This window comes from Panthera tigris, chromosome D4, assembly GCF_018350195.1.
Source record: "Panthera tigris isolate Pti1 chromosome D4, P.tigris_Pti1_mat1.1, whole genome shotgun sequence".
NCBI lineage: Eukaryota > Metazoa > Chordata > Mammalia > Carnivora > Felidae > Panthera > Panthera tigris.
This window is the reverse complement of record NC_056672.1, coordinates 38,021,798-38,093,886: the sequence shown is the minus strand read 5'-3', so window position 1 is coordinate 38,093,886 and position 72,089 is coordinate 38,021,798. Positions and strand designations below refer to the sequence as shown.

Below are 72,089 nucleotides of genomic sequence, written 5' to 3'. Positions count from 1 at the left end.
ACGTTTTTAAATGTTTTAACGTTTTTAAACGTTTTAACGTTTTTAAACGTTAAAAAAATAAGAAAAAAGATATAACCCAACTGTTTTCGTGAGTGACTGAGTCATTTGGCTTCCCCCAAGCAACGCATGAGTGATCCAGTTTTCCTGTCTCTTTCCCAGCATGTGGTGTTATCACCATTTATTTTAATTTTTATTTTTATTTCTTATTTTTATTTTCTAATATAATTTATTGTCAAGTTAACTAACATACAGTGTATACAGTGTGCTCTTGGTTTCAGGAGTAGATTCCCGTGATTCATCGCTTACATACAACACCCAGTGCTCATTTCAGCAAGGGCCCTCCTCAATACCCATCATCCATTTTCCTCTACCTCACCCCCCCATCAAACTTCAGTTTGTTCTCTGTATTTAAGGGTCACTTGTGGCTTGCCTTCCTCTCCGTTTGAGACTATTCCCCTTCCCTTTCCCCATGGTCTTCTGCTAAGTTTCGCAAGTTCCAAATATGAGTGAAAATATATGATATCATTTTTCTCTGATTGACTTATTGCACTTAGCATAATACCCTCCAGTTCCATCCATGTTGTTGTAAATGGCAGAATTCCATTCTTTCTCATTGCCAAGTAGTATTCCATTGTATATAGAAACCACAATTTCTTTATCCATTCATCAGTTGATGGACATGTAGGCTCTTTCCATAATTCGGCTATTGTTGAAAAAGCTGCTATAAACATCGGGGTACATGTGCCCATATGAATCAGCACTCCTGTATCCTTTGGATAAATTCCTACTAGTGCTATTGCTGGGTCATAGGGTAGTTCTACTTTTATTTTTTGAGGAACCTCTACACTGTTTTCCAGAGTGGCAGCACAGTTTGCATTCCTACCACAATGCAAGAGGGTTCCCGTTTCTCCACATCTTCACCAACATCTGTTGGTGAATTTCCTGAGTTGTTAATTTTAGCCACTCTGACCAGTGTGAGGTGACATCTCAGTGTGGTTTTGATTTGTATTTCCCTGATGATGAGTGATGTTGAGCATCTTTTCATGTGTCAGTTGGCCATCTGGATGTCTTCTTTGGAGAAGTGTCTGTTCATGTCTTCTGCCCATTTCTTCACCAGATTATTTGTTTTTTGGGTGTTGAGTTTGGTAAGTTCTTTACAGATTTTGGATACTAACCCTTTATCCGGTATGTCATTTGCAAATATCTTCTCCCATTCTGTCAGTTGCCTTTAGTTTTGTTGATTGTTTCCTTTGCTGTGCAGAAGCTTTTTATCTTGATGAGGTCCCAATAGTTCATTTCTGCTTTTATTTCTCATGCCTTCAGAGACATGTCGAGTAAGAAGTTGCTGCAGCTGAGGTTGTTGCTTGTTTTCTCCTCCAGGGTTTTGATGGTTTCCTGTCTCACATTTAAGTCTTTCATCCATTTTGAGTTCATTTTTGTGTATGGTGTAAGAAAGTGGTCCAGGTTCATTCTTCTGCATGTCGCTGTCCAGTTTTCCCAGCACCATTTGCTGAAGAGACTGTCTTTATTCCATTGAATATTCTTTCCTGCTTTGTCAAAGATTAGTTGATCATATATTTGTGGGTCCGTGAGATCATGACCTGAGCTATATCAAGTGTCAGACATTTAACTGAGCCACCCAGGTGCCCCTGTAAGATTATTTTACTATCAAGTTTTGACAGTTCTGTATTTATTCTGGTTCTATGTATATTCTAGTTCTTTATATATTCTTTATATCCTTGGTTTATATCCTTTATATGCTTTATATCCTTGATTAATCCTTGGTCAGATATGTATTTTGCAAACATTTCTCTCCTGTTGCAGTCTATTTTTTCATACTCTTAACGGGGTCTTTCATAGAGCAAGTTTTTAATTTTGATGAGGACCAATTTACCAATTTTTTTAATATCTTCTGATATTGGTGTCAAATCTAAGAACCATTTACCTAATCTTAGATCCCAAAAGTTTTATTCTGTGTTTTTTCTATAAGTTTTGTTTTATGTTTTACATTTAAGTCCATGATCCAAGTTACATTGATTGTTATGTATAGTCATGAAAAAAAAAAAGAAAGTATGGATGTCTAAATGCACCAGATAACTTGTTGAGAGTGCTATTGTCCCTTCACTGAATTGCTTTGGTATTTTTTCAACAGTTAGTTGAGGGGTGGCCTGGGTGGCTCAGTCAGTTAAGCATCTGATTCTTGGTTGTGGCTCAGGTCATGGTTTTGGTTCCATGAGTTCGAGCCCGTTGAGCTCTTCACTGGCAGCCCAGAGCCTGCTTGGGTTTCTCTGTGTCCCTCTCTCTCTGACCCTCCCCCACTCGCGCTATCTCTGTCTCTCTGTCAAAAAAATAAAAATAAAATAAATAACTTAACAAAAAGTTAGTTGAACATATTTGTGGGGGAGTCTCTTTTGGGGTACTTCATTCTCTTCCATCAATTTCTGTATCTGTTTATCTGCCAATACTACTCTGCATCTATTACTTATGTAATCCAGCATTTATGCTTTTTGTATGTAAAATATCTTATAGATGCTCTAATTGAATCACTTTCGGTCTTCTCATATCTATTTCTTTTAAATGTTGTTATCTTCCAGGTATCAGTTTTATTTCACCATGAGTTATCTGTTTTTTGTGCTCTGCTTTGTCTTACACTTAGTTCCTTATTCTTTTTTGGATGCTTTATTGTTTTTCTTTGCCTGCTCATGATTCTGTGCAATTTCAATGGTCAAGCCAAGGTTTGGGATCACAGTGGATCTGAGCATGGCTGTAGGGAGGAGGCCAGCACTGTAATAGCCAGCAGGCTGTCAGTACTCTGGTGACACTCTGCGGTGACACCTTTCTTTGCTCCCAGCTCTCTCTGGTTGTATGCCTTTGACTTTTCTTATATGCAGTGATTGAGGTTAGTTAGTCTATCATCATATCTTTCATATTTTTTCTTTGGGATGAGGGAAATTGGGTGGGCCCTCCTGGGACAACTGATAGAAGTCGAGTCAAAATCTAGTTTCTAAGGGAAGTTTGTAAAATGTGTGTGTGTGTGTGTGTGTGTGTGTGTGTGTGTGTTTAAACTGTATCAGAGTTTAAACACTCAGAGCCCCAAATGTGCAATGTACTCCCTTACTTCCCATTTTATCTCAAGCTCTCTGTAAGCCTAAAATAAGCTTCATTCTTCTTTTTTACCCTTTGAAATCCTTTGTATCCTTTATGGCTAAGACCAAATGTCTCTCCTTCTGCTGTAAGTCATGTTTAAAAATGTGTACAGAATTCTAATTGATCCTCAAGTCAATCTTTCTCTGCGTTCCCAGGTCACTTGCCTGGCTCTTTCACCATGGGACTTAACTAGAAGATTCTAGCTTTTTGGTGGAAGGGTCCTTGTGTTCTTCATCTATTTATCATCAATGTGCCTAACAGAATTTTCAATAAAAGTGCCTTGAACAAATGAATAGAAAAACAAGCAAGACATCATCTTAATTCTTTAACCTGTGGTTTGGAGATCTGTTCTGTGAATTTGCCTATGCAAATGGCACTTGCCTGTTTTGGCTCTGGCAACGTCAGAGGCAGGACAGTGAATGCAAATGTGCACCTGTAGGCAATGCCTGGGGTCACTGTCACTTACTGGCAATAGGATCCAGCAAGATACTACACCTGTTTGAGCCTTAGTTTCCTCAAATACAAAATGGTAATCATGCATTCTACATGCTGTGCTTGTTGTGAACATTAGAAACAAATATACAGAGCTCCTAGCAATGATAGTAATTATTATATTAAGGTTATCTAAGAATAATGTGTTCTGAATAGTAGAATGTTCCTGTTAATTAAGAATTGTATATCTTCAAGAAAATAGAATAAAGACTCCTCATTTTCAAAGGATAAACTCTAGAAATACATTTGAATCAGTAAATCCATTAATATTTCAGGGAGGAAAAATAACACATTCTTTTGAGGTTAAGCTGGTTTTATCTGAACTATAGGTGGCAACGCATTCTTGGTTGATGAAATAAATTTAGTGGGTTAAGATAGGCAGTGATATACTGTAATAGATTAGTATTTAATAGAACACATTATAGTGCATTTCACTTACTAATGGTAGCAACTGTTTTATGGCTAGTGTAATTATATACATGGTCATATGTGTGTTTTGGTTAGAGAAATAAAATGTGTTCCATATTGGGCCCCAGGGCCAATATGTTTTCAGAACACTTATCTGCGGGGTGTGAACAAAGAGGTTAGTAGTTACTCAGTGCTTTCTCCCAGAAGTATTCGTTGGAGGAGAGAGGGTTAAGCCACACTGGCTGGTTAAGACATTAGCAGGTGGGAAGTGCCAGAAGTATTTGAAATCACCGGGGTTTCCAAGCTAAAAATACATTGTGCACAATTCAATATTTTTGATGATTCACTGGCCATTTATAAATTCTGTGAACCACAGTCATTGTGGTGGTTATCAATTAGTACGGCAGTCCTCTGGGAAGGTCTTAATAGTGTGCTTTAGTTAGTAAAAGACTGAAGAGTTTCCAGTATATGGATGTAAGCCAGGTTAAAATAAAAAGAGTATTCTTTTCTTGTAGTTTATAGAGGGTGGGTTCTGTGTCCCTGAATACAGAGAGAGGGATTACTTAAAATGAAAATATAATTCCTTTTTGCTTTAAAAAATTTAAAAATATCAGATAATGAAAGAATAGAAGGCCCATCTTAGGCCAGAGGTTCTTAAATAGAGCTATGTTCAATTATAGTACATATTTTTGTCTTTTGATATTTTTCTTTTTTCTTTTGATATTTTTCTTGTTTCGGTGAAAATTATTTTTTTGAAGTAAATTACTTTTTATCAAATCAGGCCGTGGAAACAACTTTACACCCAAACAACCTTCGTGCGCTAGGAGGAGCTACTCTGTACCTTAGATCTCATTAATGATGTTACAATATGTGTGATAAATTTCTTTTGATAGGAATTCAATAGAATATATCCTGACATTGTATTTGTGGACATCTCTTTTGTTTCCATTTGATCAACTCAACTGGAAAGGGTTAAAATGGGAGAGATGAAAGAAACTTACATATTCCCGTGCCTGGGTGACTCAGTTAAGTGTCTAACTTTGACTCAGGTCACCATCTTGCAGTTCATGGGTTCGAGCCCCGTGTTGGGCTCTGTGCTGACAGCTCAGAGCCTGGAGCCTGCTTCAGATTCTGTGTCTCCCTCTCTCTCTCAGCCCCCCACCTCTCAAAAATAAATAAACATTAAAAAAAAAAAAGAAACTCACATACTGTATCACTGAAAGCTCTGTTGTGAGGCACTATTCACAGGTGAGGTTCTTGACAACAGAGAGAAGAGGCCAATGAACCTGCTTCCATCTGACATGTCTTCCCACCTTGCAAATATATAGAATTATACATTGTCTTCTCTATGAGAAGAATTGTCCCTTGGAAGTGCTTGAAATTTGAAAAATAATTCTGATTTGTTGCAACATTAAGGCATTGTTTTGAATGGTGCTCAGAGCATCCCTTAATGAAGGAAGCCACCTTCTGAAAGGACGTGCTCATTTGTGACCAGGAGCAGGAGAAAAATATGTCATCGACTTCAGAACTATTGACATTTCTTTCATAACTTACAAGAAGGTCTTAGAAGGATTGGCGACAATTGAAAGAGATTGATCTTGTCTCTGAGCAAAGCAGGCTTCTGGTTCTCATCTGCTATGTACACGCTAATGTCATGAGGGAAGAATTCCAATTTTTGTGCATCTCTTTGGGAATATTCAAAGGTCTTCAAGAGGTATAAGGTTTATTTGCCAAGAGAAATTTTGTCCAGATGAAACTCGAGATAGTTTCTGAGTGATGTAGCACCATAAGAGCTTGGCAGCCTTCGTTCTTCATGACTTGTGCGAAAAAAAAAAAAAAACAACCAAAAAAACCCAAAAAACTTCACTCGCCATTGTGATTGAAGACTGCTCCATATCAGTGTATATTGGAATAAAATAACCCTCCCAGCAAACCTGAAACAACGCTCTTCTTTTTCCATCAAAATTGCTGACAGCGTGAGAATTGGGGTCACAAATCATCATCCTGTCAAATGGGACAAAATAAACAGTTCTTATCTAATTCACAGAAGTTTACTGACGTCTAATAGGTCACATCTTAAGTTGCTTCACTGATATTTGGTGAAAAGAAGTTGCACCCTTTTTAAATCCCACATAATGCTTCTGAATACTTTGACAGGGATTATTTCATTCATAACATTGCATATGTACGGACTTGGCCTCACGAACACATTCATTCAATGTATTTTATATATCATTCATTCAATATACTGTGTGTGTGTGTGTGTGTGTGTGTGTGTGTGTATATATATATAATGTACTTGTTTGAGGCCTGTGCACTCAGTGTCATGGATGTTGCTAAAATGCTCGGGCCTCTTTACCAAGCCGACACGTTGTAGACACATCTTAGGGGACTCCTCTGTGGGATCTCCAGTGCTGAGAACGTGCTTTCCTGGCTAACTCAGAGGGTGACAATTCCTGTCAATTCCTTTGCCCACAGAAATCTGCATACCGCTAGGGGGCGCCTGGGTGGCTAAGCAGCCGACTTCTGCTCAGGGCATGATCTCACGGTTTATGAGTTCGAGCCCCGCATTGGGCTCTGTGCTGACAGCTTAGAGCCTGGAGCTAGCTTCAGATTCTGTGTTTCCGTCTCTCTCTGCCCTCCCTTGCTCATGCTCATGCTCATGCTCTCTCTCTCTCTCTCTCTCTCTCAAAATTAATTAAAAAACATTAAAAAAAAAGAAATCTACAGACATCTAGAAATAAGACCATGCTTGAGACTCCCTCCTGCTGAAAAGAACACAGGTTCGAAATGTGGATTTTCACTCCTTCACTGATGTGGTAACATCGAAGAGGCAGATGTAGTGAAAGACTTCTTTGAAGGGTCACTGGGCCCAGCCGTATGTAGTGGCCTTAACCTCTGAAATGTTCTGAAGCCAATGACACAAATTTATTTCAAATGGCCTTGCAGAATTCTGGAGTCCCTTGATTCAGCATCCCTTGCATAATAGAGCGAACTGTAGGAGATTCACTTCTCCTTGTTCTTGTGTCCTTTCACGGGTCTGGACGCTGAGGTCTTGTGGGCATCAACTTAAAAGACAAGATGAACAGAATGTAGAAGATGATATAAAATATAACTTCTGCATTTCCACGTAAAAGACCATGCCATACTTTGAGCTTCCTATGCAAGTTATAAACGGTCATCTCTAACCTACACCTTGTCCGTTTGTCAGAAACATTCGGGCCACCAGTAGCTACAGCACAGCTAACAACTACTCAAAAGCCCAACAAATGAAACATTTCAGAAAACTCTGGAAAAAAAAAAGCGTATTGTAAATGGTATACAGAAGCTAAGTTATAGTGATGTGTTTTCAGAAACATCTTTTTTTTTTCCCCTTAAAAACAGGAACCAGCCTTAAGAAAGGGAACTTTATACACTTGAATTGAATTGAAAAGCTGCCTTGACTCCTATCTACAGCTCTCAAGCTTGAGGTACCTTGACATTTGGTTTAAAAAAAAATCCATGTAAAACAGCATATGATAATTTCACAAGCTTTATTATAGTTTTCATTGTCTGGTGTTAGAGATGCAAACCTGGCCCCGTTTGTCCATCCCTTCCTGTATCCGTTCTATTTGAAGTTTAATTGGCAGTTCTTACCATCCAAAAGGAAGATCTATTTCCACACCCCTTAAATCTAGGCAGGCCTTACAACTTCTTTAGTTTAAAGTGTTTGCTGAAGTGACAGCATGCCAGTTCTGACCTGAGGCCCCAAAGGACTTGCAAATTTCCACTCACTCTTTGGAGGAACCCTTGTTTCCTCCATACGAACAAGCCTGGGCTGACAGATCATGCGAAGCAGAGTCAAGTCATGTAGCATAGGTCATCCTCGAGCACTAAGCCTCTCAGTTTACCTACCAGCTGGATGCAGATACATGAATAAGCCCATCTGAGATCAGTTGAGCCCGGCCCAGGTCCGCAGAACTGCATAGCTGGCTCAAAGACTCATGAGAAATAATAAATGATTGGTGTTTTAAGCCACAAAGTTTTGGGGTTGTTTGTTACTCAGGTATCATTCAATGGTACAGAGGTATAAATAGATAGTACCCATTTTAAAAGATAGAGCTAGTAATGATAACAGATGCCACATAAAATGTCAATAGATGCTACCTTTAAGGCACTTAACACATTTTCCTTTTAGCTTTCACCCAGGATATTATTTCTAAGGTACTACACTGAATCACTATAGTAACAGATCTAAATTCTTAAGATCTATCAGAACATTTCCTACAAGTATAGTTTTTTTTTTTTTAAAGGAAGAATGCTATCGAGTCATATTTACTAAATGTATCAAGAAACCTAAACACGTTGACAGATGTAAGGAAAATGCTCATTAAATGGCTGATCCACTTTGTATAGCCTCTACAACCTTTTTTCACCTCTTGCATGCCCCCGTGGAATTGTTTCTCACTTCCTACACACATGCGTATGAAAACCAAGGTAAAATCCCCAAAGAGAAAAGGACTCTGAAAACCTTCTTACACACTCTACCACTCTTCAGAGAATCGTTGTAATTTCCCCTAACAAATTTTAATGGCTCTAAATACAGACAATAGCTCACACAACGAATTAGACATGAACTGATTTAGTACGGTTTTGTCAGATATACATCCAACGGATAACCATGAGCACTTTGAAGATGCACGTATGTAGAATGAATAGAGACACAACACTGGGGAGAAATAAAACCGTTAAGTGTCATCTTCTGAACTTTTTGGACAAATGCTGAAAATGGTTTTGGAGGAGGATGTAAGTAACCCAATCATTTATAGCAAGGGGAAGCAAATCATAAGTAGCCACTATTCTTCTTGGCGGTCCCCTCAGTTTGCCCCCCAGATCGTTTCCTTGGTTTATTGTGATCTAGAAAAAAAAACACAACACCTTTGAGAATGTTAGCAGAGGTTGGAGAAAAAGTGATGAGAGAGGAGAGGAGAAATGGGAGGAGAAACCATGTGGGATAATGTTCTTAAAATGTCTTGCAAAGAAAATGCTTGTCTTGACATAGGGCCGTGCTGATGAATTAGAGAACTTAAAGACAAAAGTGTTCTTTCCTTTAAACAGCTAAATGTACAGGCCACAGCCTCCATTCTAAGCTGGATGTCAAATGAAGGTGCCGGCTGATAGAGGTGTCTAACAAGTCAAGTCTTACGGGTACTCTGAGCAGACTGAGTTTGAGCTCTTGCCAACATGGAAGTCATCCAGATTCAGACACGAATGTCCTGAGTACTTGAGTTGTCTCCAAGGTCTGAAGGCAGTTGAGCACAGGATGCAGTGACTAGCAGCATTGCAGCCTGGACCGTCATAGCTTACTTGGGAGCAAGGGATTCCCCAGATTACATATATGTGTGTGTCTATTTATGTACATATGTGCCAGTGCCCCGGAACTGTACATTTAGTTTTCTTTGTTGTTTTTGTTAAGCTTCTTGAATAACTTCCTTTCTTCCTAGCCAGGAAAAAAAGACATTAGGATCTGACTTTGTAACCACATCTGTGGAATTATTGAATCTGAGCTATGTATGTGTTTTTTGGATTTGGATTTTGCTTTTGACTCCAGACTGCTCAAATGAATGGGATTCTGTCTGGGGTAATCAAATTCCACTTAATGCCAATGCTTTTCAGCTCATTTAGGCAGACTCAGTTATTGGAATTATCTTCCAGCAGGACCTAGACCAGCAGAATCAGGTCCAGACAGGTTGAATATCTTGTTCTGGAAATCCAAGTCTAAGGTGGGGATTAGATCTCAACTTGATAGTTATTCCATGTACAGTTCAGGGTTTTGAATCACATTGCTTCTGCAGAACTCCGTTCTGGAACAAGACGAGCACAAATACATCTGTCAAGTGGTTAATCTACTACTCCCATTTAAAATTTTCATAGACCTCTGGAGGGCTAGAATGTATCAATCTAAAGAACAAAGAGTGGGCCAGTACACTTTGAGGAATGCTCCTAGAATTCCGTCCTCAGCTCTACCGCATTCTAGCCATAAAGAATGTACACATTGTGGGTTCTGCAAATTTCACCTGTGAAACATACATGATTGCACCTACCTTTGGAGGTTATTGTAAAGATTAAATGACATCATGTCCAACGGTCCTAGTATAATGGCTTGTATTTAATAAGTTATATTTATATTTTGAGAGTTTCTAATCCTAGTTGACTTTGATATCTACCCTTTGCCTCTAAATAAACCATTAAATGATTGCTATAACTTCCCCACCAGTAATATTGGGATTTTTATTTATTTGAGACTTTTAAGGATTATTTTATCTTTGAAAATGCTGTATATTATTTAGAATTCAGGCTAGGTTTCTCTAATAAAAAACACTGGCTTAAACAAGATACAGTTTTATTTATTTCATTTTCTCTCCTGTGACAGTCTAGAGGGGCAATCTAGAGGTGGCTTAAGGGAATTGGAGAGGCAGAATCCTCCCACTTTTCAGGTCTGTTCTCCAGAGATGTTATCTTCAGGCAATAGTTGAAGTTGAGAAGGCTTCCCACAGATCTCTAATCCAGCAATGAGACAGGGGAAAGAGAAATGTACACATATGTCAATTTCTTTTAAAGACTACTTGTATATAATTTATACACACACAGGTACACACACTCACATCCTGTTTTTAAGACTATAGTCACATGGGTTACATCAAAATAGAAAGGATGCTGTGAACTGTGGACTGTGGCCTTTAGCCACGAGATCATGTTTTCAGCTAAAATACCTACTACTGGGACACCTGCGTGGTTCAGTCAGTTAAGCATCTGACTCTTGATTTCGGCTCAGGTTATGATCTCGGGGTTGTGGGATCAAGCCCCATATAGGGCTCACCACTGAGCGTGGAGCCTGCTTGAGATTCTCTCTCTCTCTCTCTCTCTCTCTCTCTCTCTCTCTCTTCTGCTCCTCTCCTTTGCTTGTGTGTTCTCTCTCTGTAAAAAATAAAAAAAATAAACAAAAATAAATAAAATACATACCACCATAGAAGGGGAAAATAACATGTGGTCTATAAGAGGAGTGGAAAGCGGGTAATTAATAGTCTCCACTAAAATATATTTGTTTGGGAGGATGTGTGTTTATAGATGCGATACATTCTAACTGCGAGAAAAGTTTTAAAGATGATACCCTAAAGGTAATATAGTCTCATTTCTTCCTGTCCTAAGTATACTTTGTGATGACACACTAAACCAATTGATTTGCAATAATCCATCACCAAATACAGTTGTCCCAACTGTGGCTTTGAAAAGTTTTGGATCTATATGCAGAAATATTTTAACCCAAGACTTTTACCTACCCAACATTTAGCATTTTTCCCCCTTTATTCTTTTATTCAATCAATATTGATGGAGCTTCTAGAAGCTGAGGATACCATAGTGTACCACACTGGCAGGAATCCCCCCCACCCCATGAAACTTGCCTTCTAGTAGGGGGGAGCTGTGCAATACAACAATTAACAAGATACTTGGCTCAGATTATACCGATTGTGATAAATAACATGGCAGATAAATAAGACAGAGAAGGGGAGATTGCAGTTGTAACGAGGGCGGCCAGGGCGGCCTCACTGAGAAGGTGACATCGGGAGCAAAGGCCAAAAGGAAGCAAGGGAGGAAGCTGTGCGCTCATCCGCTGGAAGAAGGTTCCAGGCAGAGTCATCGCAACCCACGTGCTCCGTGGTGGGTGTGCTTGGTATGACAGCGAGGAGGTCAGTGTGGTTGGAGTGGAGCATGTGAGGCAGAGGGCAAGGAAGTCATGCAAACCTGGATCATGCCTTGGCCACAGTAAAATCTTTGGCTTTTTGCTGAGCTCAGTTTTGAGTCGAGGAGCAAAACGAGCTGACCTATCTTTTGAAATGATGTCTGCCTCCTCTGCTGAAAATGGATTGAGAGCAGCCTGCAGCGCAGAATGGTAACGTCAATAGAAGCCATCTGGAGACCACTGCAATGATCTAGGGGGGGAGGTTAAAGACAAGGGTGGTAGGCAGTGGAGGTGGGGAGAGTGCTTGGATTTGGGTTTTTTTCATTGTTTCCACTTCTCTATTTTTTTTTCCACTTTATTTATCTATTTATCTATTTATTTATTTATTTATTTATTTCGAATTCAAGTTAGTTAACATACAGTGTCGTATTGGTTTCAGGAGCAGAATTTAGTGTGGCATCACTTACCTATGGCACCCAGTGCTCATCCCAGCAAGTACCCTCCTTAATGCCCGTCACCCATTTAATCCACCCCCCATCTACACCCCTCCAGCAGCGCCAAGTTCCTTCTCTGTATTTACGAAACTCTAATGGTTGGGCACCTGGGTGGCTCAGTGGGTTAAGCCTCCAACTTCAGCTCAGGTCGTGATCTCACAGCTCCTGAGTTCGAGCCCTGTGTTGGGCTCTGTGCTGACAGCTCGGAGCCTGGAGCCTGCTTTGGATTCTGTGTCTCCCTCTCTCTCTGACCCTCCCCAACTCACACACTCTCTCTCTCTTTCTTTCTTTCTCTCTCTCTCTCTCTCTCTCAAAAATAAACATTAAAAAAATAAATAAAAACAATAAAATAAAAAAAGAATCTCTTATGGTTGAAAACGGAGCATTTAGATTTAGCTGGCGGATATCTGAGAGTGATCAACAAAGGAAAGGGTGTGTGTGAAGGAGTGAAGTATTAAGGACTGAGCACGGGGTCATTGCAATTGGAAAAGATGAGAGGGAACCCCTGGAGGTGATTGCAGAGTAAGACCCATTCAGGTTGGAGTAAACCAAAAACAGTGGGTGTTCTAAAAGCCAGGGGAAGGGCCGGGGGATAAATAACATAAGATTAAAATAAAATAAAATAAAATAAAATAAAATAAAATAAAATAAAATAAAATAAAATAAAATAAAAACAGCCAGGCGAAAGGTGTTTCAAGGAGGAATGAATGACCATCTCTATCAGATGTTACTGGCAAACAAGTAGCCTCTCAAACACTTGAATACAGCTCTGTGGACTCCAGCCTCCTCACCCTACACCTCACTCTACACCAGTTGAATCTGTCCTCTTTCAGGACAAATGGCCACAGTCATTCCACCGGAAATGCAATGGTTCCACATGCATTTTCCCAAGAAACATATAGACTTTGATATTATATTAAGTTTACACAGGAGATTCTCCAATTTCAGTGTCTTTTGGCATAAGTTATTTTCCTTTTCCTTTATTTTTTTTTTCATTTTTATGAGTAGCTCTAATTTTATTTGTATACGTATAATCGAACCCAACAGACGGTAGGCGTGGTAAGTTTTATATATTTGGTAATATTTGCAGAAAATCAGTGTCATATATTGAATGTATTCTCATTAAAATCTAGCATTAGTAATGTCCTGGATTCATTTCTAAGGGAACTAGGGGAAATGGCCCCATAACCTTTCTCATCTCAAAGCTCATTTCATTCTAAGTGTTCACCTGCCTTCTCTGAGTTGAGAGTTTACAAGTTATGTAATTTCAAGAGGTTTTCTGTTTTTGATTGGTAAATATGAGTGGTTATATCTAACTGGGAATTTTGTTAGTAGGCATCTTTTAGAGTTTTCTTAAGCTTGAATAAATCTTGGATTTCATAGGTTTGCTTTGAACAATTAATCAATATATCTGCAAATGTTATTAAGACTCTTACAGTTTACTCTCCCTTTTTCAACTGCAGATTGTTTTTCAGTAAAATATATAGGGCTCATAATGTCCTTTTGGTGACACAATGGGGTGCGGTTTCATCATGCGGAAAAATGGAACCTCAGATTCTCATTTTTTGCTTTATAGGGGAGGTCATCATATTAAGTTTAAATAAGGAATTGATAGAAGATAATTTGGATCCTATTTGAATGTCACACTAACCTATTTTCTCTTTGTTTAATTTCTTTTTCTTTTAATCTGGGAGAACCAGATATTTAAGGAAAGCATGACATTTTTCATGGAGAGGTCTAGCACGTGTCTTCTAAACCTGAAATGTTCTCTTCTGTACAGCCCTGTCCTGTGCTACTATAACCTAGTTCTAATTTCAAGATTTCTAACTTCTGATTTTTAAGAATTGATTCAGGAGGAAACACACAACACCATGGCAACAACAACAAACAGCCATCAACCTTTGAGGAACCAAAACTGGGGAGGGTTCTGTTGATATATTTCTATCTCAGATTATAGGATTATTATGATAATGCATGGGGAACAATTTGCTAGGGGAAGCCCTAGGTATTTGCTTCCACCCTTTAATGCAATGTTTTAATTCATTTTTAAATGTTTGCTCTCTCTGTTTGTCCTAAACTTGGCTCTGTGCTCCGTCCAGAGGCTACCTCATTTCAAGTGGATCAAAACACGTATTGACCTACGCTGGTGTTTTCCTGATTTCATTTCTTTTGGTTAAGGAGTAGAATCATAGACTTATAAAAAGTTCAAATTTAGAGTTGTGGTACCACATTTTATGACCAACTTTGCCATGTTTCCTAGGAACATACCACAAATTCTCCTGCTTCAGTTTTTTTGAACCACTTTACTGGGGCATGGTTGACATACAAAAGGCTGTACATATTTCATGCATACAGCTTGATGTGTTTGAAGATAAGTATGCAGTCATGAAATTATCATCACAGTCTATGCCACAAACATGTCTATTACCTCCAAAACTTTCCTCCTACTCTTTATTTATTATTCTTTTTCTGATAAGAACATTTAACGTAGTATTTATCCTCTTAGACAATTTTTAACTATTTAATACAATATTGTTAACTAGAGGCTTTATGCTGTACAGTAAATATCTAGGACTTATCTTGTGTAACTGAAACTAATAATAATTTTACTAACTTTAATAATTTTCTTGGCTTTAACTATGAAATAGGTTTACAGCTATTTCATAACACTGTTGTGACATAATATTATGACTCTTAAGATAATGTACTTGAAAAGGCCTGGCTTTGTCCTCTGTCTTACTAGGAAAAGCCTGTAAACGTTTTTATTTTTATTGCGTTCAAATATAATTAATTCGTGATAGATGTGTGTGTGTGTGTGTGTGTGTGTGTGTGTGTGTGTGTTGTGTTCTATATGTGAAACGTAAATATTTGAGCTGGTTTTGGACAAAGGTATTTAGCCTTTTTGTTCCAGTGTTAAATTTCTTTTAAGAGTAGGCTTCAACTCTGAAAAACACCAACTTATTGTCCTCTCTGACCTAGAAATGCTTGCCATTGGCAATGAAAGCTGCATGAAATCTGATACCCTCACCCCAAAATGAATTTCAACAAACTTTTGTATTTGACTCAGCTCTCATGGGAGCAGAGCCATTGAAATGGATTCCAAGAGAGACAGCAATTTTTACCCCACCTTGCAAACACGGATTGATTCGGCATAAACCACCCAGCCTTGCATAATTTGCACCCAATTCATATACAGCCTCGACATTGCTTAAAAATTACCTCTTGGTTTTACTGTGATTTTATGACCTTGGAGGAGAAAAATTAAATTTGTGAAATTGACTTCAGTTTCAACTTGGAAGCCAACCCCATATTTATGCAAATTCCCTATTTCCCTAGAAGTATTCTATTTTGCTTTCTGATTGGAATTTCTCAGAGGACAAGATAATTTGGCTGTTAAAACTGAGGAATTGCTACTGTAAAGAAAACATTGTCTTTTTAATAACACATGCTACTATAACCTAGTTCTAATTTCAAGATTTCTAACTTCTGATTTTTAAGAATTGATTCATGAGGAAACACACAACACCATGGCAACAGCAACCAACAGCCATCAACCTTTGAGGAACCAAAACTGGGGAGGGTTCTGTTGATATATTTCTATCTCAGATTGTAGGATTATTATGATAATGCATGGGGAAGAATATGTGTTGATTAGATTATTTTCCCCACATTAATAAAAATTGGTATTACAACTGGAATACTGTAAATAAGGCAACTTACAAAATTTTATAAAATGTAAAGCGATTTTGCAGAGGCAGAAGTGGGCCCTTGTAATTTATATTTCTGAAACTCTATAATAAAATAACCATTCCTTGAAGAATGCCAGGTAAATACTAATTGGCATGCAATTAAGTACTCCCTGGGGGTATCTGTGCCACGGAACAATTTTCCATTCTCTCTGCTTCTATCTCAGCCTAATGCTTGTGGGTGAAACTTCTTAGGCCCATTGCTGGCTGAAGAGGGGCTGAAGTTTCTGGAATGGATGGGCAAGTGTCTGATGGCTTTTCATAAATCACTCATGTGTTTGCTTATTGATGCATTTGGTCACACTGATGGTTCAGACAGGATGAAAAACACATGTAGGAAGTACAACATTCTATTTTGGAAGAAAGAACAATGAGGCCCATATGCTTTCAATCTTGGGTGAAAATGAGCAGTTTACAAAGTAAATTAACAAAATATTTTGATTTAGTTTCCATCTCTTCTCATAAACAAATTCCTTTGAAAAATGATGTTTTATATCATCAACTGTCTGTCTTAGCTGACTGATACAAGATAGTTTATGATTCTGCTGGTATCTACACCACAGTCCTGATCAATTTGAAATACAAAAATCAAAACGGCATAAAATATAACTGCTTTCATAGTAATGTCTCAGTAAAAGTACCTATCACAGTGCATGTTCTTATTTAAAGTTATATATCAAATATTTAAATTACAGGAATAATAATCCATCTTTTTCAACAACATAAAAATAAAAGTATGCATGTAAAAAGGTAATGCGTGTTGACTTCTTCAGATTGGGTTTCTCCTGTATACACAATATTTGCAACTGGCTTTGAACTCTTTTGTCTCTATGCTCATACAAATAAGTATTCTAAAACTGTATCATTTTTTCTGTTATTTAAACAAAAATTTGGTCATGCAACGTGCTTTATGTTACAATTTGATTTTTCACTGAACAATATTGCCATGAATATTCCTCATTATTTTCTGTAGATGAATGTTCCCTAATTTACTCAATCTGCCTCTTATTAGTGGGCATTTATGGTTTTCTCTCTTTTCTTTTCTTTTCCTTCCCTTTCCCCCTATTGATAATGTGCACATAAACATGCTTATACAAATATCCTTACACAGAACTGCATTTCATTAAATTTTTCTAAATGGGCTTTACACATTTTAAATTTGAATACATGTTATTTTAATATAATACATTGCATTTTAGTTTTAGTTTTGTTTTGTTTCACACGACTGCTTCCTTCATTAGACAGTTTCTCAAAGGCAGGCACTCTCCTATTTCTGTGGTTAGAAATAAATACTTATTTTTTTTTGATTCTGAAAATGAAAGATTTGATTAGTCAGCCATATTAACATAGTTATATCTTTCCTTCCCTACTTGCTTATAGTCCATTTAATGCCAAACATCTTTCCTAGGGCTTAAGCCCTCATTGATTCCCATATTTTATCAATATCAAAAACCCCTACAGTGTGTCACAGGTTAGTAATTTGTTAAATGCAGCCCTAGAACCTTGGCTGATTTTTTAGTACCTTACTTACATTGGACTTCCATCTAAAATAGATGATCAGCAATTTGGAGCCATGAACCTAATGTCATATACATGTGTTTATATATATTATGTACCATGTATATAATGTATATATTATGATACATGCTACGTATTATATACTATGTATATAACATATGTATATAATGTTACATTATAGAGTATGGTGCGTGTTTGTGTGTGTGTGTGTTTGTACTTTTATATGTTGATTATATGGACTAAATTTATGTACTCTGTGTTAGTGTTGTGAATCTAAGTTGACCACATTTTCTAAATGATCGTTCTATTCATTGTATATGTGAGGCACAGTTAAAGGTATAAAACAGTGGTTTTCAACCTTGGCTGTACGTTAGAATTAAATAAGGAGTGATTTTGAAAATGCTTGGGCTCAATACCCATCAACTGATGAATGGATAAAGAAGATGTGGGTTATTACTCAGACATAAAAAAGAATGAACTGTTGCCATTTGTTACAATGTGGTTAAAGCCAGAGAATATTACGCTAAGTGAAATAAGTCAGTCAGAGAAAGACAAATACTACATGGTTTCATTCATATGTGGAATTTAAGAAACAAAAAACATGAACATAGGGGAAGGGGGAAAGAGAGAGACGAATTGTAAAAGAGACTCTTAACTATAAAGAACAACTGAGGTTTGTTGGAGGGGAAGTGGGCGGGTGGATAGGTTAAATGGGTGATAGGCATTAAGGAAGGTAATGTTATAATGAGCACAGGGTATTTTATGTAAGTGATGAATCCTACACCTGAAACTAATATTACACAAAATATTAACTAACTATAATTTTGAAAAAAAATCTTGGAAGAAAAAAATGAAAATGTTTGGGTTCCACTTTCATCTGACTGAATCAGAGTCTGGAAGGGCAAAATGGAAGCCAAAGCAATTGTGTTCTTAAATCTCACAGGATAATTTTGATACATGGTGAGGATTAAGGCCCACTGGTAAACGAATAAGAGGGTTTTATCGTCCTTAATGCTGTAATTTTTCTAACCCCAGTAAACAAATATGGGGACTTCTATCCAGATATAGAGTCCCAGTCCAAGCTACTGCAAAGAAAATGAAAACTACAAACAAAGGTGGCCATATTGAAAGTTGAGGTGAGTTGGAAACTGACAATATGCGAATTTGTTTGACACCACAAGAAATTTGGTTGACACACGTGTAGATAGATGGAAGTGAAGCAGGATAGGGATGGTTTCTGTAGTGGCTTGATAGGGATCCCCCAAAATTCATGTCCACCCAGAACCTGTGAATGTAACCTTATTTGGAAACAGTATCTTTGCAGATATAACCAAAATAAGATGAGATCACACCGGATTGGCCTTAAACCCAGTGACTACTGTCCTTACAAAGAGAGATATGGAAAAACAGACACACAGCAGGGAGAAAGCCAAGTGAAGATGAAGGCAGAAATTAGAGTGATACAGCAAACAGCCGCTGAATGTCAAAGATTTCTGACCATCACCAGAAGCTAGAGGAGGCAAGGGAGGTTCGGACTTGTAGCCTCCAGAATTGTGACAGAATAAATTCCTATCGTTTTAAGTCATCAACTTTGTACCAGTTTGTTATGGCAGCTCTAGGAAACTGATATAGTTTCCTAATTTTCCTATGGGGCCCTGAGAGACAGCTTTTTGTCACTTCCGCATAGGTGTAGGCCATATTTAAAGCAGAAAATTCAAGCAGTTATAGATGGGAGATTTTTTTAATTTGGAAAGACCTGTTAGCTTGCTGAATTGTTCATCTTACCCTAATAGGGTTTAGCTAATTCTGAGGGATTTTCTAGAGACGTAGTCGATCATAAGCAGATATTTACATACAATTTTGTTTCTTATTTTCAATAATTTAGGCTTTTCAATATTGTATCATGCCTTGTCAAAGCTTATCAAAGTAACATTACCTACAAAAGATCTAGAGTATATATCTATTCTATTTCTTATTTTATTAGAAAAAACTCTAGTATTGAATCATACATATAATGTTACTTATTTCCTTTGAGTAAAGATTTTTTTGATGTTGAGAAAAACCACTTCTATTCCAAAATTTTGGTAGCATTATTATTAGTAATAGATCTTGAATCTTGTGAGTAGATTTTTGCAAATATATAAGCAAAACTTTTTTTTATTAAATTAGGACAATTATTTTTCTATTCTGCTTTATATGGATTTTCTTTCCTCTTTTTTTAATACGAAATTTATTGTCAAATTGGTTTCCATACAATACCCAGTGCTCATCCCAACAGGTGCCCTCCTCAGTGCTCATCACCCACTTTCCCCTGCCTCCCACCCCCCATCAAACCTCAGTTTATTCTCAGTTTTTAAGAGTCCTTTATGGTTTGCCCCCCTCCCTCTCTAACTACTTTTTTTTCCCCTTCCCCTCCCCCATGGTCTTCTGTTAAGTTTCTCAGGATTATATAGATTTTCTAATATTCATGGATATATGCCCTGGATATTGTAAAATACATTTTATTTTATTTTTTCTATGTGTAATTATAAGTGGGATCCTTCCATTTATTTTTTGATAGATAATTATATTAGCAGTTGCTTATAATGTAAAAGTTTTCCTTTATGTCCTTAATTTCTTCTCCTTTTATATTCAGATTTTATTAAATCCTTGTTTTCTTTCTTTCATATTAGAATTTCTAGATGTTCATATATTATGTTAGTGTTCTCCCCAGCCCCTGGGTTAATTTATTAATTTCACTTCCACTGTTTTCTAATTAACTTATTCTTCTTTTTTTCTTTTATTACTTCCTTTTTCATATTTTCTTAAGTTGACTTTTTGTCTTTTTGCTAAGTTTTTGTTTCTTGGTTGAAATTGGAAAAGAAAGAGATTTCTTTTATCATTTTTATAATAAAAACATTTGAGGACATAAGTTTGTTTCTGCTTATACTCAAAAATACCCAGGTTTGCAATGTAATATTCCTTTTGATTATTTTCTAAATAATCTTTCTGCATCGTCTCTTAAAGATTTATTAGGAGAATATTCAGTGTTTAAAAAAAAAGTCTTCTTATTTTATTTACGTACATTCCTAACCTCCATCTTTATTTGGTTGTGATATGAGAATATGCCATGAATAAATTATTTGGGGATAAATTTTTAAATGTATTTTTATAGTATCTTACATAATCAGTATTTGTAGATGATCCATGAATATTTCAAAAGTAAAGATATTCCCTGCAAGGTAAACAATTTGATATCACTCTATTATTCTAACATCCTGATATTCTGTATATTTTACCCCTAGGACTTATCATGGGCTGATAGTGTTTTAAAATTCTGCTGTTTCACTTGTGTTTCTATTTATTTCCTCTTAAAGGTTCAATACTGCTACATCTACACTATTAATTTCGACTTTCTCTATATAAAACAGCACTTTTATCCTGGGATAAGTTTTTTGCTTCAGTTCTACCTTAATAATATGTCCATGCTTGCTTGAATATATTTAAGAAAAATTTTTTTCTAATGTTCATTTATTTTTGAGAGAGACACAGAGCATGAACAGGGGAGGGGCAGAGAGAGAAGGAGACACAGAATCCAAAGCAGGCTCCAGGCTCTGAGCTGTCAGCACAGAGCCCGATGTGTGGGCTTGAACTCATAGACCATGAGATCATGACCTGAGCTGAAGTCGGACGCTTAACCAACTGAGCCACCCAGGCGCCCACTTGCTTGAATATATTTGTCTGTTAATGCAAAGTCCTTCTATTTTCTGAGTGTTCCTTTTTATGCAGCAAATTATTGAATACTGTTTTAGACCAATCTCACTTATCCAGACAATGTCTGATATTTGTTAACCTATGTTATGATTTATTTTATTGTTGTCACTTAAAAATTACTCCGTATATACCTTGCTACAAAATGCTCTGTCTGCTTTTATTTCTTTCAGTGGTTTGGAAGGTAAGTATTTGATCTAAATTATAAATCTGCAGGACTCTAATAATTAAAATATTACTTGCTTATTTTCTTTCATGACATATTAGGAATATGGTGCTTTTATTATTTTGATTCCAGATTACTATTTAATTTTAGGATACAAGTTGCATCAATTTTTACATAATTAATGTTTTTAATAGTTTTTAGATGTTTATATTTTTTAAATTGTAGGCATAATAATATTATGAACTTTAGGTTTCAGTGTGTAATTTTTATTTTTTTAATATACTCTATATCTGTATTCAATTCTCACTATCAACTTGCTGCTTCCACAACTTCCCAATCTTCAGTGATTACTTAATTCAGTTTTGATAAAAATGCAGAAGCCACTTAGAATGAAATAAATACTTGGTGAGCATATCTGAGACTATCTTCTTATTTACATCTGAAATTGTTATCTCGGCTGGGAATGTAATACTTGTAGCATGGTCATCTTTTTCCAAATTTTTTGGAATACTTTTTTGATATTCTGGTGAAAATACAGTGTTTTTTTTTTTAATGAAGTTAGGAAGGAATGATTTCAGGATGTATTCTTAATTAATGAAAACTTAATTAAAATTAATCATTTTTGTCAATATTGAAATGGAAAGCCGTAAAAACAAGGTCACTGAACTTCGCTCCTTTGAAGGCAAATTATGACAAAGGGAAGAGTTGTAAAATTGATCCTTGGGATCTCAGGACGGTCACTTTCACTGATCTTCTCCAACAGGTTGAAACTTGTAATAATATCACATTTGTTGTTCATAACAAGAGTGGGTGTAGGATAGAAGGTAAAATCAGGAGGCTTTCTGGAATGCGAGGTCTCGTGTTCGTTCAGGTAATACAGAGGCCGCTCCTGACTAAGGTCATTGCCTTGGGCTCCATGAGTTCACTGTTTCGTCAGGAGGCCATTGGTGTGGAGGAGGTATGTCTAGATACTATTTTAGTAACACTCGGACAGGAATAAGCTGCCTACAGCTAAAGCTCTGTACATGGTGCTACTTAACTGGATTGGCTCACTTAGGACAATAAATCTTGACTTTAGTTGACAATGATCATGAGGAAAATCATACAATTCTGTATAAATTGTCAGGGGTAATAAAGGGAAGAAAGGAAAGTATGGGAGATACATTATTTAAGGCATTTCCCCTTCTCCCAGAAGGATGATGTTTGAGATGATTTGACCTCTGGTGACCTGTTACCCAAAATATTTAATATGTAAGAAGAGCTCTCATTTACCTGGTGTTATTATGTGTCAGGTATTGTTTGGAAAAATTAACTCACTAAATTCTCACAACAAACCATGAGGCAGATTCTATTGTCATAGCAATTGTTCGAATAGGGAAACTGAGGCACTAAAAGCTTAGGTGACTTCTCTGCGGCCACATAGATGAAAGATGCAGATTTGGGATTCAAAACCAGGCCGTCTGACTATAGAGGACCTTTTGTTAACCCTGAAGTCACACTTGTGTTGAATTGCTTTTCAAGGAAAAGTTCATTTTCTGGCATTTGGTTATGTTCTGGCATACTCTGTCTCTCTCTGTCCCTTCTAGAATGTCAGCTTCTTGCCTCAAGACCCTTCTTTGTAACCCCAGGAGGTCCTTGCTTTCTGACTTTGCAACTGTCCGCTAGGTACACTCTTTATTTAAGAAGCCCTAACCAGTGAGGTGTTTGGGAGGATTTTCTTCCTTTTACTATGTTCTGCTGAATAATGAATGCTTCCTAAATTTGTTAATAATGGTTTCTATGGGGGCCGCAGCTCTCTGGCCTGCCAGCTTTGTAAGAGTTCTGTGTGCTTGTGTTTCAGCTGTCAGATAGACAGATTTCCCAGAAGGTTTGTTCTTTGTATTCTTTGATGATTATTTGGGTGCATGGAGTAAATTTCTTTTGGGCACCTGAGTTAAAAATAAAACCGTGCTGTTATACAGAATCATCGTTCTTGCCATGCGTTATCACTGTAACACAAAGGTGTGTCTTATACCTAGGCAGCCCCCAAATAAGAGCTAATCTCTGCAGAGGAGACCAACAAGGAACCCCTTCTATATGCCCATAGATCATTTTGTTAGCTGCAATCACATATCTGTGTATTTCTCTTCTGTCTATGTAGCTCGAATTTCCATTAGTCCCTGTCCTTTCCCTGTAAAATTACTTGAAAAGCCTCATCCATCATGAAAATGCCAACGTTCAGCTCACGGTGCTGTCTCTCCATGTTCTTGACTTACTGTCTTCATGACGCCAACAGGGCGCTGGGTTCTTTTTGGAGGTACAAGGAAGGCCCTTCATCCCCTCTGGGATGCTTATCTCCTCATTTGCGCCCTCGTTGTTCCTAGAGACCCAAATACCTCTTACCGAAATATTTCAAAAATTTACGCATTTTAGAATTTAATAATACTGGTCATATTCTGACCGGAGGGCTGTGGAGGGAACAGATAACAGAGCCTTCTATGCATTCTTCCTTTTCTTTTCTCTGGACTTTCCTCTTCTCTCATTTCTCAGGAGAAACCAAAATCTTCTAGGCATATGCATGGAGGTCAAAAGATGCACCGGGTTGCTGGAAGAGGAGATGTCCAATACCACCAGTATCTGGCCAGACATGTCTGCTTATATCATTCAACGTTTCCCCAGCGGCAGTGGCTGGAAATACAGTTTGAACCACTTCGCTTCATGCCCAATATCACATGGACCGTATCATGAGATGACCGAAGATCCCAAGGGTAGAGAGACTGGGGGGGGGGGGGGGGGAGAAAAAAAGATATGAGATTTTATTTTTGGCTTTCTGTAGTAAATGATGTTAGAGATGATTCTTGAAAATTGACAGATTTAGCTAGATGTAGAAATCATAAATGAAAACATGGAAATACGCTTTTCCTTCTCTTCTCCTTCTTTTTCTTTTTTCCCTCTTTCCTCTTTGATCCAATCTGTTTTTCTGTTTTTCACTACTAAAGTAAAAGCTGAATTCTCCTGCTACAAATAACAACATAAAGTAAGGCTATCCAAAAGCATAAAATCTTGCCACTTCATAAAGCAACCCCACAGTGTGTAGCATCTTTATAAAATTTCCAAGCATTATTAATAATTTTTACAGAATTACTATATGCCAAATCAAATTATTCTAATAGCTCAGAAAAAAAATCTTATTTGGTGTTTTACTATTTTGCCATACGCTTTTTGTTGGAAGCTTTTAGCGCAACGGAAATGTGAAAGAATACCTATATATCATCCTAGATTCATTTGTTACCTTTTTGCCACATTGGCTTTCTCTTTCTCTCCATATACACACTCAACAGGCACCTGCACGCATATGCATGTCTCTGCATATGGAACATATCTACATAATTTTTATTGAAATAATTGCAGACAGCATGATGCTTTACCTCTTAAACTTCCACGTGTATCCTCCAAGGACATTCTTCTATATGCCATTATTACTGTCCAGAAATTTTATATCACTACAATAATATCAAATGTAAATTCCCTATTCAAATTTCTCCAAATGTTCTAACGATTTTTTTTTTCCTATTTGGTCCAAAACCTAGTCTTACCTAGCATTTAGTTGCCATATCTGTTTTTCTCCAAATCCTTTCTCTGCCATATTTCTATTAATCCAAAGCAGTGAGCCCCTTTTGTAGTCTTTAATGACGCTGGGAATTTGATGGGTCCGGGCCAGCTGTTTTGAAAAATGCTCCACATACAAGTTATGCCTTGGGTCACAAATTGGTAAGAATTGTACATATGTGTTGCTCTGTGGAGGTTCTCATTTCAAGTTGGGGATTTTGATTCGGTTTTTGAAATGAGAGATACACTCAAAAGCACCAAACAGTTCTTCAAAGAGGTACTTCTCAACACGGAAGCAGAAGACTGAGCTTTTTTTTTTTTTTTCCCTGACTTAAAACCTAAGTCAATCCAATAACTAAACCTTCAAGATCAGAGAGACTATGATTCAATTTTTTCCCATCTGCATACGGTGGAATCGTCCCACTTTTCCGATGCCACAGGTGTATCATAATGGTCAAATGACATCATATGTAGAAGTGCTTCATGAACTATTCAGCACTGTACAAGTGAAACATGACTCTATGCGTTCTCTATGCCCAGAGGATGAAACAGAACTTTCCAGAAAGGACCTCAATTTCCTGGTAGTTGACCAAGGGAATACTTACTGCCCAGAAGATCATGCAAAAATTTCTTACTGTCTCACAATCAGACTTGCCTACGTCCTTGACAGACTCACTGCTTCCACGACCCGTCCGGTAGGCTTTTCTTTGAAATTGTACAAGCAAGTTGTATTGCATGAGCAGGTTGTGTCCTTATTCTGCAGAAAAATGCTATAGTGCAGATTTTTATCTTGCTAATATAGCAAGACAGACAGCTTCATGTAGTACAACTTTGTTACGTTAGTAGGCTAACAAATTTCCTTCCACCGGGGATAAACATAGAGAGGGACCAGCCGGAGAACCTTGTTCTGGCACGTATGGCATTATAAATGTAAAGCAAGCAGGTAATCTGTTGAGATATTCCAACTATGGCCATGCTTTTGAAAATACGTTTGAGTTATGAGAAACAGAGCATGAGAAAGTAAGCTTGCTGGCATTGTTACTTTCGTCGCACTTAATGTAGAAATACCACTTTCCTTACCATTTAGAAAGCAGTTTTTAGAAATTGCTGATTATTATGGTGTTCCAAAGTAAAGTAGAAAAGGAATGATAGGAAGTTATGTCAGCACATCCTGGACTAAAAGCAGAGTCAGAAGACATAGAAATTCAGTAACTGCTCTGTGAGATTACACTATGTAGCTACCAAATGTCTGTAGAGGTTGGTATTCCAAGGAAACAGGCAAAAGTCATATTAATTTAAATAAGGTTTAGCAAAATAGAAACGAGGAGTTACATAATTATGAGATCAGCATTCTGCCAACAAACATTTTCTGCCTGGAGTGAATTCCCCAATGTTCGTTCAAACTTTAATGACTCAAGTAATGGTTTTTATACTTCTCAGATAATTGAAGAACAATATGAAAATCATCACATGTTATTGCTTATTCAAAACTGTCAGAATATATTGTTCCTGGTAGGCTGTTTCTATGCAAATTCCTTTTTTACAAGGCAAACAAGGACACGTTTGTTTTTTTTTTCCTGCTATTAAAGGAAGCGTGTAGTGCATATAATGCACAAGGAAAAGGGAAGTGAAGGGGATGAAAGTATTGTAAACATCTAAAAATAGACACAATGTGTTATAGACTGAAATTGAACCATCATTAAATTAAATATGATGATGTCAGAAAAATGTTTATGTCATCCTCAAGTAAAGAAAGATTCCTAGGGACTTCTAAATAGAGCCCACACTCCTTCTGTTAACCGTAGTCCTTCACACTTTGGTCCAGTTGACTTCTTTCCTACTTCTACCCACACTACCCTGGCTTCTTTCACTTTTACCCTTTCATTGCATTTTAATTCCATCCCAAATGAACTGTTCACTATTACAAATAAAAAACAAAACAAAAACAATCAACCAAACAAAAAAGTATGCTTTTCTACTTCTATGCCATGTTATCCTTCATTTACAAAGCTTCCTTATTCTCTTCTTAACTTCCATGGTGCTTTGTGCACTCTACAGAGCTGGGGTGGGGTGGGGGTGGGCAGCCCGGAGCATAGTGCAGTGGATGAAGTGATTTGCCACCCACATGTATCTCCTCTCCCTCCTTACAGCTCACGGGTGAGAACTTCTTCAGGACTTCTCCTCTACTTAAGGAATCCCCATACTCAAGGTTTGGACCTTTGCAGAGAAAGGTCAGCTCACATCAATGGCTGCTTGAAATAGGGGTACAGACTGAACTCCCTTGGCCTCAGTTCAGAGCAATTCAGAATGTCTATTCCAGCTCCAGAACTCCCTGCAGGGGGGTTGGGGGGGTGACGATGGGAAGGTCGAGGTCTGTTTTGCAACTGCTGTGTAGGTCAACCTCTCCTTTTATTCAGTCCTACTTCCCTCATTCTCTTGCAGATAGTGTTCCTAAAAGAACTAAGCATCTACATCATGCAAACCTCTGCCTCAGAGTCAGTTTCCTGAGAGAATTGACTTTAACACATTTAGCGCCAAAAGTTTTTTGAGGAAGCATATTCCACAATCACACTTCAGCTAGATTGCCCACTGGTTAGCCGGAAGTAACAATCACACCACGTGGGCTGTGCCACAGGAGTCGTTCAATTTTCCACAGTGCTGAAAAGCGATGGGATACAAGTGTAAGTGAATGCAATGGCAGGTGAAATATCTTACTTTGAGAGGTTTGAGGTAAGTGGTGCTTGTAAGGACTATGAAGGTGGATGGCTATTGCTGAAGGCAATAAAGCATTGGGAAAAAATAATGAATATGTGAGAGCGATTAGTCACCAATTTCAGGCCAAGTGTGAAAGCTGGAGGACCTCTTGGACAACACAAAATGTCTTTCAACTTCCAAAACTCAGACAGAAAAAAACTGACTGCCAGACACAGGTATTAATTAAAAAAGAAAAGAGATACGAAGTAGGTTGAGAATTTAAGTCTGCTCTGTAAAGGATTCATCCATTGTTATGTATGAAGGGTCACTGAGACTTGAGATGGAGACATCTGGATTGGTACATTGAAAAATTTCAACCCTCGTCTTCCTCTGAACCCTCCGGGACTGAAAAAGGAGCCCAGTCTTCCCAAATTAAGACTAATGGTTCTTTCTTTACCTGAAGAGAATGCAGAGGCCTCTGCCTTGCAAGACACCTAACCCTTCAGGAACTACTCTCCCCTGCAGTCCTGGCCACCGGACCAATAATAAAGGTAAACTCACACAAAACACTTGGTCAGGGACTTTATGGGTGTCTTAAGGGGAGGAAAGGGATCTCATGTTAAAGAAGACTGTGGACTGCCACAAAGCATAACATATATGAGTGTGGATCTTAAGAATGCTGGATCAAGAGAAACAAAAAGTTAGATTACAGAGAGTTTATCAATATGGAGGCACTTTCCTCCACATGAGGAAGTGATATGAGATTTAATGCCCTGACAAAGATTCTGGGTGATACAACTAACATGCCACTAGGATAAACATGGGAGATTCCAAGCTCTTAGATCCTTGGAGCAAGTAAACAATTACACTAACTAAAGTTGCAAAGCCAGACACTGGCAGAGAGACGATGGAGAGAGCAAGGATCTTATAGAATCTGATATGTTAGAGGGATATACTATGTAGAGCTAGAGAACCCACTAGCCAGTTATGCTGTGCAGGGGATCTGGAGGAGATGTTATCACAGAACTAAGTTCCTTGATGCTGTGGGTGATGAAAGGACCTGAGGCAACAAAGTACAGTGGAAAGTAAAACATGTACAGTTGCTGTTATGAGTGGAGAAGGCTGGAGTTGCAACCAAGATTCAGACCTGCCGAGAGCTTAGAAATGGTTAAAGAAGCAAAATGTCCCCAGGGCCGACAAGCAAACTGTTTAATTTGTATGGCCAAATACTTACGGAGGCTGAGGGCAACTGAGAGTTCAGCCTGAGAAATGCTAGTGTCCTAACCCTCTGTTGAGTGTGTCCACTGAAATCTTGATTCCCAATGAAAAAAGGAAAGAAGGGAAGAGAAGGGGAAGGGGGTGGGACAAGTGAGAACCAGGAGAAAATGATAGAATTCTCCACCATGGATAGACTCTACCCTCCCTCCAACCATGGATACCCTTGGAAAGTTTCATTCAGGTAACTTTTTATTTGTTGTGTCTTCTATGTTTTCACCATCTAATGATTCATCTTCTCATGCAGATATTTTAAACTCTGGGAAGTAAAAGGGTGGCCTAGAGAATCGAATGGATCCAATGCTCTTTTGTTAGTCTGAAGATAGAGAGGAAATAACTATGCACTTTTTCCCTTACCACTTGCACATAGAGGCAGATACACACTAATAAAGTTTATTCCAGAATGTCATTTCGGAGTCTAAATGTTCCCATAGAATGCGTGTTATCATTTGATGGTTTCATTCTAAAAGCCGACTTAATGAAGCAGAAATGCTGTGCATTTATGTTACATAAAAAACAATATTGTCTTAATATTATCCATATGTGCTGGTCTTAAAATATGTCTACAAGTTCTTTGATGCTTCTTTAAAAATGCAGAGCTTAATGCAACCCCCTTGCATGTAAAATGGACTTAGTGACTTGCTTCTAATGAATAGCACATAGTCCAAATGACTATATGCCATTTTCTGTAATGGGTCATAAAAGAGATTGTGCTTCCTCTTTGCTCTCTCACTTGCATCACTTCTTCTAAGAGAGCATCTTAAGGACACTTGAACAGCCCAGTGAAGAAGTCTATGAGTTGAGGCCTCCTGCAAATAAGCAGCATGGAACTGCTTTTTGACCATCTGCCAAAAGCATGCTAGTGAGGCATCTTGGTAATGGATCCTCCAGCCCCAGTCAAGCCTTCAGATAACTGCAGCCCAAGCTGACATGTAGCCATGAAACTCAGGAGAGATGTTCAGCCAGCACCATTCAGGTAAGCCACTTCCAATTTTCTAATACACAGAAACTGTAAGTTAAAAATATTTGTTGTTTTAAGCTATAAGTCTGGGGTAACTTTTTTACAGCAATAGATACCAAATACACTAATAAAAAACTTAATGATATATATATGTGTATATATATATATATATATATATATATATACACATATATATAATTTCTTTTTATCAAGGCTGATAATTAATAAAGAGCAAGGTTAATCACAAATTATTAAAGAAGTAGGGGCACTTGGGTAGCTCAGTCGATTGAGCATCTGACTCAATCTCAGCTCAGGTCATGATCTCATGATTCATGGATTTGAGCCCAACATGAGTCTGTGCACTATGTCCTGACAATGAAGCCTGCTTGGGATTCTCTCTCCAACTCCTCAGCCCCTCCCATGTGCACTCTCTTTCTCTCAAAAAAAAATAAACTGTGAAGAAAATAAATGATTAAAGAAGTAGAATGCAAACGATACTTCTGGCCACCACTAGGGCATTTAAAATTAGTGGGAACTTTTTTACTGGAAAATTATTTTTAATCATTTTTGGAAATGGTAATTTTTATCAATTTATCCATTGATTTCCTTATTATAAACAATGAGGCAAAGTTTGGGATACTGACTGTTGTTTCTTTGGTCATATCACATCTCCCTTTGGACTGATGGTTGTTAGGGGAACCAGTGGGACACAAAGTAGTAAGTCCATGGCTATCCATGGATTGGTCCTTTAACTGCTCTCTTTCTAGAATTTTGGTATGCTGTTAGGCCTTGTTCTTTTGGAACAGGGAAGTGAATTAGCATTAGTCTTGAAATGGTACTGGTCTTTTCATTCTGTAGGAGAATTGCATCTGCCGATCAGATGTGAGTCTTTGCAGGGAATACAGCCTGGATGAAGAGAACGTTCTTCCACTCTTCATATCACAACCCATTCCTTTGGATCCTTTATGTTATATTCACCATAGGAAATTATGGCTTTCCCCGTTGCAATATAGGTTTATAACTCCAGACGCTTAGCAAACCATGACCTTTGTAAAATTCCCTTTTTCCTCTCACCTTTCCTTCCTCCCTTCCTTTCAGAATAATTATATGTTTGACACCTATCCAGTTCTATGCTTAGTGATTTGTATGTGAAGTTTAGACAGACAGTTTCTCCTCATAAGAAACTTGCAGCTCAGGGTGGAAACAAGCAAGTAAACCGATTGTTATCAGAGTATTAAAAGTGTTAAAAGAAGTATCATGGAGTGCTATGTCTCTAGCTCAGACTCTGGAGTCAAGGAAAGATTCCAGGAAGAAGTGTATTGGGATGGGTTCTGAAAGACAAAGATGAATAAAGTAAAGAGAGCTGGGGAAGGACAAGCTAAAAAGAGAGTGATTCATTTGTAAAGACCTGGAAGCAGAAGAACTTGGCCCATTCAGAGAAAGACAAAGAGCCTAGGATAGCTGGATGGCTGGTACAAATCGTTGGAGTGCTCTACGATGAGAGATGAGATGGGAGAGACGAGCTTTGTGAAAGGTCCTTTGTGCTACACTAAGAAGAATGGACTTTATTCTGCAGGTTATAGGGAGCTATTAAAGAATATTTAGTTAACGAGGGGGTGGAGTTAACATGATCAGATTTGCTTCTTTTGGTATGTTTGCTCTGTTGTCCATAAAGAACACATTGGAGGAAGCAATGCTGGAATGAGATGGATATTGCCATAATAATAATGCTAATAGTCACATTTAATACGGACTTTGAAAGAGATGCACAAGGAATGATTCCTAAGCTGTTGGCCTGAGGCACCGTGCGAGTGATGGTGCCATATACAGAGATAACACTGAGAACAGGCCCTTCTTTTACAATCAGGAGTTTGAAGCCACGTGTTTTCTTTTGACCCTATTATGTTTTTGATGCCTATTAACTAACATCCAAGAGGATATGTTTAGGAAGCAGAGGCATGTAGGAGTCTGGAACTCAAGGGAGAAGTGTGAGAGGTTATAGATTTTGATTCCTAAGTGCTGCAATGGCTAATTTTATGTGTCAACCAGACGTTTCTTGTTTTGTTTTGTTGCTTTTTTGTTCTTTTCAAATTTTTTACTTAAATTTTAGTTAGTTAACATACAGTGCGATGTTCGCTTCAGGAGTAGAATTCGGTGCTTTATCACTTACCTGCAACACCCAGGGCTCATCCTAACAAATGCCCTCCTGTCTAGACTGAGTGTTTCTGTATGGCTGTTTTTGATTGGGATTAAGATTTCAATCAGTACACTGAGTAAAGATCACCCTCTATAATGTGGATAGGTCTCACCCAGTAAGTTAAAAAGGCTTGAATAGAACAAAAAATCTGACCACCCCTGAGTAAGAGAAAATCGTTCCTGCCTAACAGTCTTTAAACTGGGACACAAGTTTTTTTTCCAGCTTGCAGACTTAAACTAGAACATAGATTTTTTTTCCTGGATCTCAAGACTCTTGGCCTTCCTACTAGAACTAAACTATTGGCTCTCTTGGGATTCTAGCTTGCCAACTAACCCTTCAGATCTTGGGATTTGTCAGCCCCAATGATAACATGAGCTAACTCCTCATTTTATATATGTACTGTGTATAATAATACACACATATATATATATATATACACAATACATATATATATTTTATGAAAGGTTATATATATATATATATATTATACATGTCACAGATGTATATATAAATATATACAATACATACACACACACACACACACACACACACACATATATATATATTCTGTTTCTCTCAAGAACCCTACAAAAAATGAACACTCATGAGAATGAAAACTAGTTGATGGCAGAAATGTTTTCATTTATTCTGTTCACTCTCTTCTGTGCTCTATACCTAGCACCAGAACATTGCATACACAGCTCCTAGTAAATGCTCAATAAATGTTTTTGAATCAATGAATGGTTACATAACATGCAATTATCAGATTAATTTTCATTGAATAACAGCAAATCACCTTTATGCCAGTTATCTCGGGAAATGAATAGTCATGCTGGATACTAAGAAGGAGATTTCTTTAATGGGACCACATAGAAGACTACGAAATGTAATGAACATCTTCAGCAGTGTTCTAACAGTAGAAACAGTTTCACGAGGTCATTTGTTACATGGTCCCTTTAAGTATCGTTCACTGGCATCAACACAAAACAGAATGAAGGTGATTTTATTGAGGCGGGAGCGATCACTAAGAATGAACCAGACGTTCAGCTCTCAAGTGGGGCTGCATCCAAAAGGAGATTTTATTTATTTATTTATTTATTTATTTATTTATTTATTTTAGAGACAGCGAGCGTGTGCATGAATGCACTCATGCAAGCGGGGCCGAGGGGCGGACAGAGAGGGAGAGGGAGAATCTTAAGCAGGCTCCATGCTCAGTGCAGAGCCCCATATAGGTTTTGATCCCATGACCCTGGGATCATGACCTGAGCTGAAATCAAGAATCAGATGTGCAACAAACTGAGCCCCCCGGGCACCCCCAAAAGGAGATTTTGAAGTGTTAAGTAAAGAATGACTATTGGCAATCTTTCATAAATAGTGTTTCTTTTAGCTGTGGTTTGGAAACTGCTGAGTGGAATTAAGTTTTATGTTTAGCTATTCTATTGCCAGGTAACCTTAGAGCTACATATATTAAAAATAAACAAAACTCATGACAAACTGCCACCCACTTGTAAAAGTTGGTGACTATCTTGAAGATCCATATGCAAATAAAAACCCAGTAAGACTAAGCAGAAGTGCCTGGAGGCCAGACCAATTTTAGTTTTTGGGAAATAATTTTATATTAGCCATAAGTTAGGAAAACATTAAGTACAACCAGAGATTGCTCTTTTAATTTTTTTTATGTTTATTTATTTATTTCTGAGACAGAGAGAGACAGAGCATGAGTGGGGGAGGGGCAGAGAGAGAGGGAGACACAGAATCCCAAGCAGGCTCCAGGCTCTGAGCTGTCGGCACAGAGCCCGACGCGGGGCTTGAACTCACAAACCGTGAGATCATGACCTGAGCTGAAGTCGGTCGCTCAACAGACTGAGCCACCCAAGCGCCCCAGAGATTGCTCTTTTAAAAATTGAGAATCAGAAAAATGGCACAAAAACATTTTCCTCTATTTTATATTATGAAGGCAAGAATACATTTCACAAGCAAACATACTTGTGCCTAGATGCTTAATTCCTTTTAAAAGAGATCCTTAAACATCATATCATTCCCCCCCACACACATAAAAATAAATATTTTTAATATGAGATTAATCTTTTATAAAGTTGGGCCATTTCATGAGCTAGAGAAAAAGTTAAAAGCCAAAAAGGAAATTGTTAAGTGAAGAAATAGATGGAAAAATAACCTACTCTAATTAATTGGAAAGAAAGCTCCTAGCATAGTTCACTACACTTTTTAAATATTTTGATACATTTAATAGTCTATCCAAATGACTTTCCATGTTGTAAAATCTCACGTTGATCAGCTTTAGTTATAAAAAATGAAAAGGAAATGTCAATTAACAGAAATACAGTAGAAGTTCAAAGTTCATACTTGGATGAATAGCATACTTACTCTTTTGCCAAAATTTGTACTATAAATATTGCACACAATTGACTACAATCAAATAAACCATCCTCTTAGCCACCCCTTGTCATAATGATCCACTTATACTTAAAAAAAAAAAAACAACAACAGTAGTAACAACAATAAATAGAAAAGGAGGATTAAAATTTTCATTATCCACCAAAGCTCTTTATGTATTATGAAGTTCTATAAAATAGTGGGCCATTTATCAGGATATTCTACAATATGCTGCTATTACATGAGAAAGGAATGGAAATTTTCATCATTTATGTCATTTAATAGGTAGTGTGGGGAAAAAAAAAAGAAATCCTATAGCTAATGTCTTTATTCTAGGAAGGAAATTTAAATTTGAAAATTATAAATAAACGTGTAGCTAGAGATACTGGTATTCATGTGTGTAATCAGCAGTAGAATTTGATGTGGAACACTGAATTGGACAAGTAGAATGTAAAATTAGTGAAAATTATGGTAGTATTGGGGTGTCTGGGTAGCTCAGTCAGTAAAATGGCCGACTTCAGCTCAGGTCATGATCTTGCGGTTTGTGGATTCGAGCCCCACATCAGGCTCTACGCTGGTAGCTCGGACCCTGGAGCCTGCTTTGGATTCTGTGTCTCCCTCTCTCTCTGCCCCTCCCCAGCTTGCACTCTGCCTCTGTGTCTCACAAAAATAAATAAATGTTAAAAAAATTAAAAGAAAAAGTAAGGTAGTATTTTCCAGAGTTGGTTATATTTCTTGGTGGTTAGAAAAATTAAAAAAAAAAAAAAACACCCAGAATGCAGTACTGTGTATTATAGAAGTAAACAGAGATGGCATTTTTAAGGACAAATAACTCATTAATTAATGGAAAAAGAAATAACTTTTCAAATACTGACCAATTTAATATGTTTTTGAAAATTGTATTTCCTTCTTTTTAAATATGAATAATAATGCTATTTTACTTTGTTATATTTAACATAAAAATCTCCAACAATATCAGGAAAATCCCTTATTAAGATCTGGATCATTGACCCTGAGACTGTAGAAAAATGATTTGTTTTGAAAAGTAAATTCAGACCTTTTAACAGTGATGAATTATCAAACATTAATTTATTGTCTGTACATTGAAGCTTAGACCTGTAGGAAATTGAGTGCAGGCTAGAAAATAAATTGTAATTTTCCCTTGAGACAAATACATATTTCAAATGATATTTTATTTTGTCCAGAAGTTAATGTATGAAAATAGAAGCAATCATTTATTGAAATACCACCCATCAACTTGGTATTAAAAGAAGCCTGATTTCTAACAGTCATTTGTTTTATAATGAAAAAATGCTATTAGAGGGTAGTTGATTTGTAACCACAGAGTGTATGTAAAATAGGTTAAGAATTTGTTCTGAGTAAAATTGTCATAGCTATGCCTGAATTACAGCAGAAGCCACACGGCTCAGGGCAGATTCAAGGGTAAAATTGTAAGCAATGTAAAATTGCTTTGATGCTTCTCATAGGGGCAGTTCTGGAAGTTCTGATACCACTCGGCAAACATGGATGTGGGTTCTAGTTTTTTTCTTTTTTCCACACTCTCCCATTGCCAGTGCTCTATCGCAGCCAGCTATTGGACTCTTTGTCTTGGGTGCTAACTGGCTCTCTACTTAGAAGTTTCAGCAAAATTCTGTTGTATAAAAGAGTAAATGAATCCAAAAATCAAGTCATGTGCCCTTGGTTCTAGTAGCTAATAATGACTTTCTCTGCTACTATCAATGGTTTTATGGTGACAAGATGTGAAAAAAGCAGCAGTGCGTACATTGATTTTTCTAACCCAAGACCATTGCATCTATCTCCGTGATTAAGTCCCCGTGCCCTTTGAGTGGGGTTGCTGCTCTGCTCAGCTTCTGAGATGGCCATTTGTTTGTTGACTCAATCAGGGTAAAGCTATCTTCCTTGACACGGTGATTACTTTTGGGTTTACGTTACCTACAGAGCTCCGAACCAGAAAGTCAGGAATGCCTCTTTGTTGTATAGTTGGGGGAAGCTCTTAAAACAGCACATGGCCTTGGTGGCTGCTGGGAGCCACTTTCACGTCATGAGGGAAGCCGGGTGGAAGATAAGCCCTGAGCCACAGAAGTGGACTGGGAAGATGGCTGAGGCAGTCGCAGAAGCCCCCCTCAGAACCTTGTTGGAAATGTGGTCTAGAAATATGGTCTGCCTGTGGATTTTAAAGTCACATGAACAGAAAAGCTGTCTTTATTGCTTAAGACCATTTGAGTTGCTTTTCTGTTACTTGCCCCTGAAAATATCTGAAATCATAGAGTTGGCCTTTAAGCTTGGCCTGAACCAAAATGGGTCAGCTGATCTGAACACAAAATGAGACAATGTACCGTCTTGTATTAGGCTTGAAAAAGACTTAATGCAAAAGGGTATAGAAAATTTGATGTCTACATCTATTAGTTACTTAATCAAAAGTTTATTTTTATGCATTTTGAGAGGGATAGAGAGCAAGCAGGGGAGGGGCAGAGAGAGGGAGACAGAATCCCAAGCAGGCTCCACACTGTCAGCGCAGATCCTGATGTGGGGCTTGGACCCACAAACTGTGAGATTATGGCCTGAGCCAAAATCACCCAGGTGCCCCTACATCTTTTTAAGCCTTTATCATGTACAATATGACTCGACAATAGTAGGAATACAGAACAATAAACAAAGCATAGCTTACTGAGTTATCACAAAGTGATCATGCAAGTCATGAAAAAGGACATTCCCAGAAACCTACTCCCTCCTCCAACCACTAATTCAAAGATTTCATCCTGAAGTAGCATTAGATGCAAATGAAAATATATTATGTGTTCACGTGTCTTTAAACTCCCTGATTTCTCCAGAAATATTTGGAGCATACAATTGTGTGCAATTGTATGCAATACAACAGAGAACAAAACTGAAGAATTATAGATTAAGTGAGAAAAAAAGTAGAAAAATAAGCTTTTATATCCATTTATAAAGTGTCGGAAAGGCAACATATTCTGGCTTTACCCTTCCTGGAAGCCAGAAAACAGAAAAGAAAACAGAATCAGTTTCAAAATATATCATTCTCCAAGGAATCATAGCTAACACGGAGTGCCCACTCTGTGTCAAGAGATTTTTGCACTTTAATATCATTTCATATTTTCAGTAATCCTGCAAAGTAAAAATTACTTTTCAGAAGAAACAAAGTCATCAGCATATAAGCATTGGACCCAGGTTGTCTAACTGTGAAGTGTCCAACCTTGACTTCACTATTGGACTTTACTATCTCTGTTCAATAAAAGAAAAATTGTCGCTTAGAAGAAACCTAGATTTATTGACAGGTGGGATACTGCTGCCGTCGGTCCTCATAAAAGATAGACAATGGAATAGTGTCTTCCTTCACCGATTATCCAGAAAGCATGTTAAAAAGTAATTTTCCATAGACTTTTTTGTATTATTAAATGAGGCCAATGATGAAGCATAATTCAAATAAAGGAAATTCTAACATTCCCTATTTGGGTTGCCCAAAGATAAAAGTCAAGACTAAAATCCTCCAGGAATAATGTTTCTCACTTTTGAGTTATTGAGGTTATTCAAGGTAAGTTAAGGTTATTCTCTTTGTCAAGAAACTGAAGTGAAGAAATTCTGTAGCACTAAGAGAAGATGCCCAGGTTAACACTCATTCATGTAGAGATGAGACTTAATATAACGAAATATCAATATTTCTTATAATTAAAGTGCTTAATCAGTTCAGAAGAACCAGAAGACTCAACTTCCTTATGGAGGTGAGTGGATAATGCAGGATTGAAACACAGGAAAGTATTTCTTTTTTAAAAAAATAACGTTTATTTATTATCAAGAGACAGAGAGAGACAGAGCATGAGCCTGGGAGGGGCAGAGAGAGGGGAGACACAGAATCCCAAGCAGGCTCGAGGCTCTGAGCTGTCAGCACAGAGCCCGACGCGGGGCTCAAACTCACAAACTGCGAGATCATGGCCTGAGCTGAAGTTGGATGCTTAACCGACTGAGCCACCCAGGAGCCCCACAAGTATTTCTTTAAGCAGTAATTTGTATCACACTCCAAGAGTCCAAGTTACTTGTACAAGACAGAGAATTCCAGGATAACACCTACATTGCTGCCTGTTCTCCGAAAGGTTCCCTAAGCCTGCAGCAGCACAAATACCATAAATGGAGAAAAAGGTGGCACTAAAACATAAAGCATACCATAAACACAGCTGGGGTTGGGAGAAAAGTGCAGCTAACAAATATGCTAGGCTTGTACAAATTTTACAAGACGCGTGAATTTTTTAATTTATTTGCCAGCATACTTTAAACTTCGACTTAAAGTTTGTGAGATGCCACACTTTCCCCCCTAACATCAAATAGCAATTGCATTAAAATACAAGCATACCAAACTTCCTAAAGGGGAAGATTGCTGACATCCGGCCCACACCATTCAACCTCATAAAAGAGAAAAATAATGAAAAGAAGAGCCACACAAATATTTGACCATTTTCAAAGTGCAACATTTCAAAGGATGCGAAATCTGGTGCCTGGTGCCCTCTGACAATAATTCAGTGATAATGCAAATTAGCGATAACAAAAGGTATTTATGGCAAGGCTTTATGTATAAGTTCCATTTGAGGTTGCTTTTGAGAAATGCTTACTATTTTTGCTGCTGAAACAGCTGGAGCAAGGGGGAGCATCTTGGAAGAGAGGAAAAGCATATCACATTATGTTGCAATTAGATACTTCCTTGTTTGAAAGTCGCACGAAAGTACCTGAACAAGAATTTTGATTACCTTGCTCTTTGCCGCAGCTCCAGCAGGGAACACAATACTTGGTACTTAATAAATGAATATTGGCTGAATGAACAAAGGACCGTGTAAGGAGGAAATTGTGAAGCGAGGTCAGAGAATAATGAGTTATTCAGTTAACTGGAGGGCAGTGCACACACACACGGGAGTGGGGAGGGATCAGATCTGACAGGTTAACTTGACCTTCTGTGTGGTCTTAAATGCTAGCCAAAGTTGTTAATAATGGATTCATTATAGGTATAGCTACTTCTAGATAAACTGTACGTGACCCAAGGTAGACACTAATAAAGTAACTTCAGTGTGATAGTTTTCAAAAGCACTGTGAAGCATCAAATTTTTAGAATTGTCGAATTGATCTCTTTCTTTTCAACCATCTGCTGTGATTGTAAATCTAAAGATAGCAATAACTTCAAAACAGCTGGACAATCAATAATCGTGTCAAGAAAGGAAAATAAAGGAAATCATCAGAGTTAGGCAATATGAAGAGACTACTACAAACCCATTAATCAGAACCGCTAGAATATTAGTGATCTAGGTTTATTTACAAGCAGAACTGAACTACTCATAAATGTCATTCAAACTTGAGTTGACAACGTCATTTTTGGTTGAACGTGGGACTGAAATGAATTGTTGTTAGGATTCTTCCAGGAAATTAGATTGCAGTTAATGGTTTTCTTGAGAAAAATAACTCAAAAGTGTGGGCAGTTTTGACCTATGGTTCAATCCAAGGTTTATTAACAACAATCACTTAAATTCTTAATACAGAATAGGGAAAATAAGACAATTAGAATATTTCATTTTTTTATTAATTAAACATTACATGGACTATTCTGTGACAATAGAATAAATTCAAGGATGCTCTTCTCTCCTATTGGTTAATTCTGGGACTCAAGGACCCTTGGAAAAGTCAGACAGAAAAATAGATGTACTGTGATGGCCCATTGTGTTTGAAAAAGTAGTCATAGTCAGTTTTACAAGCAATAATTTATTCTGAGCCTCAAGACTTCACAGGGATCCTGGAAAGAGAATTACTACTATTTCTCAGATAAATTTTGTCCTACAAGATCATAGATTCTTTCCAGTTTATTATTTCAATAGAACTAGTCTGTTTATGTGAGAACTATATGGATCTCTGCCTTTGATATTATGACAAATAGAAGGTAAATTCTGACTTGGACAGGATATTTACCTAGGGCCAACATTTATCATTCAAATCTAATGATTGTGGTACCACATACATTTTTATTAAGTTAATGGCATTACTATTTCTTTCCATTTATCTCTTTTTCTCAAGTATATGTGTACTCCATTCATTTCATTATATTAATGATTTTACCATGAATAGAATCATAGTTTATTTATAAAATAAGCCTTTTTTAACAGTGGGGGTCAAATGTGGCAGGTTTATTTTCCTAATCAAGTTCTACTACGGGCATTATGTGGCGATGCGATTGAGGGCACGGTACTTTCTCTTTAGAGACCCTTACCATCAAATAAATGCCAAGAGCTACAAGAAACTATTATGAAACCAACCTCTCACATGGACGCCACAGCATCACACAACTGAAGTGTTTTTTGTTAAGGTCACCAATGACCTCCTCGTCATTAGCTTCATAATTCTATAGGTCATTTTCCATTTATTATTTGCATGCCAAGTAATTCACATGGAAGTCAAAAAGATAGACATTTAATAACCAGTTCTGTTAAAATGAGAAAATAGATTTGAATATCAAGTCAATGGAGACTTAATAACATGGCAAATTTAGAAGAAATCAGAAAGGAGAAGATGGACAGATTTAATGATGTAAATAGCATAAGTTTAATAAAATTAATCAGTTAACTTATGCTTCATCTTATTAAGAATATATGAAGTGGGGACACTGGGGTGGCTCAGCCGGTTAAGCAGCTGACTCTTGGTTTTGGCTCAGGTCATGATCTTGCAGTTTATGAGTTCGAGCCCCACATCGGGCTCTACACTGACAGTGCAGAACCTGCTTATGATTCTCTCTCCCTCTTTCTCTGCCCCTCCTCTGCTCACTCTCTCTGTCTCTCTCAAAATAAATAAACTTAAAAAAATTAAAAAAAGAGAATATATGAAGTGGCTGTTAACGGTATATTTAGAAATCTATAAACATAATATGTTAGGTCTTTAAGTTTTGACTTTGAAATATGTACCTGAAATACACTTGAGTGAAAAAGAGCTTCATACAAATGAGTGTAGATAGTGCAAACTGACCTCTGAAAACACACACACACAAAATAGACACAAAAAATGTTCTCTCTCTATTTTTAAATAGGTGAAACATATACAGATAAAATAAAACAAGGAGAAAGATGTATATTTAACCAACATCCAAGACTTATATAAAAATATATACCACAAAGTCTCTTTGAGTCTGTTCAGGATACTATAACAAAAATATCATAAACTGAGTAGCTTATAAACAACATACATTTATTTCTCACGGTCTTGGAGGTGGGAAAGTCCAACATCATGGTGCCAGCAGATTCAGGGTCTGGCGAGGTAAGGGTCTCACTTCTCATTGATGGTTATCTTCTCTCTGTTACCTCACAAGGTAGAAGGGCAAGGGGGCCCTTCCTGGCCTCTTTTTTAAGGACACTAATCCCATTCATGAGAATTAATAATCACTTCCCCAACCCCCACCTCCTAATGCCATCACCTTGAGGGTTAGGATTTCAACCTAAGAATTTGGGGGGGGGGGCATAAATTTCAGAACATAACAGAGTCCTTTGCATTTACCATTAACTATTGATGCTATAATGTTTTCTTTGGTTAGGCCACAGATTAGGCTTTAGGTGACTAGCAGTCAGTGCAATAAGGAAAACCTGGACAGTTACCCAGTTTCTAGTTTTTGTAAGTTAAAAGCATGTGGACTCTGCTCCAGTGAAGAATGCACGTTACTGCCAAGACCAGAAGTGAATTTTCCCTGAGGGTTCATCCTAAGGAGGATACCTTGTAATGAACAATGACCTCAATAATTTCCTTTCAACTCTCACAGTTATGAGCCTCACAGGTCTGTTTCTTATAAGGCTGCTTAATGTAGGCCAATGACATCCCAACAAAGTAAATTCAGAGAGAATAATTACCTTTATTTCACAGGAGGGCTCATATAAATTGGTAAGAAAATATAGCATAAATATATTTAGCTGTATTTTGTTCTCTAGAGAGTTTTGAAGATCCAAGACCTAAATTAAGACTTTCCTTGCAATTACCATCTTCTTTAAAACCTCCCTGTAATTAAAAGTACATTTTTTTTTTTTAGTTTAAGTACATTATGTATACAACTACTAAATAAAATCTAAGGGGCAACATTACAGCGAATGTTAATTAAGAATTTCATTTTAAATCAGTAGACTAGGAAGAGTCTAAAATAGTGTGTCTGCCATAAGTACCTGAGAATTAGAATTTAAAGTAAAATGATATAAAATCTATATTGCTGTCTTCTGGAATATTCCCATTGTTTTCTCTGCCACAAGTCTATTTCAAAAGAAGGGGCAATTTAAGATTTGTTATGCCCTCAGTAGGTACCTGGAAACTTGTACATCCTACTTTTTAAATTTCTTTTAGTAACGTGACAAGGTCAATATCAACCTTATTTTAAAAGATGGCAATTACAAGTCCTAGTAATTTGTCTAAGTGACCTGAGTGGTAAGTGGCAAACTGGCTCGCATAGTCCAAGACTACAAACTTTGTGCTCTTTCCAATATGCCAAGCTGCCTATTAACAATTGTACCCATGCTATTCTTGGAGCACCCTATTTTTTGCTAGTCACCTGCATGCCATTTTTTTACAAGATTTGATCTAAATTAATCGATGACTGAAAGTATGTCCCTATGTTTGGGAAGAACAAGATGTTTCTTCAGAACAGAGCAACTTAACTTCACCGATACGTTTATTTACTCATTCAACAGAATTTATTAAGCACTGCCCTGTTACAGAAACTGTGCTTGCCTATGGCAAATAGTCTCTCCAGAGCAAAAGAGCGAGCATAATTTCCAGCTTTGCCCAGCTGGAGAGGAGGCCTCTAGTTACAGGAATGTCCAGTGATGGCCCTTCTTGGGCCTGGAGTTCCTCCTTGAGCTAACTTGCCTCCCACGCAAAACGTCTACACGTAATTCCAGTTACTGTTCCGTGATAGGCCCCTGGGTTCTCCTGTACTCCCGCACTTCCGGTTCCCCTCTATCCGTCAAAATAGCTCTGCTTTCAACTGGACCTGCTTCATGTAGAGGATCTTCGTGCCTTTTCATTGTCTTTCTGTGACAAAGTCACCGAAACACATGCCTCATTCTCTTTGGGAATTTACTTTTTGGAGGGAATTTTCCTTCTGTATCAGGTACAGGGGCAGACGGGCCAACATGTGCAAAGAGCCACTGTTTCCCTCAGGCGCCGGGCAGGGTGGCACTTGCGTGGAGGAGGGTGTCAGCCCACATTGTGACCTAATGCTCTCATGATTTGGGGGTAAGGAATACTCTCTTTTTTCAGCTGGATCTAAGTTACTGTCCTGGCCCTTCTGTGTGGCTGCAATTTAGGAATCCAGGGTTCCTGGCCTTCATCAATGCCTCTGAGGTTCCCCATGTGGGCCTGCAACATCTGGGAAACTGCCACCTCCCAGCAGGCACAGAGTGCGGATGGGACTCTGACACACTGGAAGCAAAGCTGTCTGATGCCAGGGGCTCTTCAGAGGTACAGTGGTGGCTGTGCAGCTGTCCCTCCAATGGCAGCTTTAATTTCTCTGCAGGATGTTCTGTAAGAAATGGCCCTGTTCGATCTTCTTGGTAAAAGGGAACATTCTTAAACTGCTGAGCCACTCACTAGACTATTCAGATTTCCATTTAGATTTTGGGAGCTTCCTGGTTCACTAGATCTCAGCATGTCTCTTGATTGCATTAAAGAGCTGGGAACTCCTCAGCCTTGACTATCTCCCTTGACCCTTTGACCCTTGAAGGAATTCTTAGTTTCATCTCTCATATCCTCATCCTCTGGGAACCTTGCTATTCTATCACCAGAGTCCCCTGGGGTATCACTCACTCTCATTCCCTGCCTCATTTCCTGCTACTGCTTGACTTGTAGGCAGCTCTGAACTGCCTCTGTTGCCCCCTTGCATATCCCACTGTGCCGTGTTTTGGCAGCAATGGTGGGTGTGAGGACATGAAAAGTCTGCTCTCCTCCCCTAAGAGAGCTGCATGTATTGACAGACAATATCAAAGAGGGGCCATATCAGGACTCTCGGCCCTTCCCCTCCCACCGGTGAGGTGGCAGATGGAGGGCTCTTCAGGAAGAAAGATTTTGTGGTCCTATGTCTTCCTGAGCTGTTTGAGGGTTTCTTCCAAGGAACTTGGAGACTCAACTTTGGAAGGTGAACTACAGAAGGAGCTTGGATCAGGCCTCCCTCACCAAAACAATTTATGGATTCAAGTCTCTTTTATAAGGACACTTGTAGTTGAGTTCAGAGTCCACAAAGATAATCCAGAACAATCTCTTCATCTCAATATCCTTAATCACCCCAGCAAAGAGCTTTTTTTTGCCATATGAGGAAATAGCCACAGGTTTCAGTGATTAGGATCTGGATAATTTGGGGGGACCATTACACAGCCACCTATGCACATAATCACATTCATTCTTCAATTTCAATTCTAGAGCCTCAACGACCAATCACATACTTGTGCCAAAATGTAAGAAGTGGACATCTGTGTTTTTATTTGGACAGTCAGCATTTATTCACCCTTCTGGAATAGTAGCTCTATTTTCCTCTTCAGCCTCAACCCATGTCCAGGGGCAGTCTTTGTCTTCAAACATTCTCACACTCAGGCTATCTAGGTAACTCAGGTCTGGCAGACAGGAGCACTCCCTTACCCTAGCTCCAGTGACTAGCTCAGCCACCCAACAGGAGCTACTGGGGCTTTTGTAAGTGTTGTGAGAGAGGCACCACGTTTTTAGCCACACTTGAACCCGTATGAATATAGCCCTGAACTAGGTGATAGTCATCCTTCCACTCCATAAAACCTGAGAACAAAGTTGGAAAAGCATATAGAGAACCAAGAAATAGAAAAGAACTCCATTCCGATGATATCATTTGAGTGCCATTGCCAGAGGCTAGCTTTATTCCCAGATTTTACAGCTATATCATCAATGAATTCCCTCTTTGGTTTAATCTCTGTTTGTTTGTTTTTAGTACCCAGTAAAAGAATTTACTTTTTATTAAAATAAAAAATTTTTTTGAGAGATAGAGCAGAGAAGGGGGAAGGGGAGAAGGAAAATCTTAAGCAGGCTCCATGCCCAATGGGGAGCCTGGCTACATGGGGCTCCGTCTCACCACCCCGAGCTCATGACCTGAGCCACAATCAAGAGTCAGATGCTTAAGTGACTGAGCCACCCAGGTGCCCCAGTAAGAGTTTATGGTGTGTATAAGAATACTGGTAGAACTGAGAGCTCTTAAAGTCAAAGACCCATACGACGCTCAAGGGTATGATGTCACAGGATGGCTTATAAAGTAAAAACGAGGAAGTTGTTTAACTTCATAGTAATTGGTTGTTACACCAGGGATTTCCAGATGGCAGGGGATTGGCTAAAAGTGATGATCTCACATGGTTTTTAGGCAGATGACTTAAGCTTCTTTCATGATTATCAGACGCATTTACCAGAGGAGGTCTAAGTAAAGTTTCACTTGTTTTGCAGAATAAACTAAATTAGGTTTCACAGAAGGGAGCTTAAATGGGAATTTCCTCTTTAACTTTAACCCTAGAAAGGGAAAGTATGTGGTTGGTGTCTACAGGGTGCACTGTAGGGCATCAGGGCTGTGCAAGGTGTGGGGAGTCAGCGGGCTCGGGATGTGGGGCACAGAGGGGACCAGTTGGAGGGTTGCCTGAGCCTTAGGGACAGCTTAACAGTTGGAGGAGTCAGGCCTGGAGCGCTTCCTCCACCACTCGTGCCAGAGGAAGGCTGATCTCCTGAGATCTACGGGGCCCGGGGAGTCCTGAGATGACAAGGCCTGGGTGCCCTATTACCAGACGCACCTCGCCAGACCCATAAGTAAGCAGTCTGGCGCCCGCCACCGATTAGGAGAATCCACTGAATCCCTGCAGGTGGAAGTCTCGTATAGACTCTGGTTCCACATCTCACCAGGCAAGACACAGGGAAGGGGCTCTGGCCCAAAGTCTGCGCACGGTGGACCGCCCAAGGCCTGAACAGCATAGTGACCTGTGCATGAGCTGTGGGAAATCTAGAGCCTTCCAGGAGTCCAAAGCCCTGGGCAGTGTCTCAGACATCTAGCAAGAGACCCTGGGGTCCCATGCCATGTGTGGCAAGGTCCAAGTCCACAGCAAAACGATAAGCCAGTTGAATTGTTTTGTTGTTGTTGTTGTCGTTGTTGTTATTTCTTACCAAGTGTGGGTCCTCTGTTTGTGGGTCTTTCCCCTATGCCAGGCCTCCAAATATATATATATATATATATATATATATATATATATATATATATAAACTTCACCCTGTCTGATTTCCTTTTCTCTATAAGGGGATAACTGCTTAACTACATTCATGCTTAAAATGTTTATGAATATTAAATAGGATAATTAATGTAAATGCATAAATTTGTCCTACAAATGTAAGTGCGAGTAAGATGATGTTTAATTTTTACAAATGAAATTATATCTGGCTCTAAGCCCCCATTTCAAGGATGGGAAGATGTTTAATACAATTTATTGCCGGAGACTCTTTTCTTTTTTCATATGATATACACTCTCAGAGGAAAAAAATTATTAGAAAATAGCGTCTGGTCTTTTGTCCTTCAGGATGGCCATCAAGATGCTCACAGTGTAAGACAATATGATCCATTGAAAGGCACAGCCACTCTAACAGTGTGGCCACAGCTTTTGCTGCAATTTCCAAGATGATGGTACTGGATGTTTAGCAGCCCCGTACCCCCCCCCCCTTCTGAAAACACATCAGAAGTTCTATGGCCTCCTTGTAAAGTTCCACATAGAACCCAGCCCTTCCCTCCAGACCCAGGAGCCACTGCCGTAGTTGGACAACACCTCTCTTTCATCCCAGTCCCATTCTCTTTCCTCTGAGGAACATAGTTAAATTTCTCTCCCATAAGCAAGCCTTGATAAAATTGGACAATGTGACCTGGCAGCATAAAAGCTGTTACCAACCCTTGAGAGAAATCAGAAACTCAGAATCTCTGGGGAAGGTGGAGGGCAAACTTACTTTTCATCCGGTAGAGCAGAATATCTTCAGAAATTACCTCTCCTGTCTTGTCACTACAAACAGGCACACTGATGCATGGCCAACCACCATGCTTGATTACTTCCTGAGCACCCAATACAATGAGGGAACAGACCTGAGTTTTGGGAGAGGGTGTGGTGATGGGGAAACCTCGACAAGGTCCTGCAATGCCCCTGGGCCTCTGTAATGTTATGGAATCAACCGCCTAGGTGTGTATCCTAGCTCTACCATTTATCAGTCATGAGATTGTGGGCAAGTCGCTCTATTTCTCAGCGTCTCAGTTTTTCTGTTGTATGGGACATTAATGCTATCAATTTCATGAGGCTACTGGGAGAATTCAGTGAAGTAATGTAATTTAATAGGTTTAGCATAGTGCCTGGTATCATAGTCATTGACAAAAGTTCATTGTATCATTACCATTAACCACTTGCTTTGACCCATCACACATTTTATATCCCAAATTGTAGCTTATATTTCCATTTGTGGTCTAGTCTCACTTCCCATATCTGATGCTTGGAACACTTTTCTGGCCGTAGCCTTTTGCCAAACCACTGTATGGATTCTGTCTTCGGCTATGTTGCCTTCCTAGACTTCTGGATAAATCTATAGCGTTCATTCATACTTCAAAGACTGTAGCAAACCCACTTTTATCACATGTAGCCCAACTCTCCGTGTGCAACCCAAACTCATATAATTCCTTTTGACTCAATCTACAAGGATTAACATATTCCTCCTGCTCAGAGATTAGAGAGCTTGGAGACCGTGAGCCTACTACAGAATACATAAGTTCATTCTTAGCATCGTGAATTGTAGTACATCAGTTCCAACACCGCCTACTCTCATGGGCAGGGGCAACTTTCACTCAGTACCATTCAAGAGTAGTATTAATGCTAACAGAGGAATGCAGGGAGCAAGTGGGGAGAGGGGTAGGTAAGGAATAAAAAAAAAAACAAAGTAAGCAAATACATTACTTAGTTGTTACCTAATTGTTATAAATGAAAAGGACACTGCAGCTGATCTATCAGTTACTGACATCTGGGAGATTAAAGTAGCAAACTTGCAATGCACATAACAATGGCCTCTCTAGTCATCTCCCCCTCACTTACATAGAACAATATCATTTTAGTGTGACACTTATATTTTTCTATCCTTACTTTTATCTCATTGCTAGAAATCTTGGTACATGATTTTTACAATTTGCTCGTGCCAAGAATAATTTTGGTTAGGACACACTGAGTTAAATCCATCCTACCATTGCTATGGGCAGTATAGTTAAGTAACAGGTTACAAATGACTACTGTGTACATTAGAGTGTTTTCAATCATGTACCACCTTGGTATTTTGCCCTGAGAAATGGAAATTTGACAATACAGGATACATTAAATATACTGTATAATATATTGGGAAGGATCTCTCAAGGGTGAACAAAAACATTTGTTTATTCATATTTGAGAGAGGGGGAAAGAGAGTGACACAGTGTGTGAGTGGGGGAGGGGCAGAGAGAGAAGGAGACAGAATCTGAAACAGGCTCCAGGCTTTGAACTGTCAGCACAGAGCCCGGCTCAGGGCTCGAACCCACTAACTGCAAGATCATGACCTCAGCTGAAGTTAGACACTCAACTGACTGAGCCACCTAGGCACCCTGAGGGTGAGTAACAACATTTTTGAGTTTTAACTTTCTAATCTGTAAATGGAAATAACATCTATCTTGCTTACCTTTCAGTGCCAGTAAAAAGAAATTATATATATAAATTTTATATAAATTATATAAATTATAAGTTATATAAATTATAAAAATTTATATATACATATATATGTATAAAAATTTATATATGCATATATATGTATATATAAATTTTTAGAAACCTTAATACATTGATTTAAACATTTATTATACTGTGGGATGACTCAGTTGGTTGGGCATTCAACTTCGGCTCAGGTCATGATCTCACAGTTCTTGAGTGCGAGCCCCGCATCAGGCTCTGTGCTGACAGCTCAGAGTCTGGAGCCTGCTTCGGATTCTGTGTCTCCCTCTCTCTCTGCCCCTCCCCCACTTGCTCTCTGTCTCTCTGTCTCTCTCTCAAAAAAAAAATTTTTTTAAGTGTATTATATTGCCAGTGATGTTAAATTATATTCTTTGTCGCAAGGCTGTCTTACTAAGGGTTCAGTATTGATATAGGCAGTAGTTTACTTCTCAACTATGGCTACACTTTAGAACCACCCGGATAGGTTTTTAAAGGTATTAATGCTCAAGAAATAGCCCAGATTTATTTAGAATTACGATGAGTAGGGCCCAAGCTTTGGCACTTTTACAAAAGTTCCTGATTATTCTAAAGTGCAGCCAAGGTTGAGGGAACCTGTCATAACAGAAAACCATCCCCTCCTCTTTGTGGCTAAGAGACTCCAATTCAAGCCGTAGGTGAAGAGCCTTTCTTCTCAGGAGAATTGACCAAAGATGGCCACGTGACACTAACACAGTGACCGACCATCCGCGGTTGCCCAGGACTGAGAGGGCTCCTTACACACAGGACTTTCAATACTAAGAATGAGAAAAGTCCTAGGCAAACAAGATCTAGTTGGTTTACTCTGGACCGTGATCTGATAGGCGAGTTATATATTTCTGAGAGAGGTTTTATTCCTTCCCAGCTTTTGAGCACCTGTTTTGAGGGCAAACACTCTGTCATGGACACTTCATCTCGTTGTCCGGCTTTAAGCATGGCCATGCGATGATGGGGCTGTCCCTGCTGCAGTAATCTGCATCCATGAGAAGAATGCCCAGAGGATCATAAGAGGCATGGACCCAAAGCTATGCCATGGCTGAGAAGCCACCAAAGCCAGAATTCTGCCTATTTCCAGAACTTTTGTCAGGCGAGAATGTTGGTTTAAAGTTTAAATCATGGTTGGCTGATTTTTTTTTTCTTTCTGTGCTATTTGTAGGCATCAGCTCTCAGTGCATCCAGGGTCATAACTGTCAAAACCGCATACAATCGGCTATTTGTTTCGCATCTCAGAACCGTCTCCGGATTCTGTTCACCGCTGTCCGCTTTAAAGCTTCATCTCTGTTAGCTGTTCTGGTTTTCTGTTTTGTTTGGCTGGTTAGCCCCATGGCCCCCAACCGCTACCACCACCCGCCCTTAAGTGGAATGCAGACCGTTTTCTGACTCTGATCGGCACACCCTTGAGAGAATGGCAAGTCTGGGAACTCACATTTTGGCACGACCTTGACACTTGCAGGCAGCAGCCCCACCCCCGTTGCCTGGACCAGATCTCAGGGACGCTGTGCTGGCCCGGGGCTTCAGTCAGTCCACTGACTTTTCTAAGAAGGTGGAAGAGGAAGAGGAGGGAGATCATCTTTGGTGTCATTTTCCCTGAATCACTGCTTCTCACATAATGCCGAAGTGTTGTTGATAAACACTTAATCGCCAAACTGAGAGAAACTGACGGAACCACATTATACCTTAGAACTTGGCGATATTAAACATGCTGAATCTCCTTCATTAATATCTCATTATGCAGAGGCGCATTTCACTCAGTGATGCCTCAGTGACTTTGCTTAAAAATAAGAACCCAGGCTCTAACTCCAAATGATGGACTCAAGCCTGTGAAACCCAGTGTGTTTTTAAGGAAGAATCGGAATGCACATGCTGTCAGACTGGCTTTGCTCTTTTTCCGTTGGCTCTTACTGAGAGCATGTGTGGCTTTCTGAGAGCCAGAGCAGCACATGTGGGTCCTGGCAGAACTCTTCTCTGTGCTGGAATCACAAGGAGGCTCCGAGGGGGCTCAGACGTCCCTAAAGTGTTCTCACCTGGCCTCTCAGCCAACTGCTTTTCTTTCCATTATTATTAAGGGAGTCAAGTTGGCAGTGACTACTTGCTCTAATGCTAAAATCATTCTTTCCACTACTGCATCATTCCTATAGTATTTGAGTGCACGTAAGTCTGATACATTGGTTAAAAACAACTGTCAGCTGATAGGAGGCATGGTCTGTTTCATTTGCTTTATGTGGAACCTATCATGTGGGAATGCACATAGATGCCATGAAACATTTGCGGTGAGAACAGGGAAGGTGTCTGGCTTCCATGCACGTAGCTGCCCACAAAAGAACATTGTTCGCCGGCAGGGAATTACACCAAGGAAGTAGCTATCTCATCTCCTTCCGTAACACCCTAGCTATGCCTGTAATGTTTGGAAGGATGGAGAGATATAGCTTATTATGAAAATGGCTTAGTAGTTAGTGATCAAGCACACTTAAGGAAGCCAAGATTGGTGTAAATGAGTTTCTTTCTTTCTTTCTTTCTTTCTTTCTTCTTTCTTTCTTTTTTTTTCTTTCCCCTTTGATTAAAAATCAGGGCATGCCAAATGCTCATGAGATGAGCATAAGGGATTCCTTTTCTGAGCTTTCTTGATCTTTATTTCCACATCCATATTTTTGTGTTTCTTTATCCCTTTTTCTTTTCCACTTTTTTCCTTGGGTTCTTGCTCTGACTGTTGTAGTTTATTTTAATCTATTTTTTCTTTTTTTTTTAATGTCTATTTATTTATTTTGAGAGAGAGAGAGGAGAATGCAAACAGGGGAGGGGCAGAGAGAGAGGGAGGGAGAGAATCCCAAGCAAGCCCGATGCTCGGCACAGAGCTTGGTGCACGGCTCGATCTCATGACCATGAGACCATGACCTGAGCCAACATTAAGAGTTGGATGCTCAAGTCAGCCTCAATGGAGGGGCACCTCCATTTTTTTCTTTAGTAAAGAAGACACACTGTTCTTTAGGCTTAGACCTAGTCATTTTCTCTTCTCTACCAAGAAACCCCTTGCCCACTCTCTATAGCCTAGCTGGATACCTTACCTCAGAAGTCTTCCTGGTCCATGAAAGGACTAGGAAGCATCATCTGTGCTTCCCCAAGACGTACCATACTATATTCTCCAACAAGTTCTTCTTTTGACTTGCCTCCCCTAGTAAACTGTGAGCGAATTCAAGGCAGGTACGATGTCATGTTCTTTGAACCTTCAGCACCATCGGCAGTGCCCCCAAATAGTAAGTACTTGATAAAGATTTGTTAAGGTAATTAAAGTCCCAAGAGAACATTATTCTGTAATTTCCTGTCCGATAAAATATAAATACTTATGTAACTTGTCTGTTTGTTAGGATGAGACTTATATATATATATAGCCTACATGAGGAGCATGACATATTGTCTGACCATATGGGCACTAAATATCATTTTTATAGCCTCTTCCATTCTTAATATACCTTTTCTGATTCTTTGGTAGCCATTGTCTGTTTTGAAAATGGAGGTGGAGTGGAAGAAAAAGAGAGGCCGGAGCAAAGTTGGTATCTGACCCTAATTCACAGAGCCACGAGCATCTATATTAGAAATTACATGGATTTAAAAGAAAATTCAGAGCAAAATAGAAAAGTTAAAACTTTGAAGTCTACTCTGTTTATTACAGTCTTTCATGAAATGCCCCCATTTTCAAAATACTGTTTTCAAATTGTCTTATTTCTGTTTCCTCTTATATTGATGAGTATTAAAAATGAATCAGCATTACTAATATTCCTTCTTAGGTTACCTGATTACTAAAAAGTAAATAGTTAGCAATACCATACCCAAGATGCTCCCAGAAAGATAGTTTTGGTTTTACACGGTAATATATGACTAGAATAATTGGACATTTATGTTGGCATTATTTTTATGTATTTGGTTTTTGTTTCTGTGGGTTTTTTTTTTTTGTTTTTCATTTTTTTTTTTAAACTGGGATAAAGATTGCTTTAGTGGTTCAGTTTCTGGTGTATGCATACAGCCACTTTAAAAGCTGTTCTTTTTGACATTCTTTCTCAATAAATGTCTCATTATTACAGTGGGATGGAAATCTAGCCAACTCCTTGCTCTCCAGATGGTTTATAAAGATTTGGAACATTCCATAAATGGAAAAACTGACCAGCTATAGAGAAGCCTCCTGCAATCCTCATCTAATTTTACAGAAAAGAAGCCTTCCTTTTGACATTTTTTCTTTGTTTTACACCTTCTAGGGCCATCTTTATTTCCCTGTAGTGTTTTTCAATCCACAGTAGAGTTGTTTCTTTTTCTTTGTGCTTTACTTTGTTATTTTGGAAACGTTAAACTTTCAATTTAGGAGAGTATAGCAAATCTCTGTGTACCCGCCACTCACTTGAGAATGATGAGCTCATGGCCAGTCTGGTTTCTTCTGGACTCCTACCTACTTTTCTCAACCTCTCTGGATAGCCTGTCATTTCATCTATAAATATTTCATTACATACCTCTAAAAGACAAGCATTCTGTCCTAATCGATACCACAGTAGTAACTAGCCCCCATTAAAGTCAAATCTTCATTCAGCGTTTACATTACCACATTGCTTTCTTCCTTTTTTAAAAATTTTTTTAGTGTTTATTTTTGAGAGACAGACAGAGTGGGGGAGGAGCAGAGAGAGAATCTGAAGCAGGCTTCAGGCTCTGAGCTGTCAGCACAGAGCCCGATGTGGGGCTTGAACCCACGAACTGTGAGATCATGACCTGAGCCGAAGTCGGATGCTTAACTGACTGAGCCACCCAGGTGCCCCTACAAAGTCTTTTTTGAATAGAGTCTTTTTTTTTTAAAGTTTATTTTTGAGAGAGAGAGAGAGAGAGAGAGAGAGAGAGCATGAGCATGGGGACGGTAGAGAGAGAGCGAGAAGGAATCCCAAGAAGAGTGCATGCTGTCAGCACGAAGCACAACTTAGGGCTCCATCTCAAGGACTGTGAGATCATGACCTGAGCTGAAATCAAGAGTCAGATGCTAACTACCTGAGCCAACTAGGCACCCCTACATTACTTTCTAATGATAATTAGAAATATATATGACCCAAACATGGTAATGTGATTGATTGATGTCACCGATTTGCTTGAATTACGGGAGATTCTCAGCCCATATGTCTTATTTGTTTCTTTGTTTCCTGTCACTTATAGTCTATTAGAATGAAGTCCATACATAGTTTCAACCTTTCGAGTAGCCACATTAAACAATAAAAAGAAATTGGTAAAAAATAATTTTAATAATATATTTTATTTACTTCCAAACAGCCACAATATTGTCATCTAAACACCATGTAAAATTATTAATTAAATATTGGGAGGATCGATTATGTCATATAAAATAACAAATGATCAAAATCCATATGCCATCAATATAAAACTGGTTAATATATTTAACAATTATTTAGGGGGCCTGTCTGGCTCAGTTGGTTAAGCATCCAACTTTTGATTTTGGCTCGGGTCATGATGTTGCGGTTGGTGAGTTTGAGTCCTGTTAATTCCCCTCGCTATCTGCCGCTCCCCCCCACTCTCTCTCTCAAAATAAATAAACTATAAAAAAGAAAAATATAACAATTATTTGATGTAAATCGATGTGAAATTATTACACAAATGTTTTATATATATTTTTCTCAGACTGAGTCTTCAAAACAAGTTTTTAGTTTATAGACACAGCACTTTTCAATTTGGGCTAGCCAAATGTCAAATTACATAATCACCCGAGCAGCTCTAGAGTTTCTAACCACAAAGTAATAAAATATATGGCCCTGTAGTTTCTGAAACCTTCATGTTTTTTAGTATCTTGCCCCATGTATTTGGATTTCATTCTCCCTTTTTGCCATTATCAGCCTGGTAAGCATTTTGTTTGACTTTCGTTCCTAGCCGTTTTTCAGCGTAAAGGACGTGATCCTGGCCTGGTATGTTGGCTTGTTAGTTTTAGGAAGTTTTCAGCTCCAGACTCAGACTGCCCATCTGAATTTCCCCGAGCCCCTTGGCAATCTGGAGCCCCAGTATCCTCTCCCAGGTACTGCAGCTTTTCTCAGAATGGCCAGTGAGATCCCAGCAGAGTCTGAAGGCATTTTGCCAGTCCTCTGACTCTCAGGCCTGCTGAGGTTCCTAGCCTCCCCTTTGCTACTTTTTGCTGTCACTGATACTCTATCTTATATCCGTTGCTGGTGCTTCCCTTCTATTCGTGTTTTGCAATCTGTGGTCATTCCTTGCCATTGTAGGTTTGTTGAAGAAGTTGACCATGGAATTTTTTTCTATCCTATGCACTCTGCTTTTACGTCAGAAAACTAAAGAAAGAAAGAACAAACCATATCACTGCTGTCGCATCTGCCCCAAACCCTCTCTTTTGTTTTTACTTACGTATGCAGAAACATCGCATTAATTGAAGTGCCTGGGCAGTTATTAGCTGTGAATTTTGTGTGCCCATTCATTGCCTCGATTGCATTTATTAGGTATCAGACCGAGGCTATTACCCATCTTGCTGTTCAGAAGTACCATCTAGCAATGGAGATTCCTCATTAAGTTAAGGTTCAGCAAATGGTATAAGGTGCAATACTGTTTAGTATTTTTGTGTATTTAGAACCTTTAAAGGAAGAATGAAACTGGTACATGGATATTTAGAACTAAGAAACTCACTCATCACCCTAACTTGAACTTTTTTTTTTTTTGAGAGAGCATGCATGTGTGCACACACAAGTGGGGGAGAGGCAGAAGGAGAAAGTGATAATGTCAAACAGACTCCATGCTCGATGCAGAGCCTGACATGGGGCTCAATCCCATGACTGTGAGATCATGACGTGAGCCAAAATCAAGACTTGGACGCTTAACTGATTGAACCACCCAGGCGCCCCTAACTTTAACCATTTTTAAAAAATGCTTAATGTTTATTTTATTATTTTTGAGAGAAACAGAGTTTGAGCATGGGAGGGACAGAGAGAGAGACGCAGAATCTGAAACAGGCTGTCAGCACAGAGTCCAATGCAGGGCTTAAACTCAGGAATGGTGAGATCATGACCTGAGCCAAAGTCGGATGCTTAATCATCTGAGCCACCCAGGAGCCCCTCACTTTAACCATCCTTAAGTGGAAGAGTGAATATGTTTTTTATCCATTTAATATTGTCATTAAGTCTAGCAATGTAATAAACATTGAGCAGATTTTCAGGCTTTTCTTCTTCTGACACAGGAGTATCGAAAAGTGAATCAACCTCGGAAATTTTATTTGGCTTTGTTGTCAATATCTGGTAGGTCTAGTAGCATTCTGTGTAGGTGATAAAATTGTATTGGAGATTAAATACAACAAGTGCTCCATATATATTGCATTCAGTAAATGCCTTCTTTATCCTCTGCGCATTAATGTTAGCACATGCCACATATCGTTGTATTCAGATGGGGTTATTTCATATAAGTTTAAAAATAAATAATCACAAAATGAACCACTAGGTCACTTAACTTCACAAATTAGTAGGAAATAACAAAGCTCACATTTAAAACTTGATTCTACCATGAAGGCAATAATGTAGACCACACAGCAGAAGAGGACCCCCTTTTACCTTTTCAAAAAGATGAAACTAAAGGCAGAAGACATTGTATTTGTTTTTTTTTAATATATGAAATTTACTGTCAAATTGGTTTCCATACAACACCCAGTGCTCATCCCAAAAGGTGCCCTCCTCAATACCCATCACCCACCCTCCCCTCCCTCCCACCCCCCCTGTTAAAAACTGAGAACAAACAGAAGACATTGTATTTGAAACACCGTGAAGATGGATTCTGTTGACGTATTCTGCTGCATCGAGTAATAGTGACTCTATGTGAGTCCTTAAAATAGGTGGTGAGGCTGATGAATGTAATTTGGCTTGAGGATTAATCATTCAAAAATGATAAGCCATATTGTCTGGAAAATAGATGAACAAAACTTTATATTAAGAAATAGTGAAATCCTTTCTCCAATAAAACCTTGACCATGTGCTCACAAAATTTTATTGAATATCCTCAGTGCACCAGACACTGTTTTGTGTGTTGGGGAAATAGCATTGATCAAAATAGACAAAAGTTTCTGCTTTCACGGAGCTTACATTCTGTTGGAAGTGACACACGACAAAATATAAAACTGTTGAAAACCTGCAGCTATTTTATTTGAAGCAAAAGGTCTAAGCCACTTTGCCTCTCCTAACTGCAGCATTCACGCTCACCTCCTTCTTGACTCGACTTTGGAAATTTCTGCTCTGAAGTGCAGTTCAACAAATGAAACTGATACAATATATAACCAGGCATGTAGCACTCAATACAGTGATGAAGCAAAGTCTGTATCTTTGGCTGGGTCTGTACTAGTGTCACTTTTGGGACCCAAGCACGTAGGAGACTCACTAACTGAGGAAAGCATTTCCTCTGTCCTATGAACATGAATCTTTAAAAATACCATTTCAGGGGCGCCTGGGTGGCTCAGTCGGTTGAGCGTCTGACTTCAGCTCAGGTCACGATCTCACGGACCATGAGTTCGAGCCCCGCATCGGGCTCTGGGCTGATGGCTCAGAGCCTGGAGCCTGCTTCCAGTTCTGTGTCTCCCTCTCTCTCTGCCCCTCCCCCGTTCATGCTCTGTCTCTCTCTGTCTCAAAAATAAATAAACGTTAAAAAAAAATTAAAAAAAATACCATTTCATATGTCAGTCATCTTCCCTCCTAGGTCCTTCTGCCACTCTTGTGTTGTTGTGGTGCATTGACATCTCTGCCAGTCACTCTTGTCAGCCATTATTACTACATCTTTACTGCTCCCTCTTCATAAACCTGTTCTCCAGGAGCCTGGGTTCTTTGTGTGTTGGGAATACAGCCTTTATATTTTTCAGCAGAACTGGGTGCTGCCTCATCCCTTCCCCGGGCAGAATATAGAGGTTTTTAATCTCAAGACCATATGACTTGAAGAGACCATTCATTCATTCACTCTCCAATAAACTTTTCATTTATTCTTGTTTACTCATATTTTTACACCTTATCTTACTGTTATTAACTTATTCATATTTATTCAACAAATAATAAATGCGCTGAGCACTATGAATATGCTGATGAACAAAAATAGGCATTTCTCTGCTCTTAGAAGATTAGAGTTTATTGGAGGAGGAAGATATTAAAAAAATCGTAAACAAAATGCAAAGTTTTAGCTATAATAAGCACAATGAAGGGATGCTATTAAGAGATAATTCAAAAGGTCCATATGATAGAGGTATTTCTTTAAAAGTGGCTAATGAGAGAGGCACAGAGAGAGATCTTCTAAAATAGTGTGGTGGGGAAGAGGGGCCATCTAAGAATTCAGAGTCCTTTCAAAACAGCTAGGAAACTCCAATCTCATCTGCTACTATGAATCACCAGGAAATAATTCTCTGGGGTCTGGTGACACCGATTCAGAACATTTTTGTTTAAATCCATGTATAAGACATAACAGCTGAATCCTGGTACTCAAATACTGTTTCAGTTATCAGTTACATCTTCTCTAAGATGTATTCCAAAGACACCCAAATAAGAGAAAGCTGAGACCTCATTTAGCTGATAGAACAGTCTGTAGAACCATTTTGACTGTGAGTACTGGTAATGAATGGGCTCTAAAGTAAAATAACAGAATTTAGATCCCATAATGGGATTAAGACCTTACTGTGTGACAGGTTTGTCTTATATAAATTTGCAAAGGGGACATTCTTTCTGTTATGGCTTCAGTATTTCTTTGTTGCCACAAGGTTTATGGAGTATTAACTTCTCCAGTTATATTTCATAGTAGAATAGCTGTAGAGGAACCTAATTCTACCTTGTATTGGTTTGGCCTGTTCTAGAACTTCCTGTAAATGAAATCATACAGTACATATAAGCATATGTGTGTTGTCATTTGGTATCTCTTCCCACAGGCCCATCTTTCCCTGGCCATGGATCTATTCCTTTTCTATTCTATAAGTATCCTATAGAGGTTGTTTTCTTATATTCTTGGCAAGAGCCAGCATCAGACTCTTCAGAAAGATTATGTGCCTTTCTTCTGCTCTTCTCTTTCTTTTTCTCTCATCCCTTGAGATTTGCCTTTGCTTGATTCATCCTGCTCTGGACCACTGCCCTACGTGCTCTTTTCCATAGCTCCCCAACATTGCCACTGGGATGCAATCCAGTTGCATCCGAGTCACCTCGGTAGGTACATATGCTTTTCAAAAGGAGGTCCTCTTAGCTTCCATGACACTAAGAATATTTAAGCCTTTTCTTTGGTGCAAACCAATGTAAAGCTTTAGACATTTTGCTCCTTCTGGTTTAAGTCATGTGTATTCATCTGAGCATGAAGGGATAGGGTTGGTGTATGGAGATAATTTTAAAATGAAATCTTATAAATGAGATCTAGTTGCTTTGGATAGGACTATGTTTGTCACTTTCCAGCATCATTTCATTTCACAGCAGAGTGTAGGTAAGGTAATCTCTCTTCCCCCTTTTTCATCTTCCTTAATTTTGGACTCATTTTGGTCTTCCTTAATTTGGACTCATTTTACATGAGTTTCCCCGCTACTTGTTACGCTGGGCTGGAGCGAGATAAGGGAGTTCTGTTTATCATCTTCCAGTGAGCTACACTAAGTTCTTTTGACAGGCACCAGTTGGCAGAATATTCAGCCTTGGGAAAATAAGTGTTCGCACACATGTCCTGCTTCAATGGCATTTCTGGTATTTTAGAGTTTATAGAGTAAATGTTTTCTATTTTTACATATCTGTAAAGTATGGAGTAATTTTTGTAAAATTCAGTTTGTTCTTGTGGACAGAGAAGTTTTGTGATGAAAATCTTAAGGATGCCATTCTTTCCTTACAGATCAAGATAGGTAGAAAATGAAAATGAGGGGTGCCTGGGTGTGTCAGTTGGTTAAGCATCCAACTTTGGCTTAGGTCATGATCTCGTGGTTTGTGGGTTTGAGCCCCGCATCAGGCTCAGCACTGACAGTGAGGAGCCTGCTTGGGATTTTCTCTCTCTCTCCCTCCCTCCCTCTCTCCCTCCCACATGTCCCGCTCCCTTTCTTTGTCTCTCTTACAATGAATAAACTTAAGAAAAATGAAGATGAGATCTTTTCCTCCATACAGTGGCATCACTTCCGTACTACTATTGAGGGCATCAGAGCAAATGGAAGAAAGCAAATCCATAGTGTCACATGCTAAGGTAAGACACTGGAGTGTTTGTTTGTTTGTTTGTTTTAATGACACTTTGGAGTGGCCTATAAATTTTGGATTCAGTCTTTACACAAAATTCAGTCTTCTGAACAGTTGTTTAGGGGCTGAGAACATGGGTGCTCCCTAAAGTGAACAATCGCTTCACAATCCCCTAGGAATCTAGGTTCAAACGTCACACCAAGAAGGAAGGTAGAAAAGTTTGTGAATTGAGAGTTCCGTGCAACTTATTTGAGAGGGTAAGAAGCTAGAAAAAAAGACATGGATTTTTTTTCCCCCCCTGAATCAAGAAACTTTTTGTTTGAAATGCTGATCAGAGTCAGTCTTTGACCTCATCAGAAAGCTGTCTTTCACACCTCTCTTATATGGGGGTTTAGTGCCTCTCTAGATACTACCTGAGTCTTTTTGGCCTACATTATCTCCGTGCTTGAGAAGCTGTATTAACAACTCCTAGTTTGTCTTTTTCCTCTCAGCTCTATGCTTCTTGACTTCAGAAATTATATCTTATTCATCATTACAGAGTCTAACATAAAATAACTTCTCAATGTATATTTATGAAATTAAATATATACATCAAGTGGCTATATATAATTATAACCACAGTGATTTAGGACACTAGATAAGCAGTATGTATATTTACATATATATACACACATATACATATATATATACATATATATGTATACGTATATATGCATATATATATATATGTATACACATGTATACATATATTATAAATAAATAAATACACACACACACACACACACACACACACATATATATATATCATATAATCAGGAAACTTCATACTATCAGAAGATACCATACAAGAAAAGATTAAATGGTAATGTTTTAAGTCTCTTAGGTAATGCTGGAAGGTCATATGTAAGAAATGCCTCATCCCACAGCATAATGATTCCAAAGAAGAGACAGAACTTTTATAAGGCTACACAGAGTGCTAAGATTGGAGACTGGGGTCCGTAGCATGGAGGAAGCATCTCCAGAGGACCGGAGGAGAGGTGAGGACTGACTTTGATCATTGTAGGGGTTGTGAAGCAAGTTACAGTCATACCAATGCAGACAGAGAGCATGTGTGAGGGGAACCTAGGACGCAAGCAAGGGGATTCAGATGCAAGCAGAATTATTCTCTCAGAAAAGTGCTGAGATCTGTCAACGGTTACTTCATGAGGTGAAACTGAAGTCTGGCGTGTCCTATACTAATGAATTGATTCTCCTTCATTATGTATATATATAGGTGTTAGTAAGCCACACGTGTAGTTCTCTTTAATGAGTGGAGGTTTTCTCACTCTAGAAAATCCTTGTGTTTCCTCCATGAGGTCCCAAGTTAAAGAACCCCTCTTTGTTGTTACGAGTGGAACCTGGCACAGACGATAGGTAAAGTCTAGAATTCAGTGCTCAAAGTGTAACTAATGAAGTGGCCTACTTTAAATATTGAGCCTAAAAAGACTTCATCCTTTGTGCCAAGTGTTTGGTGACAACCTCACACGACTGGCCGCCTTTATGACCTGCTTCTTCTATAATTTCACTGCAGTTTTCAGGCTCATATCCTCCTTTACCCAGCCCCCCATAAGCTGGCATGACTGCAGAGAAGTAAAATAAGTCAAAAGAGGGGATTCTGTTGAAGCAACTCTTAATTAGTTCAATTATTAATAACAGCAAAATTTAATAGAAGACAAAATTGCCAAAAACTCACCCAATTCTTTAAAATCTTAGAGTACACAGATTCATCTCTTTTTAGATTTTTTTTTTAAATTTCTGTGAGAGAGAGTGAGCTAGGGGATGGCAGAGAGAGAGAGGGACAAAGGATCTGAAGCGGGCTCTGCACTGACAGCAGCGAGCCTGATGACTAAACTTGTCAACTGCGAGTCATGACCTGAGCTGAAGTCTGACGCTCCATTGACTGAGCCACCCAGACACTCCTCTCTGGTTAAAGCTTAAGTTAAATGTATTTGACTAGCTGTTAGAATATAAAATATTTGCATAAATGCTATTTTCCTTTTGAGTAGTTTGTGTTTTTAAATCTCTGTAGCTTCCGGATTTAAACACGACAAATTTTATAATGGAAAGGAAAAGGCCTCTGCCCCACCTCATCACCACTTGCTCAAATTCCTAAAATTTGTTCTGTTACTTATGTTGCCATTTCTAAATTACACTTATTTTCCTTTGCTAATTTCTGTTTATTTACTATCATTTACTACATTTATGTACTAAATGTACATTACTATCATACATTAGCTTTTTAATTTATTTTCTATGATCTTTTAATTTTTTTTAAGTAGTTTATTTGAGAGAAAGGGTGGGAGAGAGGGAGAGAGAGAAACTCAAGCAGGTTCCGCTCTGTCAGTGCAGGGCCTGATGCAGGGCTTGAACTCATGAACCCTGAGATCTTGACCGGAGCCATAATCAAGGGTCAGACACTTAACCAACTGAACTACCCAGGCGTCCCTGGAAGATTAGCTTTTATCTGTCTTAATATCTTGCATGCCCTTTTCTCTTCCTACATTTTTCCAATAAAAAGAGACCATAATCTGGTAATCAATACTTAGTATGTACGTAATATGATTATGTAAGCGTGGTTTATAGCTCTGGTTGTATTTCGTTTCCTGTAAAACTTGTTTGATGTTCTCCTTCGTCTTCTGGTCTGCTTAGTTTTCTGTGCTCGTATCATTTTATAATTAAGTGTTCCAAAAGTCTCCTACAGAACTGTAAACATTTCTGACAAGTATTTTACAAATGGCCAAACCTATCAGGTGTTTTCTGGGTTCGTTTTGTGGTGCAGAATTCTTATTCCTGTCCACCCCAGAGTGGCTGCTCTCTGGCCTCCACTGCCAACCTTTGCTGCCTCCTCCCCACTCCTCCACCACTTTGCAGTCATGTGAAGGAAGAAATTGACAGGATGATTTTAGGTAATGTAGTAGGTAAAATTTCTAGGAAGGGCCTCTGAGATTTCCCACCCCCTCATTCCCAGCACCGGTTATTGTGATATCACTCCCATGATTGTGTTACCTTCTATGGAAAAATGGGCCTTGGGAAGGGGAAATTATCATATGAGACTTTCCAAGCAGAGGACTTTCTCCAGTTGGTGTCAGAAGAGGAAGGCAGAGGAAAATCAGAGCCTAAGCACAGGAAGGATTTGTTGCACCATTGCTGGCTTGAAGGTGGTCAGATGGAGAGTAGTGCAGGTGTTGTCTAGGAGCCAAAAGGGGTCCCCACCTTTTGGACCAGCTTGGAAATGGGAACCTCAGACCTACAGCCACAAGGAACTGAATTCTTCCAATAACCCAAGGGAGTGGATTCTTCCCTAAGCCTCCAAATGAGAGCCCTGCAGGCCCACTCCTTGGTTTACGTCTTCCGATAGCCTGAGCAGAGGACTCCCTTGAGCCTACCAGAGCCTAAGCCTGACCTAAAGAACCGTGAGATAATAAAATTGTGGTTATTTGTTCTGTTGCCATAGAAAACTAATATTGTTAGATTTAAGAGTGTGTGCTTTCATTGTACAGATAACCAACAAACTAATAATAGTATAATTACTTGGTATTAAAAAGGATCAAAATACTAATCTATACAACAACATGGATGAATCTGAGAAACTTGTTGATACAAAAAAGCAAGAATTAAAAGAGGTCATATTCTGTGATCCTGTTTATATAAAGGGCGAGAAAATGGTAGAAATCAGAAAATACCTGCCTTCTGAGGGCAGGATGGAAGAGATGGAATTGGCTAGAAGGACCCATAAGAGGTCTCTCCAGGGTGATGGAAATATTTGATGTCTAGTTTTGTCAGTGGCTTCATGAGTGTGTTCAATGGTTGAAACTCATGGAACTGAACATTTAAAGTCTTTTAATATTTCTGAAATAAAGAAACTGATCCCATTCACAATTGCACCAAGAACCATAAAATACCTAGGAATAAACCTAACCAAAGAGTAAACGACCTGTATGCTGAAAACTATAGAAAGCTAATGAAGGAAATTGAAGAAGACACAAAGAAACGGAAAAACATTCCATGCTCACGGATTAGAAGAATAAATATTATTAAAATGTCAATGCTACCCACAGCAATCTACACATTCAGTGCAATCCCAATCAAAATTGCACCAGCATTCTTCTCAAAGCTAGAACAAAAAATCCTAAAATTTGTACAGAAACACAAAGACCCGAATAGCCAAAGTAATATTGGAAAAGAAAACCAAAGTGGGAGGCATCACAATCCTAGACTTTAGCCTCTACTACAAAGTTGTAATCATCAAGACAGTATGGTATTGGCACAAAAACAGACACATAGTCCAATGGAATAGAATAGAGAACCCAAAATAGGACCCACAAATGTATGCCCAACTAATCTTTGACAAAGAAGGAAAGAATATCCAATGAAAAAAAGACAGTCTCTTTAGCAAATGGTGCTGGGAGAACTGGACAGCAACATGCAGAAGAATGAAACTAGACCACTTTCTTACACCATACACAAAAATAAATTCAAAATCAATGAAAAACCTGAATGTGAGACAGGAAACAATTGAAACCCTAGAGGAGAAAGCAGGAAATTTCTTTGACCTCAGTGGCAGCAATTTCTTACTCGACACATATCCAAAGGCAAGGGAATTAAAAGCAAAAATGAACTACTGGGACCTCAACAAGATAAAAAGCTTCTGCACAGAAAAGGAAACAATCAACAAAACTAAAAGGCAACCACAGAATGGGAAAAGATATTTGCAAATGACATATCAGACAAAGGGCTAGTATCCAAAACCTATAACGAACTCACCAAACTCCACACCTGAAAAACAAACAATCCAGTGAAGAAATGGGCAAAAGCATGAATAGACACTTCTCTAAAGAAGACATCCAGATGGCCAACAGGCACATCAAATGATGCTCAACATCACTCATCATCAAGGGAATACAAATCAAAGTCACACTGAGGTATGACCTCACACTGGTTAGAGTGGCTAAAATGAACAAATCAGGAGACTATAGATGCTGGAGAGGATGTGGAGAAACGGGAACCCTCTTGCACCATTGGTGGGAATGCAAACTGGTGCAGCCACTCTGGAAAACAGTGTGGAGGCTCCTCAAAAAATTAAAGACAGAACTACCCTATGACCCAGCAATAGCACTGCTAGGAATTTACCCAAGGGATACAGGAGTGCTGATGCATAGGGGCACTTGCACTCCAATGTTTATAGCAGAGTTTTCAACAATAGCCAAATTATGGAAAGAGCCTAAATGTCCATCAACTTATGAAGAAGGTGTGGTTTATACATACAATGTAATACTATTTGGCAATGAGAGAGAGAGAGAGATAATTCTTATTATCTTCCCATACTGTGCCACACTTTGTAGGGCTGGCTGTGACGGCACTCCTGGGGCACCTGATGATTATTTTAATTTGAAAATCCTATTCCCTTCTCTGGATATTGAATTGAAGGGGAAAAAATGCAGCAGATTTGCAGCAACGTGGATGGAACTGGAGGGTATTATGCTAACTGAAATAAGTCAGAGAAAGAAGCATACCATACGTTTCACTCATATGTGGATCTTGAGAAACTTAACAGAAGACCATGTGGGAGGGGAGGTGGAAAAAAAAGTTACAAACAGAGAGGGAGGGAGGCAAACCTTAAGAGACTCTTAAATACAGAGAACAAACTAAGGGTTGGTGGAGGGTGGGGGAGAGGGTAACATGGGTGATGGGCCTTGAGAAGGGTACTTGTTGGGATGAGCATTGGGTGTTGTATGGAAGCCAATTTGACAATAAATTATATTAAAAAAATAAAAACAAAAATAAAAAAGTCTTTTCGTCTTTCTTGATACACATTATGCTTCAATACAAATAAATTAAAATGAAATTTAAATGAATTCTTCTGTAATCCTCCCCGGTTGAAGTGATCACTGTTACCTCTGAAATTCCAGGCCCCAACCTGTGAGGCATTCCTCAGACAATGGGGCAGGACCTACGCTGTGATATTTCACCTACTGTTCTGAATTTATTAAATCTTGTGTAGCCACTCATTTTTTAATATATTCGTTTTCTCCTTCTTCCCAACCCCAACAACACGATGAGCTCTTGAATGGCTTGCAGAATGCCTTGCCTAGGAGAAACATTCCAGAACTGGTGATTTGGTTGATTTCTACAGGGAAAATACATGATAGAAAAAGGAAAGGGGCTCCTGAGTGGCTTGGACAGGTAAGCATCTGACTCTTGACTTTGGCTCAGGCATGATCTCAGGGTTCGTGAATTCAAATCCCACATTGGGTTCTGTGCTGACAGCGCGGAGCCTGCTTGGTATTCTCTCTCCCTCTCTCTCTGCCTCTCCCCTGCTTGCTTTCTATATCTCTATCAAAATAAATAAGAAATAAGCTTTAACAAAAGAAAAAGGATAGAAAATAATAACAAATAATAGATTGCATATCTCTAACTTAATTTTTTTTTAAATTTATTTATTTTGAAAGAGAGAGACAGACAGAGAGAATGGTTGGGGGAGGGGCAGAGAGAGAGAAACCCCAGCAGGCTCTCCCCTGTCAGCATGGAGCCCGATGCTGGACTCAATCCCAGGAACCATGAGATCATGACCTGAACTGAAATCAAGAGCCAGACACTCAACCAACTGAGCCACCAAAGCACCCCTGAAATTTAATTTTTATAACGATTTTAACCTTACCTGTTCTTCAAATATTCAGCTATTTTAAGCTTCTAGGGCTCTGGTTTTCAAATACCATGTGTGTAATATACACATCGGGGGTTTTAATAAACATGTTTATGTTATACATGTTTAAACAATTCATGGTTAGTCACTAAGTGAACTCCTGGATCTTGTCTCTTAATGCAGCTAGATTTTTTTCTCTTCTTCACAAAATGGCTTCCTTTTGAGAGAACAGGTGTGATCTTTTCTTTCCTTCATAAGTAACAACCTCCTTTCCAAAGCGGCCCCCTCTCCTACTGTTGCTCTGAAATAATCTGAATTTATGATTGCCTTTCCTCCTCAGAACACTATCTTTCTGTAATTTGATAGTAAACCTTCTGCAACATTATTGACTTTTGTTAATAGCAATGTACTATCGAGGCTTAGATCTATATAACATTTTTGTTTAATATAGACTTCTAAAAAATCATTTAAATGGCTGTAATTAGAGACAGGATCCGTGAAATATATTTATAACCACATATATTACATTAAAGAGACAAGATAATAAAGTAAAGCTTAGCCATAGAGCAGTGTAAGTTTACAGAATGATAAGACAACATCAGGAGTAATTGACTTTACCAAGCATTGCTTCTCTGTTCCTTTTTCCAAGCTACTTATCTATTCAGTCTATTTTTAATTAAAGCTCACTACCTGCTGTAATCTTACACTAATCCTTGAAAATTGGAGACTTGAAAAAAAACAGGAAGGAAAGTGGTTCTTGTTGACAGATGATAGAGAACAATATCTGGACTTTTCAGTTTATTGCTTGCTAATTTTGGAAGTCTGGATGATCCCTGAGTGGCTCTCTGATATTTTGTTTCTTCCTCAAATAAGGGGCTGTGGTTCTCCATAGTGATGCCTGTAATTTAGCTTTGGCCAGGGTACTAAAGTACTTTCCTTATCTCAGATAGATGTAACTGAGGATCTAGTTGAAGGCCGAATAATAGAAATATTGATCTTACTGATGACTTACAAGCTAAGATGGTTGATGCTTGAGACTTCAAAAGACTTGGATTTCCAAATGCCTGCCAGGTCATTGTTCTTAAAAATAAACCACCGTTGGGCTGTCTCAGTACCTTCTTTCCCGGGTCAGAGTCTAGACACCAGAACTCTGCGTGCATGATCTATATAGATTGTTTACCTTTCTTCCACAGCACTTACCCAGAGGTACCTGTGCTCATGTCCTATAGCAGAGGGAATGAATATAATATAAAATTACCATTTAAAAAAAAATGTAAGTTACTATCGGCCCCACATACAGCCTAATGTGGCAAGATTTTTCAATGTGATGTGTGGTTTTCCCGTAGGGTGACTGTAAGCACTAAATACTGTGTTATGTGTCCATTTTTCATTTAATTTTTGTCATGGCCCAATTTATACACACAGTATTCATTCCGATGAATTTTAACAGTTTATACACCTGTTTAGGTGAAATTGCCAGAAGAGACCAATTCCAAGATACCAAGACTTCAAAAGACCTGGATTCCAAAGGCCTCCCAGTCTGCAGCAGGTAGAATTGATTCCATGGCCTTCTTTGCTTTTCACTTTCCAATTCCAGCTGAACTGCTGCTTTCCACACATCATTTTCAACACAGTGAAACACCCAGCCCTTCTTTTGACTATCAGTTTCAATACATTTGTAAATTCCATAGTCTTTTTCTCTGCGGATTTGTAAATGTTTGTAGCAGTGAACACTAACTGTCCTTCAAAGTCTTGGGCTCCCCCTTCCTTGGAGTAGCTGTTTCTGGGAGCAGCTACCTAACCAGCACATGGTTTCTGGCATATATTCGCTATCATGTAATTTCTCTACTTAATCTTCTAACCCTGTGGTAATTTGGGGTGGAGTTGTCCTAATAGCTCTTTAGAGTTTTCCTAGCTTTTGTGCCATTTGCCTCACCTACCCTACCCTGGGTGCAATAAACTCTTTTCACAAGAGCAGTACTGTTCAATAGAACTTTCTGTGGTGGGACGCCTGGGTGGCTCAGTCGGGGAGTCAAGGGGGGAGTCTTTGTCACTAGTCATATGTGACAAGTGTCTGACTTTGGCTCAGGTCGTGATCTCACAGTGGGTGAGTTCGAGCCCCGTGTCGGGTTCTGTGCTGACAGCTCAGAGCCTGGAGCCTGACTAGGATTCTGTGTCTCTGTCTCTCTGCCCCTTCCCTGCTCACACTGTCTCTCTCTCTCTCTCTCTCTCTCTCTCCCTCTCTCTTTCAAAAATAAATAAATGTTTAAAAAAAAAAGAACTTTCTGTGATGATGAAAATGTTGTGTTGCCTGGCACTATAGCCTCTAGTCACATGTGGCTCTGAGTCCCTGAAATGTCACTAGTGTGCCTGATAAACTGGATATTTACATTTTATGTTAATTACTTTACTTTTAAATAGGTACACATGACTAGTGACAAAGACTCTCCCCTTGACTGAACTTAGTCCTCTCTAAGCCTTCTTCTCAACTAGGCTGGGAGCTTGACATCTGCCCTTGTCAGGCTTTCATTGCCCAGTGTTAGCAAGGATTCTACTAAGGCAGTTTAAATAAAATCTTTCACCCTTAGTAACTGATCATTCTCAATATGTGGTCAAATTTCTCATCTTCCATGCTTGATATGTGATCAGTTTCTGCAACAATCCAGTTGGCTTAGCCAAAATCCTCCCTACCCATGGTACTACCTGTTAGTAATTTTTCTGTCCACTGACCTCCTCCCTACTCCTGCTATAAATCCCCGCATGTTCATGCTGCATTGCGAATTGAATCCCATTCTATACTGAAGTCTCTTTTCCTCTAATGCAGTAGTTCTTGAATAAAATCTGTTTTTACTACTTTAAAATTTTTTAATGTTTATTTTTGAGAGAGAGAGAGAGGGAGAGAGAGAGAGAGAGAACGAGTGGGGGATGGGCAGAGAGAGAGGGAGACACAGAATCCCAAGCAGGCTCCAGGATCTGAGTTATCAGCACAGAGCCTCTCCTGGGGCTCCATCTCATGAACCACAAGATCATGACCTGAGCCGAAGTCAGAGGCTCAACCACCTCAGCCACCCAGGTGCCCCTGTTTTTACTACTTTATATACTGTCGTGCTCTGGTTCTCTTCAACACCAGGGTCTATTGTATTGTAGCTCTAGCCTCTCTGATTGAATGCTCAAGGAAGTCTGACTCTTGTTTACCTATAATGGTAGATGAAACTATTTTTTTTAATCCTGAAATGAAACAAACAAAAAACTATCATTAGTATTCATGTACCGTCTTGCCTTCTTTTCATGCAGTGGTACAAAAAGTTAACATGCAAAAAATAATTTGAGTCTTGGCATTGTATTCACAGAAATTTCGATTCAGTAGGGCAGGGCATGCTCCTCCTGAATGTGATTTTTAAACAGGTATTCAGGTGATTCTGATGCTGGTAGCCTGTAGACTAACTTCTGAGAACATTGTCGTAAGTGTTATACTCCTGGAGTGAAGGTTTGATGAGAAACGTTGTAAATAAAGTGATGAATAAGAAGTTATGGAAGAGTTTAAAGCACAGTTTTTGTATTAAACAATAATGTAAGAGTTTAAGATTAAAAGACTCTGCCTGAGCCAGCAGTGTTGGTCTGGCTTCTGTTTTCCGGGCAACTCTTCTTCTTTGGGGTTATTTGGTGGAAGAGGGAAAAAAGGCCCTGGGACTCTAGTTTTAAAAAAGAGAAGGAAGCCATGTGAAAAGGTATTTTGATTCCTCTTTCCCTCTCATTGTTCATCCATCCATCCATTCATTCAGCTGCTATATTTGACCACTGACCATCTTCTAGGCACTGTGATAAGTGCTGGAAATGCAATATCATTTTCATGGTGCACATTGTTTAGTGTGTGAGGGAGAAGAGGGTTATTGAAAAATGTTTTTCAGGCACCCTGTTAAATTATGTCCATGTCTTATATGATTTTAATCCATTCCACACAACAACTATATGGAAGTAGATGCTATTGTGACTCAAATAACAATAGAAGAAATCAAAAGATTCTGTGCAGAAATCTGTGGATTAGGCCATAGAGGATAAGGAAAGAGAAAAATTCTTACAGGAGTCATAAAGGACAATAAAAAGGGAAGCAGATAGACCAGTTCCTTGTTAGAAGCCTATAGACTTAGTCCTGTTCTTTTCACAGTGTGGAATCTAGTAACCCTGAGACCTGGGAGCCACCATGACTGGCCAGCTGAGTCATGGAAGCTGGGGATGATAGAAGCATTTGGAGGGAAATAGGGCTTATGCGAGCATTTTAGGTTCAACGCTGAAGTCTTTCGGTAGAAGATTATTACATGGCAGTCACCCAATTCTATGAAGATGGCATGCTTCAGATGCATTATGGCTTTAATTGACTTGTTAAGAATTACATCCCATATATATATATATATATATATATATATATATATATATAGGAGCAGATCATAGAATATGAAGTTAATTTTAGCTTTAAGAAATAAATCAGCAAAAATCATTGTACATTTAATGGATCAGTCAACTGCAAATACAACTCACAGTGCCAGTGAATGAATCTTGAGTAGCCAAGGAGGGTCATTGAACAGGATTAAAGGATGGTTTTATTAACATATACACATTTTAGGCTATTAAAATATTTTTTATTCTGCCTACAAAAAGGAGAGGGCCAACATACACATGAAAAGACGCTCTACACTATTGATCATCAGAGGAATGAAAATCAAAACCACAATGAGATGTCACCTCACACCTATCAGAAGGGCTAAAATCAAAAACACAACAAACAACAAGTATTGGCAAGGATGTGGAGGAAAAGGAACCTTCTTGCACTGTTGGTGGGAAGGCAAACAGGTGC

At 38.7% G+C, this 72,089-nt stretch overlaps 1 long non-coding RNA gene across 1 annotated transcript; it reads left to right on the top strand.

Annotated features, from left to right (window-relative positions):
• The first annotated feature begins 43,851 nt into the window (after window positions 1-43,851).
• LOC122233125 lies at window positions 43,852-53,908 on the top strand. The gene is made up of 4 exons (XR_006210599.1): window positions 43,852-44,048; window positions 50,526-51,520; window positions 52,543-52,620; window positions 53,446-53,908. It is a non-coding gene; the product is annotated as an uncharacterized LOC122233125 (long non-coding RNA).
• The last annotated feature ends 18,181 nt before the right edge of the window (window positions 53,909-72,089 follow it).